This window comes from Galeopterus variegatus, unplaced genomic scaffold (genome assembly GCF_000696425.1).
Source record: "Galeopterus variegatus unplaced genomic scaffold, G_variegatus-3.0.2 Scaffold143, whole genome shotgun sequence".
In the NCBI taxonomy this organism is placed as follows: Eukaryota; Metazoa; Chordata; class Mammalia; order Dermoptera; family Cynocephalidae; genus Galeopterus; species Galeopterus variegatus.
In genome coordinates, this window is record NW_007726254.1 from 521,019 (window position 1) to 593,107 (window position 72,089).

At 42.4% G+C, this 72,089-nt stretch overlaps 1 protein-coding gene and 1 pseudogene across 1 annotated transcript; one reads left to right on the plus strand and one right to left on the minus strand.

Annotated features, from left to right (window-relative positions):
- Nucleotides 1–23,696: 23,696 nt before the first annotated feature.
- DCAF12 (DDB1 and CUL4 associated factor 12) lies at nucleotides 23,697–54,538 on the plus strand. The gene is made up of 9 exons (XM_008590901.1): nucleotides 23,697–24,275; nucleotides 25,286–25,540; nucleotides 41,822–42,028; nucleotides 43,074–43,134; nucleotides 47,690–47,883; nucleotides 48,915–48,980; nucleotides 50,809–50,971; nucleotides 53,156–53,334; nucleotides 53,858–54,538. Exons 1-9 carry the CDS (start codon nucleotides 24,198–24,200, stop codon nucleotides 54,014–54,016), a joined length of 1,362 nt encoding a protein of 453 aa, XP_008589123.1. The 5' UTR covers nucleotides 23,697–24,197; the 3' UTR covers nucleotides 54,017–54,538.
- LOC103606283 lies at nucleotides 37,515–37,896 on the minus strand (annotated as a pseudogene).
- Nucleotides 54,539–72,089: the final 17,551 nt, after the last annotated feature.

Here is a 72,089-nt window from a genome sequence, read left to right on the forward strand (position 1 = left end):
CCCACATACAGACCGGTTCCCGCTCACTGGCTGAGCAAGGTGCGGGTGCAGCACTGAGGGTTGCGATCCCGTTGCCGGTCCCGGTCCGGTACGGGTGCGACACTGAGGGTTGCGATCCGTTGCTGGACACGAAAAAAGACAAAACGGAAAAAAAAATTAAAAACTGGCCCAGATTCTTCTGCAAATCAGTGTCATTCACACTTATAACACCAAGGTCTCGGGTTCAGATCCCCATACCGGCCAACCACCAAAAAAAAAAAAGAAAGAAAGAAAGAAAAGAAAAATACACTTTCAAATGGTTAAAAAGTTTAATTATTTATTATATTTACTTTACCGTGATTAAAAGAAAACAAAAGACATGGGAAGGGGGATGTTGATAGTAGGGAGGCTGTGCACACGGAGGGGCAAGGGATACGTGGGAATTCTGTGTATTTCTGTTCAATTTTTCTGTGAACCTAAAACTGCTCCAAAAAATAAAATCTATTTTTTTTAAAAAATGCTTCTAGATTAAAAGAGGTTTAAGGTACACAGCAACTGGATTCTAAAACTTGAAGTGTGATCTGTGATTGAATTCTAGTTTAGACTGACTACATGTATAAGTCATTTTTGGTACAACTGGAGAAATTTGAATACATCATTCAAATTTCATGTGAATTAGACCATTTTGGCTACTAAGGAAAGAGATTCAAAAATGTCTACAATCACTTTAAAATACTTCAGCATAAAAAATTGAATTGGAAGGGGAAAAACCATTGACTAAAATTTATAGAATTTTCAAGAGAAATGTTGACTTGTTCCTAAAAAAATTACTGCTTTCATAAAATCATTACAAAGTTAAATTTAAAAATTTTAAAGTATTGGTTTAAATTAAATAATAAATTTAATTTAATTTAAGTACTTTGCTAAAGTGGCATATTTAGGGGTGGCATATTCTGGTCAGCTTCACAAGTAACAGGACTTGACTCTGGCTGACGTGATATAGAAAAAGGAATTCACTGGAAGGACATAGGGGTGCTCAAGGTCTTGAAAGAACAGCCAGGCTTACAAAAGACAAGAACGAAATGGCTGCAGGGATCTAGATGGCAAGAACTACGGCATAGTCTCTTCAGGGTGACGACTGGAATGAATCAGCTCTAACCATTTTCTTTTTTTTTTTTTTTCCTTTTTGTCTTTTTTCGTGTCCGGCAACGGGATCGCAACCCTCGGTGCCGCGCCCACACCTCGCCCAGCCAGTGAGCGGGAACTGGTCTGTATGTGGGATCCGAACCCTCGGCGGGAGCGCCGCCGCACTCCCAAGCGGCGCACTGTAGCAGTGCGCCACCGGGCCGGCCCAGCTCTAACCATTTTCAATCTGCATTTCACTTTGAAAAGGATTCAAATGACAGGAAACAGGGATTTGGCTGGCCTAATTTAGACCATACGCCCTCTCTGCCAGGGCAGTAGGGCATATTGACTGACAGTTCCACCATTTGAGTGTGCAGAGTGGGAAGAGTAGTTCCCCAAAGTAAAAAATCAAAATATGCTAGTAGAAAAAAAGGATATTAGATACTAGAACAGGCAATAAACCAATAGATTCCACAACTTAACATGCGTTTGGCATACACATACATCACTTCATTTATGTCTCAAAATAACCCTGTGTGGTAGCTATTAACAACTCTGAGAAAGGTTCAGAGAGGTTATGCAACTTGCCCAAGATCACAAAGCAACTAGGCAACATAGCCAGCATTTGCCTTTTTTTTTTTTTACTGACCGGTAACGGGATTGCAACCCTCGGTGTTGCGCCCGCACCGTGCTCAGCCAGTGAGCGGGAACCGGTCTCCACATGGGATCCGAACCCTCAGCGGGAGTGCCACCGCGCTCCCAAGCGGCGCACTCTCCAGTGCGCCACCGGGTCGGCCCCATAGCCAGCATTTGAACTCAGGTCAAAACCCTGCTTTCAAAACTCATGCTTATTCTGTTACACCATGTGTACACTAGGAAAAATAAACGAAACAAACTGTTTTATTCTATTATAACCTTAGCACAACACTGAACACTTCTGTGACCAGGTGTGTGGAGTTTTTTCCCCACACAACAAGCAATTCTCCAGTGAACACCAACCGGGTGTCCTATAATTCAATTCAGTTTTGACACTATCTATACGGAGTTAGAATCAGATCCCACAGATTGAATCTTACAAAACTGCCCTCCAGTTCAGATGCCAGTTGCAAGTTGGGGCCTCTAGAACTTCTGGTCCACTGACTATAAATTGAGGGCTTCCATGACCCCCTCCTCAGATTTGATTAATTTGCTAGAGTGTCTCACAGAACTCAGGGAAATAGTTTAGTTACATTTGTCAATTTATTATAAAGGATATTACAAAGGATACAGATGAAGAGCCAGATGAAGATATGCATAGGAGAAGGTCTGGAAGGATCCTGATCACAGAAGCTTCTGTCCCGTGGAATTGGGGTGCACCACTCTCCCAGTGCCCGGATGTGTTCACCAACCCAAAAGCTCTTCAACCCATACTTTTGGGATGTTTATGTAGGCATGATTGATTATTAACTTCATTCTCAGCCACTCTCTCCTCTCTGGAAAATGGGAGGTGGGGCTGAAAGTTCCAAGCTTCTAAGCATGGCTTGGTCTTTCTGGTGACCCATCCACAGCCCACCAAAAGTCACCTCATTAGAGCAAAAGATGCTCCTATCACACAGGAAATTCCAAGTGATTTAGGAGCTCTATGTCAGAAGTTCCCATCACTCTGGAAATTACACTGTGTCAGAAGCTCCATAACACAGTTAAAACCACATATAGGGCCGGCCCGTGGCTCACTCGGTAGAGTGCGGTGCTGATAACACCAAGGCCGCGGGTTCGGATCCCATATAGGGATGGCCGGTTTGCTCACTGGCTGAGCGTGGTGCTGACAACACCAAGTCAAGGGTTAAGACCCCCTTAACTGGCCATCCCTATGTGGGATCCGAACCCTTGGCCTTGGTGTTATCAGCACCGCACTCTCCCAAGTGAGCCACAGGGCCGGCCCTACCGGTCATCTTTTAAAAAAAATAAAAATAAAATAAAATAAAATAAAAATTTTGAAAAGCTCTTATCACTCAGGAAATTACAAAAGTCTTAGGACCTCTGTGTCAGAAACCAGGGTCAAAGACCATATATAGACTTCTTATTGTTTCACGCTTGCTATTACACAAGGCAGAAGATTAAATTTCCGCTATTCCTCAGTTTCCATAGCGGTAGAAAGAAGTAATAATTCATTCCGAGTCTCCTGCAGCCAGGGTTCCCTTGGAGTGAATGACTTCCTATTTCCTTTATTTCTTCTGTCATTGATTAGAATGATAATTTTTTAAAGGATGATGTAATGAAACACATAATATTAACCATTTTTCAAATGCTTCTTTTGTTTTAAGCGTATTGTTTTATATCCATCTTTGCATTCAATTCCCTTAGTAGTCCCATAAGGTAGAAAATGTAATTATCCCCAATTTGCAGTGAAGGAAAAAGGTTTAGAGAGTGGAAGTTATTACTTAGCATCCCTGGCTTTCAAACCCAAGTTGGTCTAACTCCAAAACCAGGTGCTCCCAACAACTACACCCCACTACCTGCATCTGGAGCTCTTCTGCCCCTTTTGCCACTCAGGCCTGAGGACAGTCATCTTGCTTTCCCCTCTTGGTAAGGAGAGGGGTGGGCTCAGTCTCCTCACCTACATAGTAAGGAAGTCAGATTTGTTTATTTCTGAAGGTCCCTTCACCTCTGAGTTCTGCTTCTACTGGCAAGGCAAAGAGCTGAGTTCTGTGTAAAAGAGAAGAGCAAGGCCCCACTTAATGGACTTTGTGACCCAACCAGCTGGGAGCTCAGAGTTGAAATGCATGGCTTATTTCAGTAAATAAGGGGGCACTCTAGACATCTAGAAGTGGGGAGGTGGGCTGCAGATCAGTTAGAGAAATGGCTGGGTAAACAGTGATATACAAGTAAGAGAAGTTGATACAAAAAAAAAGTGGGCACTGTTTGAGGCAACCTTCTTCCTCTTCTCTTGCCCTTATCTTTAGCTCTATTTTCTTTCTTCCTCATATTCTTGGGAGAATGGGGAAGAACAGAAGAATCTGAAGGGAAATAGCTGTTTGATTGCAAAAAAGTAAAGATAAAAAGATGCAATGACTTAAATCAACTTTCTCCTCTTCCCAAACATCTCAGTATGTCTGTCTCAATTTAGATAGCAAAGGGGCAGAAAGGGTGTGATGCCTTTCTTCCCCATCGTAAGGGTCACAACCCACATTCCTATAACAAAAGACAGATTAACAAGACAGAAGCATAACAAATTTATTTAATCAAAGTTTTACATGACATGGGAGGCTTCAGAAGGAAGACCCAAAGATACAGGGAAAACTATCCATCTTTATGCATAGTTTTGATAAAGAACGGACAGCTATGTAGAAATATGATTAGACAATAAAGGTATTATCTAATGCTAGTACAGTGAGGTGGGGAAACCCAGCAAGGCCTGTCTGTTCACATTCTTCTTGGCCTCTCTGTGTGGCATTACTTCCTCCCGGGAATGGGGCACGAACCCTCTGGAACAAGGGTAAGTCAGAGAATTTCTCTATGGCCAGCTCCTAGACAAAAAGGCAGAGGAAGCTTAGAGTAATAATTCAGTTTTTATGGCTGGTTTTGGGGAAAGGGGTCCTAGTTTCTATGACCAGCCTTGGGGAAGAGGAATTCTGGTTTCTATAACTTGTTTGGGGGGAAGAATGAGGTGTGAGAGGCAGGAGGGCAGGACCTCGGTTCTGAGGCTGCTTCTGAGGACTCCAAGTCCTTTAGTTCAAAATACTCAGCATGCTAAAGCACCATACTTTAGGGTATCATTTTCTGAATCCCAACAATAGTAAACAGGAATCTGAAAAATCTACATTTGCTCATGATTTTTCATTATAGAGAATACATTTTAACTGGATCAACATGCTATCTTCACTAAAATTCTGCTATAATGTCATTAATCTGTATTCAAGCATAGTAAAAATATTCCCATGCTCACCCTGATGACTGACTCAGCTCTAAAGTCATGTCTGCTAAAGGGAGATAAAACTGCAAAAGTCTCCACGGGTGAAAAAACATTTCATTCCTTCAGCTATGGTAGGTTTCCACCCAGATGCAGCTCTTGGATATTGGTTGGGGGCCAGAGGTGACTGATGTCAAATGGTCCTCTGATGATTGCCAGTCCACAAGGTATTGGGGACACAGCTGGGTGGAAAGGATTTCTTTATAGAGCTCCATTTCCCCATCCTATCCTCTGATAAAAGTCATCTCATAGCCAGATGGTAGGGGACGGGGAATAGGAAAGACTAGAGAAAGAAAGGCCAGGCAGATCAGTATGTGGTTCCCTGGACAGAGCAGTGGTTCATGCATCAAAACAGGGCACAGATGGTCTTCCAAGTAATTAGAGAAATTAAATCCCCAGCATATTGTAATCCCTGTACAGCCAGACCACTAGAAGGAAATAGAGAAAGAGGGTGGGGAGTGGGAGGGAAAGAGAGAGAGAAACACATGGAAAGTATAAAAGACCCTTCAAAACTCAAGGTCTTGCTTGGGCAAGACATTCCTTCTCAGAAGTACTAGGGTTTCCCATTTACCTCTTTTACAGTTTTCTGAACCATATTTCTTTTCTTTCCTTTTGTGGCTGACCGGTATGGGCACCGAATCCTGGAATTTGGTGTAATCAGCACCATGCTCTAACCAACTGAGCTAACTTACTGGCTAGCCAATTTCCTGAATCATGTTTCATCTTCTTGTGGCCCCCACTCTCTTCTTGTGGCCCCCACTCTCTTCCTGTGACCCTCATTCTCTCCCAGCTGCCTCATATATTAAGTAGAATTGGCTGAAGTAAGATGTCTTGGCTGGGGCCATAAATTTCTCTCTTATGGGCTTTTGTTGATTATTTCAGCTGAATTCCCATTAATAGTGGAAAAACTCCATTATCCACATACTCAGTAATGTTAAGACTTGACTGGGAGCCAGGAACAGTAATCACTGCTTGATTCTGACCCAATACTTAACTAGTTGTGAAGGATAAGGAAGGCCTTTGGTCACTAGCACTAACTATACACTCATGGTGACTGGTTTGGAGGATCTGGTGACAGAGTTATGCCATAGCCCTGGAGAAGAGGGCATTACAAAGGACATAATGACACATGTTTCTCTTCAGATCACACAAATGTTTTGCTTTTTGTAAAGTACCAGAGGGATAAATGTCCTCAACAGAGCTACCTGTGCCAAGGATAAACTTCCTACTGTGATATGGGCCTTTGTGAGTACTAATCCCACCATGACAGAGGGTGACCTGTGTCCCTAAAGGTGTGATGTGGGGGAAAGGCTGTTGGATTGGGTAGATTTGGTTTTAGTCCTGTCTTTGACACAAATTTGCTGGGTGGTTTTTACTAGATGCCTTACCTCTCTGGACCTCAAATTCCTCCTCTGCAGAAGAGAGATCATACTATTTGTATCTTAGGGTTTTTGAAGGGCTCAGCAGAATAATGCTGTGAAAGTGTTTTGAAAACCTTTAAGGGTTATAAAATAGAATAGAATATGATTTTATACATCATCTCCCCTAATCATTCTTTTATATTTGAAATGTGTGGATGGGTCCCTCACCCTAGATTCTCCCTAGATTCTTGCAGAAGAAGGTTGAACAGGATCATGCAGTGATTTCAGAAGGCACCAAAGGGGGTGTGGACTGAAATGGATTTGGAGAGATGTCGATTACTGGATCATGATGTCACAGTATCACTGAGGGCATGCATTCACACAGCAATTACCCAGAAGGGAGGCGTCTTTTTCTGCTGCCTTTACAACAGCTTGTAAAGGACTCTGGTCCACTGCTTTATCTAACTACCATGCTGAGTAATCACTGTAGCAGGGGAGGAGAAAAGCAGTTGCTACTCTCCTCTTTGTGAAGGTTTTGGGATGCTGGTTTAGAAGATTTTAAAAAACAGCTCCAGCTGCCACCACAAAGGCACCATTCACAAGGTTAAAATGCAGCAGTGAGCTGTTTTTTCAGACTAGCAAATATCTTAAAAATTGGTAATACTCAGTGTTAGTGAGGATGTGGGAAAATGGACACTCTCACTCACAAGGAAAGTGTAAACTAGAATCTTTAGAGGACAATATGGCAGTATCTTTTCTACTCCACTCCAAATTTCACAACAGAATCAGGCTATGAAAAAGAAGAGAGGGCCGGCCCAGTGGCGCACTGCTACGGTGCGCCGCTTGGGAGCGCGGCAGCACTCCCACCGAGGGTTCGGATCCCACATACAGACCAGCCGCTCACTGGCTGAGCGAGAGGTGCGGGCGCGACACCGAGAAGTTCCCTCCTTTGTGTTCTGTCCATTTTGCTATATAGGATAAAAGGCATCGATTGGGGTTTAGGTTTCTTTTTTTTTTTTTCCTTTTTGTCTTTTTTCGTGACCGGCAACGGATCGCAACCCTCGGTGTCGCTCCCGCACCTCTCGCTCAGCCAGTGAGCGGCCGGTCTGTATGTGGGATCCGAACCCTCGGCGGGAGCGCCACCACACTCTCAAGCGGCGCACTGTAGCAGTGCGCCACCGGGCCAGCCCGGGAACTTCTTACTAGAAGGAATCATCAATACTTTCTGGGATAATATGAAGCATAAGTAAATTTCTCAAAAAAGAAACATCTGGGTAGGCATAATATCTGCCAAAAGGTCAATCAGAGAGCTGACAAATGGTTTTGATATCCCCTGTGGATTAGTCAAAATTTGTTTGGTTGCAAGTGACAGAAACTTTACCAAAACTGAATGTCATCAGAATTGGCTTCTATCTCTTGGTTCTGTTTTCCTCAGTGTTGACTTCTTTGTTAGATAGGTCCTTCCCATGGATGCATAGAGGAAGGTAACTGATCCCAGCAGCTCCAGTTACCTTCCTCTCACGTAGCAAACCCAGCATTATGAGAGCCTTTTCCCCAATAGCTCTAGTTTGTACAGAACTAGAGTACATATCCAATCCTAGAGTAATGGCTGAGTCAAACCCAGTTAAATCACATAGACTGAAATTAACAGTAAAATCAGTATTCTGTTACCAAAAGAAGGATGCATAGATACTGGGAAGACTAAAACAACAGTTGTCCACTAAACTCTGGAAGGAAATGTAGAGAAGCTAGAAATTTTGGTGGAAAAGAGAACATACAGCATTTGTGCTTCCCACATTAAAGACTTCCTCAAAATGCCCTTTTATGGAAAAGCTTTCCAGGAGCAATACAGCTCCTCTATTCCCTACAAATCTGATCGTACAAAGAAAGCCATATCCTTCTGCTCACTGTGACTGCGATATGTCTATACACTGTCTGGCCAGCTGCCTACTGCCTCTCTGTGCTCTGGAGAGAGTTTTGGAGGAAGAGATGGTTTCCATCCTTAGAGCTGTTTCACTGGAAGCAGGATTACCAGGAAAAACAGAGAAGATGTAAATCTATTGATATATCTGGACTTAAAAACCTGGAACCAGTAGAATATGGAGGAGCAAATTTCTGCATGTGTGTGTGGTGTATCCATTTATGTATGACTAAAAGAAAAGGAGGGTTAAAAGAGAGGAGGGGAAGAAAAAAGAGAGGGAAAAAAAGACAAGGAGAGAGTTTGACTTTCTGGCAGTTTTCGTATTCTCATTGCTTTCTTCTCTTCTTCCTGTTTTTATTAGTTAGGACATTGACTGGATGGAGACAAATATATCAGTGGCTTAAACAAGGAAGTTCTGTTTCTCTCCCAGGTGAAAGTCTGAGCTGGTAGACCTTGCAGGGTCAGTCAGGGGCTCTGTTCTTCAAGGGTCCTCCTGGGATTCATTTCTTCCATCTTGTTACTCCACCATCCCCCATGGTGTTATTCTTGTCTGCAAGGTCAAAACCGACTCTCCTTCAGCATATTCTAAAGGGTGGAAGAGAAGGGCAAGCAGCTTCCTATTAAGCGCATGACCTGGAAGTTGCCAACATCACTTCCATTCACTTCCCTTTGGCCAGAATATAGTGACATGGTCATACCTAGCTGCGAGAGAGAGTATGACTGACTGCCAAGCACCCAGTTAAACTTAGAGGATCCATTACTATCAGAAAGATGGGAATATTGGAGAACAATCAGCAGTCACTCTCCTTCACCCTTCTAATCAAAGCCAGTTCTACACATCTCTCTCCCTTAAAATCCTCCACACCCTTCAAGAATTAGTTTATGTGACTTCTTTTTAGAAGCCATTTATGATCCTCTCCCACCACTGAGCTCCTGTGGCCCTTTTCATATTTCTTATGGTCCTTATGGGTTCCCTACTAGTCTATGAGCTCCTTAAGGCAGGAATGAGGTGCCAGTCATGTCTCTGCCCTTCTGTCCCACCACACCTATCACACAGCAAGGTCTAACAGATGATTGCTAAATGAGTGAACCTTCTCTTTTCAAAATCTTTTGACAGTACATTGGAAGTATCATTAGAATGTTGGAAAGTTGGAAATCTCTATATACTAAAGTACTTCCTAAAAGCAAGGAACTTCTCTTAAATAACCATATTTTTTTCATTGTGGTTTGAGGGACATGTCCTTAAATGCCTGGAGTAATGAAAGGAAGAGAGGAAAGAAAAAACGAAGAAAAAGTAAGCAAAAGAAAAGAACAGAAAATTCTTCAGGTGTTTGCAGACTAGTTCTGTGTTGGATCACTCCTTCTGTGCTTAGCCAGGTTGTTTACAACTCTGCCTTAACCTCCACTACCTGCTTGTTCTGAGCCTAAAGATCAGCCAGAGATGAAAGCTTATGATCTTCTCAGTTCTTCTCTAAGCATATGTCCTTCCCTTGGCATGTGTGTGGCTTTCTAGACGTCCCAGTTAACACAGGACGCTTTCAAAGCCCTTATTCCCCCCCAAATCTTACTCTCTGGGTTTTTCTCCCAGGCTTTTGGGATGTCTGTTGTTTGCCACATTGTTATTTTTTGCCCAGGCAGCAGCAGTTTCTTCATTTGTCTTTCCATGTTTTTAGGGAAAGTCCTCTGTGTAGCTGCTCTGCTCTGGCAGAGTTGCAAGTTAGTTAAAATAAAGGAAAGTCCTTTGCATGAATCCTTCGGGGAAATCCCAGACAGGTCCAAAAGACAAACACTACTCCTTGGGAATAAAGTCTACTCTGCTCCTTCCAGAACCAGGTACCCCCACTGGGAATACCAGCTGCTGGCTTTAAGACCACAGCTTCACTATGGAGCGGGTGGGACTAGGGTAAGTTAAAATACCACAAAGATCGCCTTCTCTGTTTCAGTGGCTTTTCTCCTGGTTAAGCATTTGCTTGGTTGCTGTAAACTCTTGACTATCCCCTAGAATTCTGGTAAGGTTGATTCTGACAGGTTTTGCCAGGTTTTTCAACGTTTCTGAGGAAAGATGTTTCCACTACTCTGCCATTCTCACTAACACAACTCCTATCCTCCATGCCTTTTTACTATACTTAATCTCTATCTTTTTATGCTGTTTTCCAGGTGACTTCCTTAGAAGTCTAATTCACTAATTCTCTCTTTGACTGTGTCCATTTAAGATAGTCTATCATGTTTATTGAGGATTTCCCCTCAACTATACTTTTTTGTTTTAGGAATTCCTTTTTGGGATTTCTACTTGATACATTTATTTCTACTTTTAAAATTTTTCATTTTGAAATAACTTTAGATTTACAGAGGAGTTACAAAGATAGCATAGCAAGTTCCTCATATATCCCTCACCCAGCTTTTTATAATACTAACATCTTACATACCTATGGTACATTTATCAAAACTAAGAAACTAACAATTATATAACACTATTAACTTTATTCAGATTTCCCCAATTTTTTATTTATGTCCTTTTTCTGTTCAGAATCTAATATTAGACATCACATTGCATCTAGTTTTCAAGTCTCTTTAGTCTCCTCCAATCTCAGACAGTTTCTCAGTCTTTCATTATCTTGTGACCTTGGCTCTTCTAAAGAGTACAGGGCAAATATTTTGTGGAATGACCCTCAATTTACATTTGCCTGATGTTTTCTCATTACTAAACTAGAGATAGACTTTGGAGAAGAATGCCACAGACGTGAAGTGCCCTTCTCATGACATCACATAAGGGGGTATGTATTATCAACCTGACATTATTATTGAAGTTAACCATGATCACTTGCTTAAGGTATTATTTGACAGGTTTCTCCATTGCAAAGTTACTATTTTTTCCTTTCCATATTCTATACATTAGAAATGAGTCACTGAGGGGGCCGGCCCGTGGCTCACTCAGTAGAGTGTGGTGCTGATAACACCAAGGCCACGGGTTCGGATCCCATATAGGGATGGCCAGTTTGCTCACTGGGTGAGCGTGGTGCTGACAACACCAAGTCAAGGGTTAAGATCCCCTTACCAGTCATCTTTAAAAAAAAAAAAAAAGAAAGAAAGAAATGAGTCACTGAGTCCTCCAGTCAATATTCAAGAAGAGGGAAATTAAGTTCCACCTCCTGGAAGGAAGAATATCAGAGAATTTGTGGACATTATTAAAACCACAATACTTATTAATTACTGTGGTGGTTTTAACATACATCCTCAAATGGACTTATTTTTATATCTACCTGTTCTATATTTTTGCCTGTTTTTATTTCACAATTTTATTTATTTATTTATTTATTTATTTATTTTTGTGACTGGTAAGGGGATCGCAACCCTTGGCTTGGTGTTGTCCGCACCGCACTCAGCCAGTGAGTGCACCGGCCATCCCTATATAGGATCCAAACCCGTGGCGGGAGCGCCGCTGCGCTCCCAGTGCCACACTCTCCCGAGTGCGCCATGGGTTGGCCCTTATTTCACAATTTTAAATTCTTTTTATGTTTTCTTCAATTTCTCATTCTTCCTTTATTCTTTTGAGGATCCAAAGCATACTTATGTCAAGGTTTTTAAAAAATTGTTCTTTTCAGGGGTGTATTAGTCCATTTCTGTTGCTTATAACAAAATACCTGCAACTGGGTGATTTATAAAGAAAAACTAAATTTATTGCTTACAATTTCTGAGGCTGGGAAGTCCAAAGTCCATCTGGTGGTGGCAACAGTGACCCAGGGGTCTCACATTGCACGATGGTGGAATCAGAGAGAGCAGAGAAAGAGAGACTCTTCATTCTCCGCTTTTAAAGTCCTCCAAAACACACCCATGACCACCAAGTTTAATCCACTCACTATGGCATGACCCTACAATCTAATCACCTCTTTGAGGCTCCACCTTTCAATTACCATAATAGGATTTCCCACCATCTTAATTAACAGTCACAATGGGAACCAAGTTTCTAATAAATAAAACCTGGGGGACACAATTCAAGCTCAGTGAGTCTTGGGGTGACATAATTCAATCCACTTCAGGCTCAGTACTATCTGTGACTTTAGGCATCCACTGGGGTTCTTGCAATGTATTCCTCAAGGATAAGAGGGGACTAATGTACTCAAAATCTTTAAAAAATTTTTTTTATTTATTTTTAGCATATTCTCCAAAGGGAAATTGGGCTGCTACTACACAATGGAGATCAGGAAGAGTATGTCTGGAATACAGGCGATCCCTTAGAACATCTCTTAGTGTTACCATGCCCTATGATTAAAGTCAATGGAAACTACAACAACCCAACCCTGGCAGGACTACTCATATCCCAGACTCTTCAAGAAGGAAGGTTAGGTCACCCTACCAGGCAAAGAATCACGACCAACTGAGGTGCTTGCTGACAACAAAGGGAATATGGAATGGGTAGTGAGAGAAGCTACCAGCTATGACCACATGACTAGTTGCAGAAAGGAATGTAATTGTTATGGATACTTCTTCTCTGTTATGAATATTTGTGTGTATCAAATATCTCTGGTTCTGGTTCATAACCCAGTACTGGCCAGCTGCCAGAAACAAAACAACAACAATGACAAAAACCAAATATCTCTCGTTCTTTTCCCACTCTTATCCCCTTACCATATAACATAGGATGTATTAAAAATAGTTAACTTTACATCACAGTATTTAAGTTATAGGATATTAAAGAGGAGAGTTAACATCACCCAAGGACTTTGGGTCTTCTTCTGTGAGAGCGAGTTAGTGCACTTTCAGTTGTAGGGAGGATACTTATATCATGTTGGGTGTATGTATGACTTTGTTATTATCCTTATTTGGAGGTTAAGTATAGTTTAAAGAGTTGTGTATAGGGCCGGCCCATGGCTCACTCGGGAGAGTGTGGTGCTGATAACACCAAGGCCCCGGGTCGGATCCCATATAGGGATGGCCGGTTAGCTCACTGGTTGAGTGTGGTGCTGACAACACCAAGTCAAGGGTTAAGATCCCCTTACCGGTCATCTTTTAAAAAAAAAATAATAATAATAATAAAGAGTTGTGTATAGGTGCCACATTGACAAGGGATGGACTGAGTTGACTAGTTTTAATGTATCAATTTGGCTAGGATATAGTGCCAGTTATCTAATCAAACACTAATCTAGGTTTTGTTGTGAAGAAATTTTGTAAATGTGGTTAACATTCTATAATAAGTTGACTTTAAGAAAAGTCGATTATCCTGGATCATGTGTATGGGCCTCATCCAGTCAATTGAAAAGCCTTAAGAACAAAACTGAGGTGTCCCTGAGAAAGAAGAAATTCTGCCTCAAGACTGCAATGTCAGCTCTTGCCTGAGTTTCCAGCCTGCCCTAACTACCTCGGACTTGTCAGCTTCCACAATCATGTAAGCCAATTCCTTGGAATAAATCTGTCTATATATGTATATGGATATTCAATGTTCTTTTTCACTAGAGAACCCTGACTGATAGCCTAAAAGTCTGACAATAATTAAATAGTTAATAAATTATGGTATACTCATTTGTTGAATTATTTTTCAGCATTAAAAATTATGTTTTCAAGTTGGCCTGTTAGCTCAGTTGGTTAGAGTGTGGTGCTGATAACACCAAGGTCTGGTGTTCAACCCCTGTACTGGACAGCAACAAAGAAAAAATTGTGTTTTCAAGAGACACGTAAATAACATGGGGAAGTTCTCATAATATTATATTATGTTCAAACAATAGGGAAAATTTATCTCTGCAATTTTGTTTCAAAAAATAAACACACACAGATGGAAGGAATACACATACACACACACTCAGAAGGAAAATCATAACAATATTTATTTATTATTTATGGGTTTTAAAAATATTTCCAGACATTTGTTGTTTATGTTGTCAGAGCAAAAATATCTAATTGTCTAAAATGATAACAAAACCATTGTTCCACTTTGAAAACCATTTTATTTTTCTGTAATTAGTTGATGCCTATATATTTGTTTTTATGCCAAGATTGTCTTGCAGTTGAATCAAAAGATATAGCTAGTGGAAGATTCCTCAACAAAATTGGTAGGCAATATTCTTTTCTTTTTCTTTTTTACATGTAGCAAGTTTATATATGAATATGTTAATAAATGGAAAAATTCAACATAAAGTAATTTTACCAGGAGATCTTTGATCACAATGTCTTTGAATAGCCAAAATTTTATAATGGATACCTTTTTATTTCTTAACTTCTTAAATAATTAAGTTCAAACAGAATTCCAAAGCTGAGATTGACTTATAGTTAGTGAAAGCCCCAAGTACATGTGGCAACATTTAGGGACAGGAGAAGAATATTAGTTTTAAGATGAGTGGCCTATTACTGCGACAAGTCTATTGATGGCCTATCCGGAATGCCACGCTTTTCAGAACAAGTTTCTTTAGTCTTATATTCAGGTTTTTTCCTTTCTTTCCTGTCATTTAGATTCAAGTATTGGAGTGATATACTGATGGGAATGATCTTGGGCCATCCTTATATATTTGCCATTTAATTTGCTTTTTCCCTGGATTTAAAAAAAATTTATTTTACTAAAATGGAAATTTATTTAATGTAAATGCATACATTAATAAAAAAGAAAGATCTCAAATTAACAGTCACCTTTGCACCTTAAAAATCAAGAAAAATGAAGAACAAACTAAGCCCAGACCTAACAAAGGAAGTAAATAACAAAAATTAGAGCATAGATAAAAGAAATAGAAAATAGAAAAAAAATAGAGAAAATCAATGAAACCAAAAGTTGATACTTTGATGAGATCCACAAAATTGACAAACATTTACTTAGATGGATGAAGAAAAAAGAGAGAAGACTCAAATAACTAAAATCTGAAATGAAAATCGGGTCATTACAACCAAATTTACTGAAATCAAAAGGGTCATAAGAGAATACTATGAATAATTCCTGGTCAACAAATTAAATCGTCTAGATTAAATGAATAAATTCCTAGAAACACACCATCTACCAAAGCTGAATTATGAAAAAACAGAGAGTTTGAAAATAACTATTGCTAGTATGATGAGTGATTATCATTTTCTGGATTCTTGATACAGGACTCCCTTGAGGATTTCTTGCAGGGCTGGTTGTGTGGTGATGAACTCCCCACAATTTTGTTTACACTATTCCTCCCTAATTTCTGAAGGATAGCCTTGCTGAGTATAGTATTCTTGGCTGGCAGGTTTTTTTCTTTTAGCATTTTGAATATTTCATCCCATTTTCTTCTGGCCTGTAGAGTTTCTGTTGAGAAGTCTGCTATTTGTCTGATAGGGGCTCCCTTACAGTTAACGTGATATTTTCCTCTTGCTTCATTTAAGATTCTTTCTTTGTCTTTGAGCTTTGCCAGTTTGACTATAATGTGTCTTGGAGAGGATCTTTTGGGGATGAATCTGTTGGGGGATCTTTGAGCCTCCTGGATCTGAATGTCCATGTCTCTCCCTATACCTGGGGAGTTTTCCAGTTTTCTGTTATTTCACTGAATAGGTTTTTCTTGCCTTTTCCTTTCTCCTTGCCTTCTGGAACACCCATGATTTGAATGTTTGTGCACTTAAGGTAGTCTGCTGGCTCTGTTAGATTTTCTTCATTTTAAAAAATTTTTTCCTTTTTTTCCCCCTTGTATTCCTGGGTTATTTCTAAAAGAAAATCTTCAAGATCAGAAATTCTATCTTCTGCTTGTTCTAGCCCATTGCTTAAGCTCTCAGTTATGCTTTTTAACTCATTGAGTGAATCTTTCAGTTCCATGAGTTATGCTACATTCTTTTTAAGGTATTAATATCCTTGTAAACTTCCTCCTTCATATTCTGGATTTTTTTTTCTTTTTTCATTATGTTATCTGAGTCTTGTTGTATCTCAGTGAAGTTTCCTTAAGACAGTAGCTTGGAATTCCTTTTTCAGTCATTTTAAGGTTTCCTGCTCTACAGGGTCTGGTATTTGAGAATTACTGTATTCTTTTGGTGGTATCATATTTTCTTGGACTTTCATTTCTAGTATCTCTATGTTGATGTCTGGTCATATGGTAGAGCAGTTGCTTCTTCTAATACTCTGGGGTGGGCTTTGAGAGAGATATCCTCTTCTTTTTCTGGTCTCTGCTGGTGATTATCCTTGTGTCAGTGTAGTCGAGGGTCTGGTGGGCTGCCTGCATGGTGGCTGTGGCTACTGCTGCGATGTCAAGCCACTTTGCAGCAGCTGTGGCTGTGATGGGCCTACTTCCAGGCAGATGGGGCTGCCCTTGGCTCCTGCCTAGGACCCTAGATGTGCTCTGCTTCTTCAGCATATTCTTTTAGAATTCTTTTTTTGGGGAGGGGGGGAGTGGCTAGAGGGTATGGGGATCTGAACCTGTGAACTTAGTGTTATATGGCTGCACTCTAATCAAATGAGCTAACTGGCCAGCCTAGAATTCTTATTTAAACCCCAATTAGGCATTTGGGAAAAGTATGAAGCAGGTAGAAATGACACCATGAGATAATTTTTTTTTCCAATTAGCTATTTTTCTCTCATCTTTTTTCAAATAAATTACTTGAACTTAGAAGTAGAAAACTTTCACCTCTCCCTTTGCTTTCTCATCTTATTGAGGTAACAAATGAATGTGAGATTGTTTAACAGGCAGAAGGAAGAGAAAACAAAGAACCTTGATAATTTACAAACTCTATGTGATTATATATATTATATATATTATTATATATTGTATATAATATTATATATTCCTGAATGATTACAAAATGTCTATACTTAATACAATTCCTACCAGTGTGTGTGCGCCAAATTATACATAAAATACAGAAATAGAATTTTTGCTCTCAAAATAGGTGGTGTTCTGGATAAAATATTTCATTTCTGAATAATGAGAAAATATAAGAGTACTAGGAAAATACTAAAATAAATACCACTTGCAACTTTGACTGGACCCAGATATTTAATGTGGCAGAAGCTGAAAACTGTGTAGATCTGAGTTCATGGGTTCCAGTTCTGGTTCCTCTCATATCTGGCTGCATGACCTGAGTTTTTCGGCCTTAGTTTCTGTAAAACTATGGCTTAAAAAATAAGCTATCTCTAAAATATTTTCCACCTTTAATAACCTATGCCCCAGTATCTGAAAAATACTTCCACAGTGGGTGAAGTAATTACCATTCACATGCATAGGAGACTTCTCATAACTCTACATCATCAGAGAGGCTTTATTGAACACTTACTATTTATGCCAGTTCATGTTCCTGTGTCCTGTAGGTCTCTTTACTTGCTATGTTTTTATTGCGTTTGTATGAGTTAAAATCCAAAACCTTTTTTCCTAACGGAAACATTTTCTCCTGAGCTCTCACTTGCCACTTTGCTAATAAGTATAGTTAATTAGCTCCAATGCATGAAGAGTACAGTTGTACAGGGAATTGTGGTAACATCTGCTTTGTTTGTTCCAGGAAATCTATGCAAATAAACAGGAGTTACTGTTCAAAAAGCAAGCATAACACAGTTCAATTTGTCCAAAGTATTTTATACTATTTCCTATTGTTTATTGTTCCTGGCAAGACGAAGCCAAAGAGAAGGTGGGGGGTGAGCAGGTCCTAGGTCCCCGGCACATTGATGGGCCTCCAATAGCACTGCAGTGGATTGAATTATGTCCCCCCAAAACTCACTGAGCTTGAATTGTGTCCCCCAAGTTTTATGTATTAGAAACTTGATTCCCATTGTGACTGTTAATTAAGATGGTGGGAAATCCTATTATGGTAATTGAAAGGTGGAGCCTCGAAGAGGTGATTAGACTGTAGGACCATGCTGTGGTGAATGGATTGAAAACGGTGGTCATGGGTGTGGTTTGGAGGGCTTTAAAAGGGGAGAATGAAGAGTCTGTCTCTCTCTCTGCACTCTCTGCTTCCAACATCTTGTAATGTGAGACCCCTGAGTCACTGTTGCCACCACCAGATGGACTTTGGACTTCCCAGCCTCAGAAACTGTAAGCAATAAATTTAGTTTTTCTTTATAAATCACCCAGTTGCAGGTATTTTGTTATAAGCAACAGAAATGGACTAATACAAGCACATTGCATTGTGATAAAAAGGTTACAAGGACTGAAATGGAGGGGTGGGGGTAGAGAAATTGGAACTGTTGGGGTTTTTACTTAAAGCTACAAAATAGTATAGTTTGAAATCATCTTTAAAAAGAACTAGATATGGATATATAGACACAGATATAGGTACGTACAAAAAAAACTAGAAGATTCTATATCAATACGTAATCATTTGTACTGGCCAGCTGCCACTCAGAAAAGATATGATCAGTTGTTATCTCTGGAAGGTGGAATTATATAGGAGGTTTTTTCTTTCATGTCTTGTTTTCTTTTCTTGTTTTCCAAGTTTCTACTTTGAGCACATATTTATTTTATAATAATAAAAAAAAAAAGCTACTTTGAAAAGTGAATGGAGGAGGCCGGCCCGTGGCTCACTCGGCAGAGTGCGGTGCTGATAACACCAAGGCCACGGGTTCGGATCCTATATAGGGATGGCCGGTTCGCTCACTGGCTGAGCGTGGTGCTGACAACACCAAGCCAAGGGTTGAGATCCCCTTACCGGTCATCTTTAAAAAAAAAAAAAAAAAAGTGAATGGAGGGCTGGCTGTTTAGCTCCGTTGGTTAGAGCACTGCCTTGGAACACCAAGGGTTCAGATCCCCATACTGGCCAGCCACCCCCACCCAAAAAAAAAGTAAATAGATCTAACCAAGATTCTGGAAGCAGGTTATTACAGCATTATTCTCATCACACATCACAGTCTCTTCTTTATAGTTTATAGTCAACCCTATTGTTAATTAACATACCTAGAGGGCTTTGTAAAACATACATTTGACTTAGCCTTCATTCAGTCATTCAACATTTAGGGAGTGTGTAAAATATGCTAGGTGCCTTCCTAGGCCCTAGGGATTTGGAGATAAATAAGGGGAGTCACCTACCTTCAGATAGCTCCCAAACTAGTGGGAGAGACAGATATGAAAAAATAGACTATTATAATATAGTGTGATAAATTATCCACAAAAAGTTACTGTGGGAGCACAGAGGAAAAACATCTTAGCCAGGCTGAAAGATGGATAATGGTAAGAGGGAACCAAGTCACAGAAAAGGTAAAGCTGGAGTCCAAGAAATTATTTACTAAGATTGAATGATTCTTATTGGATGCTGGAATAAGTGGACAACTAAGGGACATTTCTTAATCTTGGAAGGAAATTTTGAAATTCATTCATTCATTCATCCAACAAATTTTTTTTCGTTTTTTGTTTTTTGGCAGTTGGCTGGTAGGGGGATCCGAACAAGTGACCTTGGTGTTATAAGGCTGTGCTCTAACCAATTGAGCTAACCAGCCAGCCCTCAGTAAGTTTTTGTTGAGTGTGAACATGTGCTAGGCACTAGAGATACAACAGTAGCAAAAATAGCCATAGTCCCTACTTTCAAGGGGCTTACATTCTAGTGGGAGAGATAGGTGTTAACCCAATAAACACACAAATAGGGCCGGCCCGGTGGCGCACTGGAGAGTGCGCTGCTTGGGAGCGTGGCGGCGCTCCCGCCGAGGGTTCGGATCCAATGTGGAGACCAGTTCCCGCTCACTGGCTGAGCGCGGTGCGGGCGCAACACCGAGGGTTGCGATCCCATTACCGGTCAGTAAAAAAGACAAAAAGACAAAAAAAAAAAACCACAAATAAATTTAAAATTCTAATTGTGATAAGTGCTACAAAGGAGAAACATATAGTGCTATGAAACCTAATAGGAGAGGAATTACTAGTCAGGGAAGCCAGGGAACACTTTCTTGAGGAAGTAGTTTTAATTGAGATCTGAGGGATAACTAGGTATTACAAAGCAAAGAGGGGCAGAAAGAGTGTATTTAGTAGAGGTTAAAGCTGCACCCAGGCCTTGTGGCAGGAAGGAACATTTTGATTAGGAAGGATTGAAAGAGGGTCAGAGTATGGTATGAAATGTGGCTGAAGTCAAATTAGGAGCCAGACAATGGAGGGTCATATAGGCCAGATTAAGGACTTTATCTACTTCCAAAGAATCCAAAGAGCAAAGATAAGACATTGAAGAGTGTTTATGATCCCCATACATGCCAACCACCAAAACAAAACGAAACAAACAAACAAACAAAAACCAAAAGAGTGTTAACCTGGAGGTGGGGATGTGGATGCCTTGATCAAATTTGCATTCAAAAAGATAACTATTTGCAGAGTACAGAACAGAATAACAAAAGAGGCCAGCGTGGTCCATGTAGAGTGGTGAGTGCAGGTAGTCCATCTAGGAGACCTTCACAAATGGTCCAAGCGATAGGTGACAGAGACTTGGACTAGGGTGGTTGCAAGACCTGAATAGACTCAAGATATTTAGAGGATAAAATCAACAGAACTTGGTAATGGAATATATGTGTGAGTGTGTGTGTGGAGAGGGTATGAGAATAGGGAGAGACAAAGATGATTCCCAGGCTTTCATACGTCTGGAGAGTATTTTTGTTTTGTTTTGTTTGTAGTGCTGAAGACACAGTGATGAATTCAATGTCTTCTGCAGATTCATTTAGCCTAGGTCTGTGGTTTTTTAATTTTCCTCTTTCCTAGCCTGATTGACTCTTAAAAAGTATAGAGGAAGAGCCCAGGTGAAAGAATTTTGAATGTTTATTTCTTTATCTTTAGGTATACTTACATAAGCAGCATACATTTTAAACGTATACTTTGATGAAATTTTACATATGCAAACCAGTATAATCACCACCCAGATCAAGATATAGAAATTTCCCAGAACCTCAGGTCCCCTCCCCAAGGGTAATGACTATTCTGACTTCTATTACTATTGATCAGTTGGTGCCGATTTTTGCACTTCATTAAAAATGGAATTATGTATTTACTAATTATATTTAGAAATTATTGATTTGTGTTTGATTTCTTTCACTCAACATTTTAAGATTCATCCATATAGTATTGATGTGTAGCACTGCTGTGTAATATTCTATTGTGTGAATATATAATTTCTCTTTCCTACTGCTGATTGACATTTGCCTATTTCCATCTGCCTATTTCCATTTGAGGCTACTATGAATAAAGCTGCTATGACCATTCTTGTATATGTCTTTTGGTGGATGTAAACACTCTTTCTATTGGGATAATAACCCAGAAGCAGAAGTGCTGGATCATAGGGTACACACGTTTAGCTTTAGTATGTACTGCCCTAGATTTTTCCAAGTCGGTCATACCAAATTACATGCCCACTAGCAATGTATGGGAATTCTAGTGACTCTACCTCCTCATCAGTATTGTGTACTATCAGTCTTTTAAAAGCAGTTGTGGCTCTTTGTTGCATCCACTGCGAGAATGAAGACCATTCTCAGCAGACTGCTGACGTTTCAGAAAAGGTTGACATCACTCTGAAGGGTCGCTCAGTTATAGTGAAGGGCCCCAGAGGAACCCTACAGTCACATAGTCACATTGATGTAGAGCTAACCCTCCACCAAGGTTAAGGGTTTGGATCCCCATGTTGGCCAGCCGCCGAAAAAAAAAAAAAAGAAGAAAAAGAAAGAAGAGTCTCCCGCTTGACAAAAGATGGGGAAGTAGAAAGGAACTGGCTATTGTTTGCACTATCTGTAGTCATGGACAGAACAAGGTATCTTGGGTGAAAAATACATCTGCAGGGTTCGAATGAGGCCAAGTGTTGCTTGTTCACTCTTTCAAGCCCAGAAAGATGAGTTGATCCTTGAAGTAAGTGACATTGAACTTGTATCAGATTCAGCTGCTTTGATCCAGCAAGCCACAACAGTTAAAAACAAGGATATAAGAAAATTTTTGGATGGCATCTATCTTTCTGAAAAAGGAACAGTTCAGCAGTCTGATAAATAATATCTAAGAGTTGTCCAGCTACAGAAATAAGCTACAGGATGAGTCCCAAGACATACTTTGACATTTTAATGATGCAATAAAAGACCTCTATTGGAAAAAAAAATTGTGAACTTCCAAACTTTCAAATGGGCCTTTATTTCCACAGAAATGGTGAACTCTGCTGTGAGGTGCATTTGGGGATGGCTTCTGGGATGTCAAGACGAAATACACTAACTTCAAGAATGAGCCTGTAGCAGTGCCCAGGCTGCCACTCTGACATGGGCAGGAGACCAGGATCCAAGCCCAGCCTGCTCTGAGCCCAGAGATTCTCAAAGGATTCCAGAGTCTTGCCCAGTGAGCTCCTGGGTCACCCAGAGCATTGTGAGGCAAGACAGAACTAGAACGACAGATTCAAAAAAGAAAGGGGACCTATTCCTGACCCACTCACTCTGCGCATGTGTCTGAAGGGACAGTCCTGACCAAGTAAGATGGGGCTACCTTTCCCAAGGTGGCATTAGGGGTTAGAGGCAGTGCTGACTGGGATGGCAGAGGACCCTGTCTCAATCTGGTCTTTGGTTCAGCTTGGAAAACAAACCCAAATCTCTTTGTAGGCAGAACTTCAGATGGGCCAACAGAGCTCCCTGGAGGTATGAGGCCTGAAGCCTGAAGGGACCAGCAGGTAACTGGGCACCACAGCCTGAGGCCCCAGTCAGTCCCAAGCAAGAGCATCCTGCTTCCTTGAAGCGTTTCTTTGCCTGAGGAAAGTGGAGGCTGGCACTCAAATTCCTTCAGGATCTTCTGAAAATGGAGGCAAGGGTGATCTTGAAGAAGCCCCTTTGTTTGGTTACTAATGCCAGCCCTAACTGGACTGACAAGCCAAAATGGCCCCTCTCTTTTCTGTAGTTCAGAATTTCACTCAACCTGCCTTGATGGAGACGCAACCTGGGCTCTGAGAGAAAGGCAGGCAGATAAATTACAGCGTGAGGCCTGTTCCATAAAGCCCAAAAGACAGTGTGGTTTCGACGGCAGGTCATGGAAATCTAACGGGGGACGAGGTCGTACCGTAAGGGGAAGGTGACCGTGGGACTGTTGCGGTTCGGACAGGAGAAAGGGCCAGGAGAGGGAAGAGGCGGCGGAGGGAGGGGGTAGACGGAGTAGAGAATGGAGCCTGAGAGCTCCCCAAGGGAGGGGTGGGGGCAGCCAGAGGTCCGGGGATTACGGGGATTACGGCCGGCAGGTCTCTGCGATAGGAAAGTCTGGCCATGCTGCCGTGGCTTCGGAGCCGGACTCCACCTTGAGTGGTGGGAGTGGTTTATGCTAACCCCCTAGTACCCAGCCCTTGGCGCCAGGGCACGGTTTGTGATAGGTTTGTGATAGGAAACGTGCGGCGTTGGACTGGAAGTACTATATGCCGGGTAAAGGAGCGTGCTGGGAGGAATTCCTTTCCCCAGCAGGGCTGGTCGCCTCACTTCCGGGAGCCTGCGTATGGGCGGGCTGGGGTTCGAGGTCGGCTACTTGAAGACACAGTCCCTTGGCCCCAGCTCGTCCATCTCCAGCCGCCGCCAAACGACCGTTGGAACCGGGCGGGTAGCGACTCGGTAACAGCCAGGAACTCTTCCCCTAACCCCTAAATCCCGCCCTTCTCGTCCAGGCGGCGTCGCCGTGACGACGTGCTGCAAAGTGCGGCTGCGCAAGGGTGACGGAGCGCGGGCGCAGGGGAGGGAGTGTTTTGGTTCTAGCCGCTCGCCGTCTTTGCCAGACTCGGTTGTCGGGAAGCTTCTCCTTCCTGCTTCCCCTTCCCTTTCCCGGCCCCTATCCTCCCTCCCTCATCCCTTTTATCCCTTTTGTCCGCCTCCCTTTATTTTATTTATTTATTTATTTTACTGCCTCCCCGGGTCTGGGCCATTTCCGGGCCGGGCGCACTAAGGTGCGCGGCCCTGGGGCCCGGTATATGACCCGCTGTCCTGCTACCCCTCGCTTCCCCCGCCCCATGTGGCTGCGGGGCCGCGGTGGCGCTGCCCACTATGGCCCGGAAAGCAGTTAGCAGGAAGCGGAAAGCGCCCGCCTCGCCAGGAGCTGGGAGCGACGCTCAGGACCCGCAGGTGAGGGCTGAGAGGCCGGAACCTGGGTGATGAGGCCGAGGCACCACGAGGAGTTAGGGTCCGCGGATTCGCGAAGAGGAATCTCGGTTTAAGGTTTATTGTCAGGACTGGGTCCTCAGGAATTCACTGGAGAGCAGAAGGCCGGGTGAGGAGCCAAATGGGGAACTCAGAAATAGGGCATATTCCGCGGGAGGCCGGCGGCCAGAAATAGCGCTAGAGGAGAAACCAGAATCTTGGCTTTAGAGGGGGGAGGAAACCGAAATTGAGGGGAATCGGCAGTAAAATCAACCTCCCAGGAGATACTGGGAGAGAGAGTTAAGTCCTCCTTTCGGGGGTCCTGTGGATGCCCAAGCCCTGAGCTGGGCCTTTTGGCACTCGGACCCCTAGACGAAACAGCAATTCTCAGGTATCGTCACCCTATACCACTCCTTTTGAGAGGAGGGCCAGGAAAGCCTTGCATTCGGACTCTGATTTCCGTACCTCCTACCCCGTTGGTGTTTGATTTTTCAAATTCTGCAACTGCCTGGAGCACGGACGTGATGACTGGAATGGCCATTGATAGTGGATCCCTGGAAGACCTGGGCCCCAATCTAGCTACTTGGGCTGCACCTTCCATGCTCCGCGGGGAGTACAGGCTGAGAGGAAGAGGGAGCTGGGTAGAGATGCAGCCCAGTGATTTGGTGTGGTAATCATTCAGCCCCTCATTCCCTTTCCTATCAAGGATAGGTACAGGGGCTCTGAATCCTTCACTCCTAAAACGTCTAGTAAACCTTTTGTGCTGTTCTTTTATGCTTCCGTTTCCTTCTCTTTCAGCCCTCGTAATTCACAGGGGTTGGTTTGAATATAAGCAAAATCTTTTCAGTGTTTTAAGAATTGAACTGTACTTTCTGGATTGAGATTCTTGTTCTGTTGTATGTAAATCCTGCAAGATGAGTTGTTGGTGATTTCTCTAATACGGTAGGATCTCTTTTTCTGAAGAAAGCTTTGATTTCTAATGTTGCTTTCCACAGTTTGCCTGGGATCACTCGCTTCACAAAAGGAAAAGACTCCCCCCAGTGAAGAGATCCTTAGTGTACTACCTGAAGAACCGGGAAGTCAGGCTACAGAGTGAAACCAACTTCTCTCGAGTGTTACATGGTTATGCAGCACAGCAACTTCCCAGTCTCCTGAAGGAAAAAGAGTTTCACCTTGGGACCCTTAATAAAGTGTTTGCATCTCAGTGGTTGAATCATAGGCAAGTGGTGTGTGGTACAAAATGCAACACGGTAAGTATCTGGGGAGATGTGAACTTTCCCCTAGAGCCTGGATATTTGGTTCCATATGTTCTAGAACCTCTTACTGCTGGTTTTCCCTATCAGTTTCTTTTGGGAGGGAATTGCTTTACTCTCCTTTCCATTCACTGGTGTTGATAACTTCTTTTTCTCTTTTTCTGCTCCTTTTCTTGCTTCTACATTTCTTTTTTGATAAGACGTCAAAGGAGTGTATTTCTTTAGGTCCCTTTTCCTCTGAATATGCTGCTTCTAGAGTTTTCTTTGGCCTCATCTTTTTACAGAGGCCTCATGGAGAAGACTTAGGAAATGATGTTTGGAGCATTATTCAGGATACATGAAAACCTAGGTGTTATCTGCCAGTCTAAGCAAATTTGTATTTTTTTTTTTCCTTTTTGTCTTTTTTCGTGACCGGCAACGGATCGCAACCCTCAGTGTCGCGCCCGTACCGAACCGGGACCCGCAACGGGATCGCAACCCTCGGTGTTGAGCCCGCACCTCGCTCAGCCAGTGAGCGGCCGGTCTGTATGTGGGATCCGAACCCTCGGCAGGAGCGCCGCCACGCTCCCAAGTGGCGCACTGTAGCAGTGCGCCACCGGGCCGGCCCCAGCAAATTTGTAGAAATATTTAAAATAACACTTGGCTGAAGATAGGAATAAGGCAAACATTCTTTTTTAGGGAATAGAATCTAAAGATGTGTAAACTGAATATGAAATAGACATGAACCATTCCCTGTAAGGAAGGCAGGGAACATGTGTCTGGTGATACATTTCGGGGTATAAGCATTTGCTCTTTGGAAAGCAGGCTTCTGAAAAGAGATTCAGAAGAGAGAAAAATTAAGTATGACAGTAGTAGGAGAGAATTTTTTTGTTTCATTCTTTGGTGGCTGGCTGGTATAAGGATCTGAACCTGTGACCTGGGGATTATAGGCTACTCTAAGCAACTGAGCTGACTGGCCAGCTAGTAGGAGAGTATTTTTAAAGAGAGTGACTTGAAAGAAAGTTACAAATGAATGAAGGGAAAAACTTAACAGTAAGTTATGAAACAACACAATTGTAGGCAAGGATAAAATAAGTCAAATAGTGGGCAGAATTGGAACAGAAGGGCACAGATAACATGATGTCAAAGGAATGACAAGTGAAAACAGTCAGGGCCTGGAAGTGGGAAATGATTAGGCCCAACCACTCCCTCCTTACCCTGTGTGAAAAGACAAGTAATGTCATAATGGCTGAGTAAATTGACCCTGGACAGAAACACATCTTGTGTCAACTGAAAAAGAGAAAGTTGCTCTAGATCAAGAAAGGCTTAAGTGCTAAGAAAAGTGTCTGTTTATGATGGACATAGGCAAAAATTTAAACAGTTTTAAGGAAGGAAATAATACCGTGGTGGTTGGGGCCAAGCTTTCATTTCCTCTTCTGTAAAAGGTTGCTTGTCTTATACAGAAACCTTTCAAAACTAAATAGTGGTAGCAAGCCTTCACAAAACTTCCTTTTTCTAGTCTGTCAGGCTGCTCACTCATGATTTAAGAGAGCTTCATCCTTGTCACTTGGAGTAGAAAAAGAGCCTCCTGTTTGGAAGAGTTCATTCCATTCTTCACGCATGCATCATAGTGTTTTGCCCAGCAAATATTGCTGATTTGTAAACTGAATTAATTAATCATCATAGTCTTCTGCTTTTTGAATTATTGACACTGTCTTGAAGGTGAGCATGTTAAGTAATAATTTAACCTACTCTTAATACCTACCTCTTCCTATATCCTCATGACCTAAAGTATTTGGGGGTGGGGGGAAGTGTTTTCTTTCTTTTTTTAGTTATTGTTTGTTTCTCTTTACTTAGCTTCCAGAACCAAAGCAGGGAACCGGGAACACTGCTCTCATCTGAACTTTGTGACATTTGGCAAATTATTCCCTTATTTGTGCCTTTGTTTTCACATATGTAAAATGGAAGTGGTAATATCTAGTGCTGAAAAGGTGCCTGTGTGCATCTGGGAAATACTACAAATTAGCTATATCTTACTGGTTTAAAAATACTAGTAGTGATAAAAAAAGAGGCCATAAGTTTTTCCAGTGCTCTTGGCACTTCCCTCAGTTTGAAGAAAGGAGTTAAACAGTTGGAATTGTCCTTGGAAAATATGTGATTTCGGGGGAGTGGGAGTTCATTTGTATTCTCAATAGTAAGTTAAGTTCTGATGTACTGAAACTTTACCATCAATGAAATTATTTATTTATTTATTTATTTATTTTTATTATTTTTTTTTTTAAATTATTTTTTTTGAAAGATGACCGGTAAGGGGATCTTAACCCTTGACTTGGTGTTGTCAGCATATTTTTTTTAAATTATTTTTTTTAAAAGATGACCGGTAAGGGGATCTTAACCCTTGACTTGGTGTTGTCAGCACCACGCTCTCCCGAGTGAGCCACAGGCCGGCCCAGAAATGATTTAAATATTCAATAAGAAAAGTATACCCACAAGCATTCATATTCTAAAACCTGTCAATATGTACCTACTAGTTAGAAGCCGTTTCTCTCTTTCTTGGCCCTCCACGGCCATCAGCATTTGTCTGAGTGTACATAAGTGCTAGAAAGCCAGATCATTTCAAGTTAACTGGCTTGGGACTATAGTATTAAAACGTCTGATGAGGCAGTGGGTCGTCCTATCCTCTGAATGAAAGCAGCAGAGATATTTTGAAAGACCTTTGTAGCTTGATTCAGGAGTGGGAATTTCCCATGCTGTGGGCTAACACTCAAACATAGGGCAGTCATTCGGCCCCCCTGTTGCTTGGGCCCAGTGAGCACAGTGATAACATCAAGGATGGACAACCTGTGTTTTTATCATTAGTAATAATATGGCCATATTTGTACTAAACTATTTAGAGAAGCAGAGGTAATATAACATTAATTAGAACATGGGTCTGGCAGCCAGGATAGGTAGGTATATTTTCCTGGTTTAGGGTTACAAACTCAGATTGCCTACAGAGCCAGACAGAAAAGCTAAATGAAAGGAAGTTCAGCCAGTTGTTGCCATTTGGCATCTGACAAACTTTAAAGAAAGGAAGATGTTTTAGGGGAGGTAGGGGAGTGAGGTGCGAGGAGAAGGGTGGTGATAGGCAGAGTGATGATGTATGCAGTTTGAGGTATTTAATTGTGGATATGAACTCTCATTTCCCATCGTCAGTGCACTCCAGCCAAAGCCTATCAGGGACCAACCCATAGTACAAGTTAAATGTAATTGCTCGTTGCAGCAAGGGAGAACCTATACCAAAGGGAAGCAAGGGGCCTCTCGGTAAGAGGGTGTTAGGACTTACAAGATTGGGCTTTGTATCAGGTGGTTTGGGGGAAGGCTTAAGGAAATAGGGCTTTGCTCTGGATCAAATGCTGTCAGGAAGTGGGGGAAAATTTTGTGTTTGGGTACCTTAATCTTTCCTAGAAAAGAGTTAAAGCTGTAATTGATAAAGATTAAGCAGTTACTCCTTGTAGCCCGGTGTGATCTTTTTGTGGTTTAGACAATGTTTATGTTTTGGTCTATGTTCAGATGTGATTACAGGGTGGTTTTGTTTTTGTCTTGATCTGTCATGGTCACAATGGTCTTATCCGATGCTGATGTTCTGTGAGATTTTATTTTCACCAGGACACCAAGACCTAATATGATCAGGCTAACTCCCAGATGTCAGGGCTGCTTTTTTGTTTTTCACCATCTCCCAAAGTCATGGTCAGAGGTATATAGCTGACTTCACACATGGGCTTAGTGGATCACAGTAAAGAAGACAAACGAGTTTTGGCTTCAGTTTGTTTGGGTTTTTTTGTTTGTTTTGCTTTGCTTTTTGGTGGCTGGCAAGTATGGTAGTTTTGGCTGCAGTTTGCTGCCAAATGAGAGGAAGAACTTTGAGCAGCTTAATTTTGAAGATGGGGTGGAGTGGTAGGCACCAGGGTTGAGAAAATAGTGTAATGTTATGTCCCTGAGTTTACATATTCAGATTCCTGAAATCATAAGAGCAGAATATAAAACTCAATTTGAGACACAAGGAAGCAAAATATGATTAAGGGACGGAGTTTGCTCTGACCAGTTTTTTTATTCAATTCCCCTTGTCTTAGTATTTTATTTTCCCAAAGGGATGACCTTTTAGAAAAATGCTTTAAAATATTTGCAGAGTTCCTTGGGCCCAGCCAGGTATATATCTTTTTATTTTTCCACCTGCTTTGACAGCTTAACAGCATTCTTATCTGAACGGTCCATCTATATTTTGTGGTTAGGTTAGTAACCTGCTAATTAGCAATTTTTTAGAATGGCATATGGTTATTTTCTGTCTAGTGAGAGATATTCAGGCTTATCTCATAATTAGTTTTTGTCTTATTTTGAGAATATTTGACTCTCTTGGGAGGAAGATTTTAGAGGTAGAAGTGCTAGAATTGCCATGTTGGCAAGTTCATTCTACTGGGGCGCATGCGCAGTTGTGTTTCTAGATTAGATAGGAAGAGTGGGAGTAAAAATGAGTTTTGTTTTGTGTGTGTTTTTTTGCTGGCTAGCTAACTGGCCAGTCTAACAGAGTTTTATGCCTCTTACATGGGATGGTACTAGAGTTCTTTTTCTCCTGCCCCTTTCTTGTCTGTTGTTAGGAAAGCTTTGATTGAAATAGAACAGGTGTGGGCCCCAGGAATCCTGTTTAGTGTAGTGCTTTACAAACTTTGGGGTATCCTCCATAGGTGAGGAAATTAGTGGTCAGGAATGTTAGGGCTTGAGGGGCCGGCCCGTGGCTCACTCGGGAGAGTGCGGTGCTGATAACACCAAGGCCACGGGTTCGGATCCCATATAGGGATGGCTGGTTAGCTCACTGGGTGATCTTGGTGCTGATAACACCAAGTCAAGGGTTAAGATCCCCTTACTGGCCAACTTTAAAAAAAAAAAAAAAAAAAGGAATGTTAGGGCTTGAGCAACAATTCTGTGAAGGGATTCAAAAAGACTTTATTGTTGGGCCGGCCCCGTGGCACACTCGGGAGAGTGCAGCGCTGGGAGCACAGCGACGCTCCCGCCGCGGGTTCGGATCCTATATAGGAATGGCAGGTGTGCTCACTGGCTGAGCGCAGTGCGGGTGACACCACGCCAAGGGTTGCAATCCCCTTACCGGTCACGAAAAAGACCAAAAAAAAAAAAAAAAATTTATTGTACTGGCCAGCCACAAAAAAACAACAACAGAAAGACTTTATTTAGGGCAGCTTTTTCTCAACAAGGATGTTGATGGTGTTTGGGGTGGTTTCTTTGTTGTCTGGGACTTTGCCTCATTTTGCAGGGTATTCCACATTCCTGGTATCTGCTCTGTAGATGCCAGAATGCGTGCTCTCGTTCTTCCACATCCCCAGTTATTGTGACAATCAGACATGCATACATACACACAGGTATACATGCACATTTTCAAAAGTCTGTGTCTCGTTTTGGGTTTTTTTTTGGTGGGCCGACCCCGTGGCTCACTCAGGAGAGTGCGGTGCTGGAAGCGCCGGGACCGCGGGTTCGGATCCTATATAGGGATGGCTGGTGCGCTCACTGGCTGAGCGTGGTGCGGGCGACACCAAGCCAAGGGTTCCGATCCCCTTACTGGTCACAAAAACAAAAACAAAAAAGTCTGTGTCTCCAGTTGAAAAACACTGCAGAGCTTGAAGTAGTCAAGTTTTCTCTTAAGTGGTCTAATCCCTTTATTTCTTTTTTTAATTTTTATTTTAATTTAAATTTTTAATTAATTAATTGTTTATTTATTTATTCTTTCTGTCTTTTTTACTGACCGGTAACAGGATCGCAACCCTCGGTGTTGCGCCCGCACCATGCTCAGCCAGTGAGCGGGAACCGGTCTCCACATGGGATCCAAACCCTCAGCGGGAGCGCCGCCGCGCTCCCAAGCGGCGCACTCTCCAGTGCACCACTGGGCCGGCCCTATTTATTTTTTTAAATTTTATTTTGTCGATATACAATGTGGTTGATTATTGTGACCCATTACCAAAACCTCCCTCCCTCCTCCCTCTCCTCCCTCCCACCAAAAAATTTCCTTTTTAGCTCCCACCAATAAGTGAGAACATGTGGTATTTCTCTTTCTGTGCCTGACTTGTTTTACGGCAGGAGCGCTGCTGCGCTCCCAGCGCTGCACTCTCCTGAGTGCGCCACGGGCTCGGCCTGGAATTTTGATGGGGATTGCATTGAATGTGTATATCACTTTGGATAGTATGGACATTTTCACTATGTTGATTCTTCCAAACCAAGAGCATGGGATATCTTTATACATCTTCTTGTATGCTCTCTAATTTCTCTCAGCAGTGGTTTGTAGTTCTCATTATAGAGATTTTTCACATCCTTGGTTAACTCAATTCCTAAGTATTTTATTTTTTTGGTGGCTTTTGTAAATGGGCAGGCTTTCTTGATTTCTCTTTCTGCATGTTCACTATTGGAGAATAGAAATGCTGCTGATTTTTGTGTGTTGATTTTGTATTCTGCTACTGTGCTGAAATCATTTATCAACTCCAAGAGTTTTTTTGTAGAGGCTTTAGGCTGTTCGATATATAGGATCATCTCATCTGCAAACAGGGACAGTTTGACTTCATCTTTTTCAATCCAGATGCCCTTTATTTCCTTCTCTTCTCTGATTGCTCTGGCTAGTACTTCCAACACTATGTTGAATAGTAGTGGTGAGAGGGGGCATCCTTGTCTAGTTCCTGTTCTTAAAGGAAAAGCTTTCAGCTTTTCCCCATTCAGGATGATATTGGCAGTGGGTTTATCATATAGGGCTTTAATTATGTTGAGATATTTTCCATCTATACCTAACTTATAGAGGGTCTTTGTCGTGAATGAGTGTTGAATTTTATCAAATGCTTTTTCAGCATCTATAGAGATGATCATATGGTCCTTGTGTTTGATTTTATTAATATGGTGTATGACATTTATTGATTTGCGTATGTTGAACCAACCATTTCAGATACAGTCTGTTTGAAGCATGGGACATTGGAGAGTGAACAGAGGAGAACATACCCTATGCTTGAGGGTTTTTTCCTAGCTGGCTCCTGGATAGGCATTACATCAGGGGGAAGGGTTATTACTTCCCAAGCTGACTTATGGGCTGGCCAGTTAGCTTGGTTGGTTACAGCATGGTCTTGTAACATCTAGATCAAGGGTTTGGTTCTCCATACTGGCTAGCTACCAAAAATAAATAAATAAATAAAAGAGCTGACTTGTGGACATTTTTCTGTTGGAATGGGATCAGTACCTGGATCTTGTTCACAATGAGAGGTTAAACAAAGATTAGTTTTTCCTGGTGACATCTAGATTATTGCTTTCCTGTCTGAATTTTAAGCACAGGGCTGTTCGTGTTTTGTTTGTTTCCTGGTCTAGGAGATAAAATAAAGAAACTGGTCCCCAATTTGCAACTGGGTTCAGTCCAGGATTATTACTGGGCTAGAACATTTGGCTTCTTAAACCGCTAGTTCCACTTGAATGGCCTTATTTCCCTTTGGATCTATGGATGCCACCAGTCCCTTTCACATATTAGGTGGAGGTGTTCTCACCAGGACAAGTTTTTAACGTGAGAGATAATCATTGGAAGCTGCTTTATCTGAACGCCAACAATAGGAGAATACTTAAGTAAACTGTGGTAAATCAAATCTGGTATTATGCAGACATTAACATAATTATGAAGACTGTAAGGTGCAAAGCATTTGATGTGTTAAATGACATGAGAGAAAATTTTGCTTCTGCTGATTATAGATATGCATAATTACAGCATGCATGTGGTTGAGGACTAAACAGGAACCTGACAAATGAAAAACATATTTTAAGAGAGAGAGGATTCCGAGTGATCTTTCTTACATTTTAAATTTCCATTATTGGGCCGGCCCAGTGGCGCACTGCTACAGTGCGCCGCTTGGGAGTGCGGTGGCGCTCCCGCCGAGGGTTCGGATCCCACATACAGACCGGCCGCTCACTGGTTGAGCGAGGTGCAGGCGCAACACCGAGGGTTGCGATCCCGTGGCCGGTCCCGGTCCGGTACGGGCGCGACACTGAGGGTTGCCATCCGTTGCCGGTCACGAAAAAAGACAAAAAAGGAAAAAATAAATAAATAAATAAAAATGTTATTTCAATGTTAGATGAACAATGGTGAGAAAGAGTGAAGTAGGGACTCAAAAATGCAGTGGTAGGATATGCAGCAAAAGGAATTTACCCTCTTAGTCACACAGGAGTTTTTTGGTGCTGAAAATAACACTTAGAAAGAGATCTCGCTTCTCAGTGGGCAAATGCACAATCATATTGTCCTCAAGTCTTTGGGCTTTTATGCTCCTCAGGAAGTAAGAGTGAGGGATTATATTATCAGTGTTTTAATACTGTTATTATTAAAAGCTTATAATCTCTTAATATACCTGATATATAAGATGTAATTGCAATCTCTGCTCCCCAGCAGTTTGCAATTTAGAGTTAGGCTCCCTGTTAATTCTGAGTAGAAAGCCTTATACCTGGAAATGCCACCAGAGAACAAAAAGCTGAGAGTATCCTGTATAGAAATATTTTTCTGAATAATTTATATATTAACTATTAGCTCCCTTGAGTACTATAGAAATCAATTTCCATGTTCGATAGGAAGAAATAAGGATTTGTATGAAATTAGGCTAGTGAACCAATCTGTTTATCTACTTTTATATTTTTTCTGATTGGATGGTATAACTTAGAGAAGTAGGTGATGGGATTCGCAATCATATAAAAGCGATACTAAATTACATTCTGATTTTACAGCCTAAGAGGAATTTTTTAACCACATGTTTGTTTAGCTAAACCTCTGGTGTTTGCTGTCAAAGGTTCTTTATTTGGTGACTTTGGGGTGTACTAGGCAAAATCTTAGGTGTCTTGCCAAAGCTGACTCACAGGACTTATTCCATTTTTAACAGAGACCTTCAAAATTAGGGATTAGAAATCAGTTTACTGCTAAAGTTTATAAGAATTATGTCACTTGATAAGATCTAGTGTTTTATAGCAATATAGGGAGACTACAGCCAACAACAAATTACTGTGAAACTTGTAGTAGCTAGTTGAGATGATGTTACATGTTCTCAATACAAAGAGGTGACATGTTTGCGGTGATGGATATGCTAAACACCCTAGTATGGTCATTGCACTCAGTATAAATGTACCCAAATATCATATTGTACTCCATAAATATATACAGTTATCATGGGTCAATTAAGACAAAATAAAAGGAAAAATTTAGACAGAAGTAGATTAGAGGTGACCAGAAACAGGGGTGGAAGGAATAAGGACAAGTTATTGCTTAATGGGTACAGAGTTTATGTTTAGGATGACAGAGAGCTTTGGAAATAGCTAGAGGTAGTGGTTATACAGCATTGTGAATGTAATTAATTCCACTCAGTCGTATGTTTAAAAAATGGAAATTGTTATATATGTTTTACCACAGTAAAAAAAAAAAAGTAAACTTCCACATATATGTGTGTGTGTCTGTGTGTGTCTGTATGTGTGTGTATCTGTCCCTTAAATCCAGGACCATTGTAAATCCTAATATGGTCCTCCTTCCACAAAATCGTGACTCTGGTGGAAAAACATCAGAATTCAGGACCTGATATGAAGTACCATTACTGATCTCAGCTAGTCAGCCCTGCAGCCCATCTTTTGTAGGGGCAGCTTAGGTTCACAATAGAGTGTAAGAGATTTTGGCATAGCTCAGGCACCCAGATTCAGATACAAGATGTTCGTTGCAATGTGTTTTATATTATGAAAATTTGGACACAGTGTAAATATTCAATAATATGGAGCACAGTCAATAAATGTTATTATATCCATGCAGTGTACTACCTTGTAGCCATTAAAAATTATGTAGAAATGGGGCCGGCCCGTGGCTCACTCGGGAAAGTGCGGTGCTGACAACGCCAAGGCCACGAGTTCGGATCCCATATAGGGATGGCCGGTTGGCTCACTTGGGAGAGTGTGGTGCTGACAACACCAAGTCAAGGGTTAAGATCCCCTTACCGGTCATCTTTAAAAAAAAAGAAAAAAAAATTATGTAGAAGTGTATTGATTAATTTGGAAAGGTGCTACTGCTCTGTCAAATAAAAAGATATGAAATAATATGTATGGAATCATATTTTTATAAATAGAAAAAAAAATGTATCACATGAGTGGGTGTATAGTGAAAGACCTAAAGGAAAATACACCAGCTGGTTAACTGGATATCTCATGGTGGCAGAATTGTGGTGGTTTTTGTTTTCTAATTTCTGCTTTTCTGTGTTTGGCAAATTTTCTAGATTATGATGTGCTGCTTTTGTAATTGGGGCCCCCAAAATGTTATTTTATTTTAAATAACTAGCTGGTTTTGCCTTTAGTAGACTTAGAATAGAACCAATGATGTGGGCTTTCTGAGTGTGACAACTCCTCTATCTCCTGAATAGTCTAAAATATTTTTAGCTAGAGTCTTGATTGTTCAGGCAGCTTGTTGAGCTCAGCTATATACCCAGCTCCTGCACACCAGGATGCAGGTGGGCTGGCAAGTAGCCTTTAGAGATGGGCTGAACAGAGTTCCTGATTTTCCTTTTTTTTTTTTTTTTTTAAATTATGCGAGTCATATGTCTTCACTGTAGAAAAAAATTAACATACCTGGAACTATGTTTTTTAAAGTTTATTTATTTAACACCACAGTATTAGCAGCTTTCCATGCTAATAAATACCCTTCTACTCCACCATTCTTAAAGCCTATATAATAGTTCATTGTGTGACTGACTGTACCCAATCCCCTGTGGTGTTTCCCTAGTTTATAAATACTGCATAGTGGTTAAAACTGTTCACCCATCATTATTTCCTTGGCATATATATTCCTAAAATTGGAATTGCACGGTATACCTATTTTCAGTTTTTGATACATATTTTCTGTTGTATTCCTTGGTCTTGGCTCTCTCTTTTGCTCCTCTCCACTTTCTCAGTTTAGGATAGGGAATGGATTCCTCTGCTTTGATTTCAGCTGTCTTTCCTTACCCAACTTTCAATAGACTTAGGATGCTCATCTGCCTTTTACTCTCTGACATCAATATAGTTTATCTTCATGTCTGTGTGACCTGCATGGATTTGCTTTCTTTTCTCCATTAGGCTCCAGTCTAAAACACTCTTGAGTTTTAGAAACTTTGCGAGGCTCCCCCCTCCTTTTTTTTTTTTTTTTTTTTAAAAAAAAAAATGACCGGTAAGGGGATCTCAACCCTTGGCTTGGTGTTGTCAGCACCACGCTCAGCCAGTGAGCAAACCGGCCATCCCTATATAGGATCCGAACCCGCGGCCTTGGTCTTATCAGCACCGCACTCTACCGAGTGAGCCACGGGCCGGCCCCCCCCTCCTTTTTTAAAGCCGTCTTGGGCTTTGTGTACACTCATTTACGTGTGCCTACGTGCACATACACGCGTGCAGAGGCGTACTCACTCGTCTTACGTCTTTCTGAGCAACAGCCTTTCTTTCTTTTTTCCCCTCTGTCCTAGAAGGTAAGCTTCAAGGAGCCTAAGCCTCAAGCTTACCTTGCCATGCTGCTAGTGTCTGGCAGGGATCCCAGTAGGTTAATGTGGAGCAGCCCCATTCTGGGAAATGTTACAGGAGCTGCATGAATCCTTGGCCCCTTGTCAGCTTGGGGAGAGATTCTGTGGCAGCTCATCCACATCCCTGTTCCTTCCCATGAAGAAACAAGAAAGCACTGTCCTTCACATGGTGCTTTGTCATTCCTCTGCAAGGATGAGGGTGAGGTTGGGGGTAAACTCTTGCTTTCCTGAGCCCTCTACAAGCTTTAACTGTTTTCAGTTTTTCCATCTCCCTTGTGTCAAATCTTTCTCATCCAGGTTATAAGTCTTTCTTACACCGTGCAAAACTAAACAGATGTCAGAATTTGGGGGGGGTTTGTTGTTGTTGTTGTTTTGGTTCCCAAGTGTTATTCAAGAACTCATACAAAATATTCCAGGTAAAAGTTTTAATCCTCATCTTCTTCCTCTTCATCCTGGTTAATTTGGAAGTAATGCAATTGGTGACTCTCTTTGCTGTTAGCAAATGTGCTCAATCAATCACTTAGATTATTCTTCTTCAAATATTTTTTGGTGAGATATTTCAAATACCTTTTGGAAAAAGGCACCTCAGAAGTTACATTATCTTGCTCTTGCTCGTTTTGATGGTTACAACCCCTCCACTGAGATTCCCAGCTTTTCTGTTCACTTTGATTCTCTCTTGGAGAAACAGCTCAAAATTGGCAGCATCCATGATTCCATCTTCTATAGGGTGGGCGCAGTCAAGGGTGAACTTCACAACCTCCTTCTTTTTTTTGCCCCCTTCACCATGAGCTTTTTCACAGGCACCATGACAGCAGCCTATTAGCTATCATCTGTTAAAGCCATTCTATGCCAAGACCTGTGTGAGACACAGTCTAGTGCCACCAGCCAGTCCACATTCCTGAGAGAATTTGAATGGCCCAATCCAATCTAGCCTTTGGACTGCTCCTCCTTGAGCTAGGAGGTCCCTCTAGACTGTGCTGTGATCTGGGGGTCTGGGCTTATATCAAATAAAGAGCTACAGGGCTTCACCCTCACAAGGATGTGGGGGCCTCCTAAAGTAGTTGGGTAGGCCCCTTAAAAGGTGATACTACATGTGCTTACTAAGTAACTTGGCATTGCTGGGACAAGATTATAGAACCAAATAAGATAAATCCTCTGCTGTTGGAATTGGGGAGGGAGTTATTTTCTTAATGGGGAAGACAGACAAGTAAATATTTAAAATCAGAATGATATGGTCTAAGTGTTGTAAATAAAGGGGTATCTTGGGATCCTACAAGAGGGACATTTAATCAACTTGAACATTGAGGGAATATTCTAGGAGGACAAGTCTGAACTGAATCATGAAAGGTAAGTACATGTTAGCTAGGTAAAGAAAAGAGTAGGAGAAAGCATTTCTGACATCGTGAACAGCGTGAGCATGAAACAAAGTAATTATATTTCATTGAAGAATCTTGTGTGTATAATAATGATAAGCAGTTATTTCCAGAGCATAAAGTCCATGGCAGAACCTAAAGCTAGAGAGATAGGTAGGGTCTGGATTGAGGAGAGTCTTAGTGCCATGCTAATAAGGAGCTTGGATTTAGGTGAAGTGGTGCCATTGAATGTTTTTTAATTGGAAACTGAAGTGGGAGGATTTCCATTTTTAGGAATAGAACTCTGCTTATACTATAGAGAATAATTTTGATGGTGGCCATGCCTGAAGGCACAAAGACCATTGCAATTGTCCAGGCAAGAGGTGATGTGAGTGAGGATGCAGAGGAAAGAGCCAGCTGTAAGAATACTTAGGGAAATTTGGCAGAACGAGCTGATTGATCTGATGATGGGAATGAGGGAGAAGGAGTAATTTAGGATAAAATCCAGACTTGGTGACAGGGCAGATAGTGGCGGCATTAGGAAAATGAGTAATTTGAGGAGGAAGATTATTTGTTTTGGTTTCGACACATTGAGTTTAAAATGCCTGTGGGACGCATCAGTTAGGCCAGGAGTCTGTTGCCCTTACGTAGTTGTCAGGGCTGACATTTCAAATTTGTCAGTGTCTGTCTGACACTCTTGTTCTAGCTATTCCTCCTTTCCTTTTTATATTTTAAACTTAAGACTCTAGTTTCTCCTTTCATAGATCTTCTATGCTAGCAGCAGGTTTATTTATACAAAGGTTTGACTTGGTTTGGCTTTACCATGAGAATTGCTGACAGGATTTTAATTCAAATTCCTAGGCTATAAGGTATATGAGGGATGAGATTATTTCTCTCTCTTATTATATTCATAGCACCTAGAACAGTACTGGCAAGTGAATGAGTGAATGAAGGAATGAAACATTGAATCGCATGAAGAGTTTAATAATAGACTCTGTCAGGAATGCCCATTCTCCAAGACTGATCTCTATAAAACATTTCTCTGAGTTGGCTCTTGGAGGGTGAAAAGGGAGGTTGGTGAAGAGGTAAAGGAGAGCATTTCAGGCAGCGGCAGCAGCAGGAGCAAAGGCAGAGAGGCATAGAACAGAGTGGCTGTGTGATAGAGATAAGCAGTGAGATACTAAGATCTCTTACCTTGTCATATGTTTCCAGTTATTCCAGAAAACTCAGTCACATTTATAGGTATGTTTAATAGTGGCTGTGATGTGTTCTGGGAATTGTGTTTTGTTTACAAGTTTCTATGTATAGGTAGGTAAGGATTAGATATAGAAAATATCCCCAAACTGACAGAAAACTTTGTTTGGTTTGGCTCTTTGTGTCCATAGCCTAACTCAGGGCCTCTTTGAAGTCTTCTGTGAATCCCAGGCAGGATTTACTACTTTCTAATCTGTGTTTGTATAGCATATTATACCATCTCCAACATTATTATATTCCCTTTTTAAAAAAAAAAATTTATTGAATCAAAATTGATTGTACATATTTTGGGGGGTTCAATGTTGAGATATGTTGATCAAATCAATATTACTAGCATATGTATTGTTACAAATCATACTTATTATTTATGCCCCTTATCCAGTCTCACCCCATCCCCCCACCCTCCTTCCTCTCCTCTCTAACTACCCTAGATTTCTTCTCTCCTTCTGAAAGAGTAATGGTTACTCTGTTGATTTGTTGCTTAGATGATCTGTCCAATGCTGAGAGGTGTGATCACATCCCCCAATATTATTGAAGAGCAGATGATTCTTCTGTCACTCTGGAATGGGCTTTGTGGAGAGAGACATCCTCTTCTTTTCTGTATCTCTGCTGGTGACTCTTCTTGTGTCAATGCACTCCAGTGGCTGGTGGACCATCTGCATGGTGGTTGTGTTGTCTAGCCAGTTTTGCAGCAGCCATGGTTATTGTGGTGGCTGTGGTGGGCCACCGACATGGAGGTGATGTTTTTGGCATGCTCCTTGGTGCTGTCGGTGTGTCTGGTTGTGGGGGGGGTCTGGTCCCCGGCTTCATGCCTTAGGTCTCCAGGTGGTCCCCTAGGCACTGGCACCATGTGCCTGGTGGGGGGAGGGGGCCGTTCTGCAGCTCCATCCCTTGGGTTCCTGGGTGGGCTCCAAGGCACTGGCGCAGTGTGCCTGGTTGTGGGAGTGGGATCCAGTCCCCGGCTCCATCCCTTGGGTCCCCAGGCAGGCCCCGAGATGCTGGCGTGCTGTGCCTAGTTGAGGGGAGGGGGGTCCGGTCCCAGGCTCCATGCTGTGGATCCCTGGGTGGGCCTGAGGCGCTGGCATGGTGTGCCTGGGCTGGAACTAATCTTTAGTCCTTTGCTTACTTCTAAAATGGGGGAACTTCCTGTGGGAACCAGTCCTTGAGTTGTCTGGTTGAGCTAAATTGCTGCCTTGCTGCTGTTTCCCTAGGGAAAACTTTTTGTGCAGCTCACGGTTTAATGGTTGACCTTATAGGTACTTCCAGCTCTCCAGAGACTAGGTGCACCTGGGTTGTGTAGAAACCTGATCTGGGCCTGAATCTTTTCATCAAACTGTACCCCATGCACTTCTGCATTCCTAACCAGTCTCTTCTGAGTGGTTCTGCGCTGATTGGGGGGCAGATCAGCTGTCCTTGCTGTGTCCCAGTGTTCTCCCAGTGAGCCCATCTCCCTGACCGCCCATGCTCCAAACACTTCCCTTGGGACTGGCCCTGCCTTGTCCCTTGTGATGACTCACCGGCCTCTGAATAGCTCCCTTTTTTCAGCTGTCTGGCTCCTCGCTCCTGCGTGGGTCCATGGGAACCCTATTAATGGTCTTGCTATCCTGGGGGCCACCAAGGCCCTCTTCTCCCCTGCCACCTCCAAGCAACTCCTTCCGAAGGGCACAGCTGCAGCTTCTGCTGGCTCCTGCTCCATGTGCTCAGCAGTTCCAGCCTTACGGTGGCCATGGCCTGAAACACTCCAAGCAGTTTTTTCTTTCTCTCCTCATGGCTTCTCCCCCTTTGTGAATTCCGTAGGTCTCTCCTCCTCTTCCCCTGAGCTCCAGCGGCCCCAGCTTGACTGTTGTTACATTTTTATAATTGTAAATTGGTTGATATTGGGGAGAGAGTGACACTGGTGACCATCTATTCTGCCATCTTGACTGGAACTCCTCCTGTATTCACTTATTTTAATGTTTCATTTGACTAGTAGTCCTGACCATGCCTTTAATAATTCCTAGGGTCTAGCACATAGTAGACATTAATTACATACTTGGTGGATAACTGAACAAATAGATTTTTATGCCCAGCATCAGCAGCGTTAAACAGGAACTATGTTCAACTTCTGTATCCATTTCCTCTTGCAGCTATTTGTAGTGGATGTCCAGACAAGCCAGATCACCAAAATCCCTATTCTGAAAGACCGGGAGCCTGGAGGTGTGACCCAGCAGGGCTGTGGTATCCATGCCATCGAGTTGAATCCCTCTAGAACACTGTTAGCCACTGGAGGAGACAACCCAAACAGTCTTGCCATCTATCGACTACCTACACTGGATCCTGTGTGTGTGGGAGATGTAAGTTTTCCCAGTAGTTGTAGTTAAAGATAGCCTTGTTTTTAAACAGGGCCCACTAGGTAATGTGGATCCTTTTTCCACCAGCCCACCTGGGGGAGTAGTTTCTTCTAGAGTTCTGCTAACTGTAGGGACATGGTGGGTGAGGTGTGGAGGTGTAGATAGCAGAATGGGGACTAGCCTGACCAGAAGATATATCAGATATGTTGGCAGAGTATATTTGACAAAGGGCCGAGCCACACATCTCAGAGGCGAACAACAGTGCATTTTGCTCTTTGAATCAATGTATCTCCCATTGCCCATAGTCAGAGAGCAAAGTTTATTAAATCATTTATTCAGCAACTATTTATTGAGTCTTCTATGGCCAGGCATCATTTTTTGTGCATTTGTTTTTGGGTTTTTTTGGCTGTTGGCCAGTACCAGACATTATTTTAGACAATGAGGACATAGCAATAAATGAAACAGATAGAGCCCCTGCCCTCTTGAAGCCTGCATTCTAGTGCATGGTGACATATATACCAATATATAAACTATATATACCAATAGATATTTACCAGTAATATGTCAGAGTGTGATAAGTGCCATGGAGAAAGGTAAAGTCAGGCTAAAGGGATGAGGGTGAGGTGGAGGATGCTATTTCAGAGGATAGTCAAAGAAAGCTTCATTGATAAGATGACATTTGAGTAGGGATACTTAAAGGAAACGAGGGTATAAGCCATGTAGATGTGTGGAGGAAGAAAGTTCCAGACAGAAGATAGGAGCCACAAATAAAACACCCAGAGGTAGAAGCCCACAGCTATGTGTCCACTGGACATGTTTATTACCCACAGTAGTGCCAGTTTGATGCCAGCTTTGAGCTCCTCAAGACAGAAGCTAAATATTGTGAGATTATGTCCTATGGGTTGAGATCACCAGAGACCAGAGTTGTAATTTTTACAAAGATATTTTGTCAGACTTGTATGGTTTTCAGGAAAGTTCATTATAATCCTTATTTCACTAATTTCTTTTTTGGTTTCCTCCCCGTACCTGTCATTCTCTTCTCTCCAAGGATGGACACAAGGACTGGATCTTTTCCATTGCATGGATCAGTGACACTATGGCAGTGTCTGGTAAATCACGCTTTTATAGGAAGCTTTTGGTGTGGCAGGGAGGGAGGGAGGGCTAGAGGTTGAAAAGGGTTAGTAGTATGACAGGAAATAGTCCAGTAAATAGTAAGACCATTAGCTAGGGGCCAGGAGTTCTTGTTTCCAACATTGGCTCTTTCTCTGACTTACCTTGTAACTTTTGGATAAGTCACTTCCCCATTTCCCCTGTATCTTAACTTCCTGATGTGTAAAATGGAGGTACTGGCATACTTCATTTATTATTCATATCAAGGCTTGCTTCAAAAAGCATGTGTGGTAGCATGTTAGCCACGTTTTTGTGGGGCTTCATTGAGATAATGGTAGCGAAAGTGTTTTGGAAAAGCTGATGTGCTCTCTAGAGTATTAAAACTAATTATCATCTTCTGTATATAGTTGTATAGTATTAAGTTTCTTTTTTTTTGGCAGCTGGCCAGTAGGTGGATCCAAACCCCGCATTAAGTTTCTTGTGATAAAAGCTATATAGAATTGGGGGAATTTCTTTTCCAGTGGTTTAGAACAGCCAGGAAAAAAATATATGAATAATCGAATGTAGAGAAATTAATCTAGAGATACACAATTGCTTCCTGGGTACCTACAGCAGCCTAGAAATTTGGCTCAGAGTGCTAACCAGCTTTGATGGCTACCTATAGATAAAAATACAATCCCCCTCATTCCAGATTCCCAAGACCAAGTAATCATAATTGTCACTAAACTAAGTACTTCACATATTTTAGCTCACATATTTTAGCTTAAATTCCGCTAACCAGCTTTGATGGCTACCTATAGATAAAAATACAATCCCCCTCATTCCAGATTCCCAAGACCAAGTAATCATAATTGTCACTAAACTAAGTACTCACATATTTTAGCTCACATATTTTAGCTTAAATTCCTCAGAACAGTACTAGAATGTTTACATTATTAGCTGTTGCTTTGCCTCCCACGGATTTGTCACCCCTTTTCCCCTGGGTGATGGAGCCACCAAAGATTACTCAAAGCCCATCTCTTCTGAGCAGTGAGAAGCCTCAAAAGGGGTTAATCTCCCAGAATCCTCAAGAACGAGACATTCCTTCCATTTGGGAAATTAACCACGAATTGGGGTTCTCTTCCTGCATTTATTCTCCAGATCAGGAAGTTACAGGAAGAGACATAGATGGGGTTTTTGCTATGTACAGTTTAACAAGTTTTAACAATAGAAGCTATTATCATGCAATTAATTTGATCCACTAACAAAAGCTTGATTTTAGCAAACATTCTCTTCTTACAGCAATTTCCCAGTATCTTTACATATCAATCAGTAACCTGCCTATCTTTGAGCCAGCAGTGTGGCTTTGTTACAACTCTTTATCTTACAACAGAGACTCAATAGCCTGGGGAAAATTTCCAGTCCTTTGGAAGGTCAATATTTGAAACTGCAAGGCTTTGGAAAACCAGGCCCTGTGAAGTACATTTGCTTTATGCATACTTCACAATTAGTCTCATTTCGAAGATGAGAACATTAAGATTCAGAGAGAGTATTACAACTCAGCCAGCAGTGTGGCTTTGTTACAACTCTTTATCTTACAACAGAGACTCAATAGCCTGGGGAAAATTTCCAGTCCTTTGGAAGGTCAATATTTGAAACTGCAAGGCTTTGGAAAACCAGGCCCTGTGAAGTACATTTGCTTTATGCATACTTCACAATTAGTCTCATTTCACAGATGAGAACATTAAGATTCAGAGAGAGTATTACAACTCACCAATGGCCACATAAATAGTGAGAGATGGAGCCCGGACTTGAATCCAGGTCTACTGATTTCAAAGCCCATGCTGAGAACTTCTACTTGTAAAGCTAAGGGAATATAAATATTTCTTTTTTGGATTTTTTTGTGTGTGTGTGCCTGTATCCAGACCACCCTTGACCTTGGTAATATCAACAGTATGCTCTAATCAGTTGAGCCAACCAGCCAGCCACTTCTTTGGATTTTTACCGAGACAATAGAAAGCAGCTGGGAAGGAAAATAAATCTAATAAAGGGCTGGCCAGTTCTCTCAGTTGGTTATAGCACAGCCTTGTAACCCCAAGATCAAGGGTTTAGATCCCCAAACCAGCCAGCTGCCAAAAAAAAAAAAGGAAGAAAATGAATCTAATAAAGAAACATAGTCAAAGGTTCAAATTACCCAAAAGAGTTTCAGAAGCTTCTGGATTCCCTGTCATTTGATCTCCCCAAGGAATGAGAGCTCCTTCAAGGCAGAGGCTGAGTCATGTGACTTCTATGAGGACCATCCCTATGATAGTAACCTGCACTAAACTTGGTTGTTGGGAGCCTTTCATCTCTTCTTTCAGATACCCTGCCAATGTTCTGTCTTCTCAGGCTGATAACTCCCACATCTCCATTTCCTAAACAGTATAGCAGGGTTTTAAAACATTGGCTCTGATATTAGAGACCTGAATTTGAATCCCGGCCTACTGTTTATTAACAGTGTGCACTTAGAGGGTCGTTTGGAAAATTAAATGAGATAATGCATAGTGGCTGCCATGCTGAAAATGTTCAATGCTTGTTAACCAGTGTTGATATTCAGACTTTATGAGCATCAACTTCTGAACATTCCACCTCAAAATCAGAGTTTTCAAACTCATCATCTCCCTTCCAAGGCTCACCACTCCCTTCTATTTGCCTATATTGGTGCAAGCTTCCATCTTCCACCCAGGTGAACAGCCAGAGAGCTAAGACTGGTTTTAGGCTTTTTAGTCTCCTTAGATTACCAAGCCATATTGATACTATTTTGTAAAATATGACTTAAATCCATCAGTTTCTTTTGTATCTGCTCTACTCAAGTGTTCTTCATCTACGAATATCTCTTCATTTACCACAGTATCTTTCCATATTTTTCTCTGCTTCCAGTCTTACCTCCTCCAATCCAATCTTTATGTGTCTACCAAATTAGTTCTCTAAATTTTTTTCCTTAGTGTAAAAGTAGTACATGTTTATAGTAAGAAATTTAAAAATACAAATAAACAAAAAGGAAATAAGAATCACCCACAATATCTCTGCCCAGAGATAACCACTGTTGGCATTTTGAAATAGATATGTGATAAGGCAAGTATAATAAAATGTTAATGATAGAATATAGGTATATAGATATTAATTGAAAAATTCAACATTTTAGTTTGCCTGAAATTTTCATAATAAAATTTTGTGGGGCAAAATGAGATCACACTGAACACAAAATAATATTCTAAAACACAATTATCTAATTATCTCACCCTGATGCTTAAATCTTTGAGTAACTTTCTAGTATTTGTAGAGTGAGGGCTGGTCAGTTAGCTCAGTCGGTTAGAGCATGGTGCTGATAACACTAAGGTCTGGGGTTTGATCCCTGTACCGGTCAGCTGCCAAAGAAAAATGAAATACTTACTTCATAGCAGAGCATACAAGGTCTCTGGTCGCCTCTCCAACTTTCTGTTTCATAGCTTCCATGCCTGCACCTCATAATCCAACATAATAAACCATGTATAGTTCTCCAGATGTGCCCTTCTTCTCTGGCCTTTTCTAGATTTTCACATGTGATGAACCCTCTGCTTTGAATCCCTGCCTGTAAGCCTTATGATGCAAACAAATTGGATGGAGCATAGAGGGGATTTGCAGTGTGGGAAGGGCACCTTCTGGTCTCAAAGGAGAGTTGGAAAATTACTGGAAAAGGAATTTTAAAACATTAGTTTTTTAGTGGTTCTTGATATTCTGTTTTATGACTATAATATAGCCCTATTTGGGGGCATATGGATTGTTCTAAGTAAGTGTTTTTGTATATGGATCTTGTGGCAGTGGATTGTTCTTGCATGGGAATGTAAATTTTCAGGGTTTTGCTGCAGATTGCTCACTTGTACTCCAGAAAAATATGACATTTTAGCTTGCCACCAACAATGTATTCAAGGGCTCAATTCAAGGAAAATTGTTCTTGGTTTTTAAAGTGCTATGTTATTGTGTGCTGAGGAATATGATTTACTTTTTTAAGCATTCATTTTATATAGAACGGTCATTCTTAATAAGGGGATTGTGATCTTTATGGGTTCATGGAAATCCTTAAGGAGACCCCTGGATCTCCCAGAAATTGAATATAAAATGTGTTTTTGTGTAATTTTCTAGAGAAAGGAGTCTGTTACATTTCTAAGTCTCTCAAAGGGGTCCAAGGCTCAAAAAAGGTTAATTGGCCTGGAAAATTACTGAGCTTCATCGAACTATATAAAATTCTCTTTTAAAAAATCCTACCAACTATGGTAAGCATAAAGGTTATTTTTTAGCTCCTAGACCTTAGTTGGATCATCCTCTTAGTGTAAGCTATTAAAATGCCCACTGCTCTGTCTTTGGGGTGGGTGGCCTGACCAAGCTTTCACATATATAGGGATGATGCACAAACACCAAGGTCAAGGGTTCAGATCCCCATACCAGCCAGCCACCAAGGGGAAAAAAAAATGAAATCCCACCCCATCTTGGCTTCTGTGGGACTGTCCCATGGAGGGGGTGAGTATATCTGACTTCTGTGGTCTCCCTGCCCCACAGGCTCACGTGATGGTTCTATGGGACTCTGGGAAGTGACAGATGATGTGTTGACCAAAAGTGATGCAAGGCACAATGTGTCACGAGTCCCTGTGTATACTCACATCACTCACAAGGCCTTAAAGGACATCCCCAAGGAAGACACAAACCCTGACAACTGCAAGGTCCGGGCGCTGGCCTTCAACAATAAGAACAAGGTATGAACTCACCAAGGGATTCCTGAAGCCTGTTCCTCTTGGTCTATGTCTTGGGAGGTGCACCTCCCTTCCTCCTTGTCAAGTCAGTGCTGCATAGCTTGGTTCTGAGCCCACAGAGCACCTTTTAAAGGCTGAGAGATGCTGGTGAGAAATTATAACTGAGGCTGTGAAACCCACCCCTTGGATTGATCTCTGTAATATTTCTCTGGGTGGTTCATATTTGTGGGTCAGCTTCACAGAGTTTCCCCAGGGCCACTCTGATTTGACTGTCTCTCATTTGCACATGCCTTTGAAGGTGCTCTATTTTAGGTGTGATTTTCATACTTACTTCTGAAAGCAATCACTTTTTTTTCCTTTGTTACTCAGGTTTTCATTCTTTACTGCCTCTTTTCCCTACATACTGCCACTAAGTCTTAACGTAATTATTGAGTCAGATCTTCTTACACTGAGGGCTTGTTTTTTTTGTTTTGTTTTGTTTTGTTTTTTCACACTGAGGTTTTCAGCAGAGTGTTGGGATATAGACCCAGAGCCAGAAGAGGAGAAGGTCTTCTGCAACATCTGAATCAGGCCACAATTTGATGTGTAGTTCCCTTAACCTCCTATCTCCCATCTATTTTTATGGTCTATAGGTATATTTTTCTCTGCTAGATTAGACCCTCCACTTATAGAAGGTCTCACACTGAGACTTATGAAACTGTCCTTCACATGTGTGCTCTGCCCTAACTGTCTGACAGGATGTCATGGGAATAATTGCATAGTAAGGACTTTTTGAACCATGGGTGTCTGTATTACTGTTAGAGCCTGGATTTGCTTCTCGGGTTCTCTCAAAAAGCAGTCTCAATTTAACATACTGTCCACCTGCATTCCATAAGGCGAGGTGATGGGCTATAATTACTGGCACTTTTGCTAGAACCATCATGGGATAGGAATAAAGCACGAAAGGAACCCAGTCTTCAAGGTCTTCCTCTGCTTTTTATTGTACGTTAGTCACTACAGATTGGAATATAACCTGTTTTTCATTGCTCTATTAGGAACTGGGAGCAGTATCTCTGGATGGCTACTTTCATCTGTGGAAGGCTGAAAATACACTGTCTAAGGTATGATGAACATGACTTAGTGGTTTTACCTAATAATTCACCTTATGTTTAAAATACTCTGATTCTCCCTGAGTCTTTTCATTCTTGTCTAAAACACCAGTCTCCAAAGGTCTGGGCATGTTATTGCACAGTGCATGAAATTCTGGGTCTGGTGTGCCTCTCTTGAAGAAAAGTCTTAAAGAAATCAGAGGGGGTGATTCTTTCACATTGCAGGGGCTTCCTGAGAGGGTCCTTTAACCAGCAGTCCACAATGCATTTAAATATTTGTTAAATAGTTAATAGATCATTAACTATTTGTCATGTTGTAACAGCAAGAAAATCTAAATGTTAGGAATCACTGGCAACTGCAAATCAATCAAATTAAGATAAATCATCTCTGAAATAACTATGCAGGGTAATGAGAAAATGAAAAAAAGTCTGGCCTGGGTCCTGCATGGGCTGATGAACCACGAGAGGGCAGCAGGACGGCAGGCTCCTGAGGACACTGCGTTCAGGGGCGACTCTGGCATACCGGGTTCTGAGAGATTTGATCAACAGTGTTGTTCTAAATTCAGCCACAAGGAGACGGTGCTGCTTTCCACAAAAAAAGTAGCAGGGAAAATTCATTTTGGGTTGACATGTCTAGCAATGACTGCTGGGGAAGGTGAAAGGAAAGGAAAAAGGGCAAATCTTTTGTAAGGTCGGGCAGAAAAAGATCAGGAGCCAGGGAGGACTTCAGCAGGTATGGCTTCCACTGGCCAATGTAAGCCACAGGAGGTCCAAAGGAAGGAAGATTATATGAAAATAAGATAAAATCTGGGAAGAGGAAGAAATGGAATTTTTATACATTTATTCCTTTGCATATTATTCTTACATTGTATTGTTTTGTTTTGTTCATTTTTTATATTTTTACATAATAAAGATTCATTCATTCAGCAAAAAAAGAAAAAAAGTCTGGCTAGTTAGCTCAGTTGGTTAGAATACAGTGTTGTAACACTAAGGTCAAGAGTTTGGATCTCCATACAGGCCATCTGCCAAAAAAAAAAAAAGAAAGAAAGAAAATGGATTTAATTTACGATATTTACGAGCAACTTTTGCAGAGTTAAACCTACATGTGGATCATTTGCCGTCTTCTCATCCCAGAGGCCTTTGCTGCTTGTTACTTCTGTGATAGGCTTCCTCTCAAGTGGAAGCAGGGCTCCAGGAATTATTGGTTCCTTTATGTCACAGCAGGCTTTGAGCTCCACTGACCCTGCATGGTGCCTTACATGCAGTAGGCACCCTCTGAGGATTTGCGAAGTGAGAAAGACTCAGGGCTAAAGCTGATTCAAGTTATCTGGAGTTAAGCCAGTCCTATGAGTATGCTTTCTGTAGTGTACAATTCCCATTCAATTCGAGTTAGGCTGGGAGTAGCCAGAAGTCAGCCCCTTTATCTGAAGAGCAGTGAGGAGGGTGGTGGCTTTATCTGGCAGACAGAAAGGGGTGGGATCTTGGCTTTAGTGCTATAAGGTTGTTCCTGCAGACAACCAGTAGGTCTTGGCCTTTCCCTCTACTTCTGATTATTTCATTTCAGATTTACCCTTTTCCCTAACCTATCCTCTTTAGTACCTAGATCTTATTGTTTATTACAGTCACCTCTCTTTCTCCTTTATACCTAGGATGTGGAGCAGGGTGTTATTTCCTTAATCAGGGCTTTGTCTCTGACTTTTTTTTATTTTTTATTTTTGTCTCTGACTTTATGTGACTTATGAGAGAAGCCCACAGAGGTGAGAGTTTAACAACAATGCCCCTGCCTTGTGCTTTCTGATGATGCCATGGGTGTATCTCTCCTTTCTCTCTCTGTTTTCAGCTCCTGTCCACCAAACTGCCATATTGCCGTGAGAATGTGTGTCTGGCCTATGGTAGTGAATGGTCAGTGTATGCGGTGGGCTCCCAAGCTCATGTCTCCTTCTTGGATCCACGGCAGCCATCATACAATGTCAAGTCTGTCTGCTCCAGGGAGCGAGGCAGTGGTAAGTGTCCCGGTATGCCCCTCAGGCCTACAGCTGCATTGCAAATGGGTTTTGCCCTTTAGTTTCTATGTTGGCTTCCAAATAGGTATAATGATCTATATGGAACACATGGAAATGTTTGGTGACACAAGAGGGAGGCTTAAATACCTGCATAGTGCAGCAGAGTTTCAAACTCCACAGACAGATGTGTGGTCACAAATGCCTTTGGTGGAAACCAGTCAGGATATCAGTGGTTTTCATGTTCTTTCAGAGTGTCCTGCTTTGTATTCTGTGGTAATTTTTTGCTGGGGCCCTGCCTGAACTAAAATTCAGTTTATGCTAAAAGATGGCATGGTAGGGAAGGTGTTTACAAAGCATCATGAGGAAACTTGGGGGTGACTGTGGTGATGGTGCCATGAATATATACATATGTTAAAATCTTGAAATTGTATACTTTAAATATGTGCAGTGTATTGTATGACAGCTATACCTTAGTAAAGCTGAAGAAAATATTGAATTTAGGGCTGACCAGTTAGCTCAGTTGGTTAATGTGTGGAGCTGAAAACACCACGGTTTAGGGTTTGATCCCTGTACCGGCCAGCTGCCAAAAAAGAAAGAAAGAAAATATTGAATTTAGTTCTGACCACTGGGTAAATTAGGCTTCAGCCTCCAATCTTTTATAACATATTCTAAGAGCACCCTCGTTCTTTATTGGAGGAAAAAGAAGAGACTTATGTTACTAATGTAGTTTAAGGTTTCAGAATACCTTTTTCTTTTTTTTTTCCTTTTTGTCTTTTTTCATGACTGGTAACGGGATTGCAACCCTCGGTGTTGCACCCGTACCGGGACCGGTAACGGGATCGCAACCCTCGGTGTCGCGCCCGCACCTCACTCAACCAGTGAGCGGACCGGTCTCTATATGGGATCCGAACCCTCAGCGGGAGCGCCGCCGCCATGCTCCCAAGCGCCACACTCTACCGAGTGCGCCACTGCGCCGGCCCCAGAATACCTTTTTCTGACATCTGAGTTTATCCTACTAAGAACCCTGTGGAAAGCAGGTGGGAAAAGATAGTGTTAACCCGTTTTACAATGAGACAGACCCAGAGTGTTTAAATAACTTGCGTAGCATTGCACAGCTTGTGGGGGAACATCCAGTGATCAGAATCCAGATCATCCAGTTTAACAAAGTGTATTTTCTTCTTTGTCTTACTTTGTCCCCTTTCTAATGCAAAAATGTAGCTATGTCATCCTAAGAGTCTTAAAAGGCACAGTATGGATTACAATTTAGCCTCTTCCTTTCAAGTAGTGTTTATTCCCATGCAGATATTGCAAAAGTGGCTTTTGTTTTGTGTGTTTGTTTTTAATTATAGTTAAGATGCTCATGTTTTAGAACAGAGAAAAAAGGTGTATAATGAGAGTAGTAGAGAAAGGAATAAATGGCCTTGGCTGGAATGATGTATGCAATGAAGTTTTAAGAAATTTTGGTTACTGTTAATGGGGATAGCTTTCATACCTAATAAGGAAATACTGGTTCCAAAGATATTATCAAGGTCGTCTTATGTGCCAAGAGACATCTTCATATCCCATGCACTTATTTGATCCACAGTTGCAGCAGGTGTATTTTTCCTATTACCTGGAGTGATTAGGTGACTTATGTGAAATTCACACTGTGAATGAGAGATAGTACTCCTTTGGATGCTTAATTTCTGGGCTTTTTGCTGCCCTCATAACATACTTAATACCAGATAAAGACTTCTTACAGTGCCATGGCAGTGGTTTTAGGTCAAAAACAAAGAAGGTACTTATTGATGTAATGATTTGTAAATATGCAGATTACCCTGAATTGCAGTATAGGTTGGAAACATAATGGAGAAGAGTGTGGAGTTATGAAAGATGATTCCGGAGTGAGTCAAGGGGAGACAAGAAAGTTCCCAGCACACTTATGGTCTTTAGCCAAAAGCTTCTTGGGAATCATCAGAAATCTGGCATTTCTCCAAGTCTTACTGAAGGATTCCTGTTAGTGTATGGATGGTCAGTGTGGCATCAGGCTTCTCTTTGCTTTTGCGTGAGGTGTGTTTGCCATTGGGAAGGTACTTTCTGATATGTGGGAGTGCAATGCAAACTCAGTGTTGGAGAAAGTCAGGCCAGCAGACTGTCGAGTGGTTACTCTCCCTTCTCATTGCCCTTTACTTTTCTCTCTTTCAGGGATCCGCTCAGTGAGCTTCTATGAGCACATCATCACTGTGGGCACAGGGCAGGGCTCCCTGCTGTTCTATGATATCCGAGCTCAGAGATTTCTGGAAGAGAAGCTCTCAGCTTGTTATGGGTCCAAGCCCAGACTAGCGGGGGAGAATCTGAAACTAACCACTGGCAAAGGCTGGCTGGTGAGTAAAGCCCCATCTTAGATAGTTGCTGGACAATGACAGAACAATTGTCTTCCCTCTACCCACCCACTCTCACCCTGGCTGACACATCACCTACCCACATTTTTTCACTAGTAAGAGGCACTCCTTGGAGCAGAGAAAGGCACTGTCCCCTGATAATGCTTTTGTGTCTACATATTGCCTGTGGGAAAACTGAGGGCCAATAAAACACAGTGGTTGACTTAAGATTTGCCACAAGTGGTGATAGAGCAGAAAGGATAAGGAACCTCTCACCATGGCTGCCAGAGTTTGGTTCCACCTGTTCTGAGAAGACCTGAGCTTTGTATAGCAATTATTTAGCCTGCTCAGTTCCTTTCTAGTGTTTAGTTGAAAAAATGAGGCCGCACTTCCCAGTCTCCTGACATCAGGTTATAGGTACAGGATCCTCATCTTTTAAGGAGACCAGAAAACATTCTTGTCCCTTCTTCCCCCTTTTCCTGCCATGGCCTACAGGTGCTAACATAGTCTCTTTCTCTTCCCATAGAATCATGATGAAACCTGGAGAAATTACTTTTCGGACATTGATTTCTTCCCCAATGCTGTTTATACCCACTGCTATGACTCGTCTGGAACGAAACTTTTTGTGGCAGGCGGTCCCCTCCCTTCAGGGCTCCATGGAAACTATGCTGGGCTGTGGAGTTAATGACAACACATTCTCTCCCAAAATGCAGAGATTTACACTAACTTTCATCCTCAATTTCCTTGTTTCTTCTTTTGATTTTTTTTTTCCAATTGTGTGAGGCTCTCATATTTTAGCGGGAACACCAGAGTTTGCCTATGCCTTAGGCACTTTATAGGAAGAAGCTCTGTACAGGAATCTGAAGGGTTTCTTTCTCTTTTTTCCCTTTTGGTAATCAGAATTTTACTATCCTTTTTTCTTTCTGGCTTCTCAACCAAACATTGTTGCTAATCCCTATTTGTATTTTTTCTTTAAGTGACACACACTCTCCCCACTCTGGCTTCTTTAGACATAGTCATTCTCACCCTTACTTCACTCTTAAGAGGTAGGGCTCCTTTATAATTATGTGGTTGCTATCAGACTTTCTGTGAAAGTTTGAGAGCCGTGTGTGTGTGCGTGTGTGAACTTGTGTGCCTGTAGGTACTATGTGTCACGGAAATTACCTGGAGTGAGGATTACTTGTAATTAAAATATTTATAAAAGAAACAACTTTATTCACAGAATCCCACTTTGGGACTAGGCTGTATCTTGTTTTAAAATCTAACAACACTGACTATAGGAAGTAAAAACAGAAAGGAAAACAAATCACCAGTGGGAAAACCCTTTGAGTTAAATAACAGGCTTCCTGGCGCCTCCCATGCCAGGACTCCAAAGTGATCCAGCCCTACCTGTTTTCTCACCTGTGTGTCCCCCAAGTGAGAACACTTCTGTGTATGTGTCACTTCCATTTCCCAACCTCCCATCTGCTTAGCCAGTGGCCACTCCCCTAAAATATCAGGGTCTCTGGAGGCTACAGAAGGCTTTATAGGACTTGGTAAAGAGAATCCCCATTCCAACTCCCCTCTACTTACCCCTGAAACAAAGGCTGATCTGGTATTTCAGGGGCTTGGAGCTGGAGGTATCAAGTCTGCTAAGATTCACATACATAGTCTGCTTGGCTTTGAGGAGAAACGTCTCCTTTACCATTCTTCCAGTCTCCCCAATGGATTTTGCTGTTGTTTTTTAAATTGGGTTTAGTTCAGGAGGGTGGGGGTAAGCAAGAGGTTTATCTGTGTATAGTGAGTGCTTCATGTGTGGAATATTCATTTTCTCAATGCAGTGGAACTTGGGGTTGAAGCTACCCTTCGTACTCTGTTTTCAGCCCTGAGATGGGGATAGGGTGACCTGCAGCCAACATCATTGTGCATGTGACAACATCAATGTGATTAGTAATTTGTTCCTCCCTTGAACTGTCTTTGTAGTCTGAGGTTTTTATACTTACAGGCAACTGACTGTGATGTCCAGTTGTTCTCTGCTTTTTATGCATCATGTCGAAGATAACAGCTGTTCCCACCCGTAATTTCCTCCTTTAAACACATAATCTGCTCTGTCAACATCCCATCCTAGGGAAAGGAAAAGTATTTATTCCTGCACCCCAGTTTCTTAATTGTTCTCTCAGTTATCTCCTTCTTCTCTGGTTGTATGTGGGGAGATTGGAAAAAAAGAGTATCCTCCTCTTAATGATGGAGGGCTGCTGGGGAAGGAAGACTGCAAGTCCACCCTAACTTCGTGGTACCTGACATACACCACAGGTTCTGGAATTCTTATCTTCTAACCTAGAGAAATAGGTGCTATACACAGGGAATGAAGCAAAATTGCTGGATGCTATAGATCTTTTAATTGTCTTAATTTTTTTTCTATTATTAAACTACAGGCTGTAGATTTCTTAGTTCTCACAGAACTTCTATCATTTTAAACTGACTGGTATATTTTAAAAAATTTTAAAAAAGGATGTTTTGTATTGTTGCCAGACCCTCTTCTGTGATGGGTAATGCGTTTGATTGTTTGAGATTTTTCTGTTTTTAAAAATGTAGCACTTGACTTTTTGCCAAGGAAAAAAATAAATATCGTTTCAGTGCAAAGTGGTTTGAGTGAGTATGTATAGTCAAGAGACTGCAGGAAAAAACCCCAAAATGACTGGTTTGAAGGTAGGCTTGAGGTGTTGGGATTGTGTGGAGCAGTAGGGGAACAAGAATTTCCTCAGGTTAGAGGCAGGTCAAGTAAAGAAACGGAAATACTAAGACATGTTTGCTCCTGATCCCTAACTGGCCCAAGATCAGTTGCTCTGGGGTCCAGTTAAGGATGGATATGCCCAGGACAAGTTTTGTGGTGCCTGGGGGGGAAAAAAAAAACTGGCCAAGGATGAGGAGAGAGTGTGCTCAGACTGTATGAATTTGAGCAAGGTGACCAGCTCCAATTTCTTAAATCGGGGTTGGTGATAGGCCCCATCTGCTTCAGTAGATGATGCCCTGAGAATGAGAGTGAAAGCAGCTGCACAGTGCCCGGGGAATGGGACATCATTTGTGCTTGGAACCATAGATCTTTGCTACCCTTTGTAAGCAGTTGACGTAGTGATTGCAGTGAGTGATGTTCTTCCCAGAGCCTGTTTTGGGCTTTAGCTGAGAAAGGCAGACTGCTGAATCATACCACCTTCCCACACAGCCAACTCTGGAAGACCCACCAGGACTGGGCCACTGAGCCTGGCAAGGCAGTGCTTCTTCCTCTGCCACATGGCACTTGTTCCTTTCCAGGGCAGGGCAAGCTGGATACAGTTGCTCTTTGCACCTGCCCTAAAGATTGACTGGTTCAGAACATGATTCACATGGAGACCTTTATGATCACAGGCTGCAAGACGAGAACTGGGAAGTGAATGAGTTGAAGAAATTTGAGAGGGTTTTTTAAAGAGTTGCATTTGGAAAGGGACTGGAACTAATCTTTCCCAAAATGGGTTCAGAATACCAGATTCTAAACAGTAGTGGTGTTTGCAAAATGTCCCACGATCAAATTGTTTTTGGGAAACAGATTAAAGACAACTTCATTTTTTTTTTCATTTTTTTACTCTTAGGTCTTTGGTATGTTACTATGGTTCTCATGTTTCATGGGATATGCTCAGAGAAAAGTGACATAGGTGATGGGTAGAACTGGATGGACTGGGCCTCTGGCCTTCATGGAATCTTGGCTGTGCTCCCATTTTTCCAGCCAGTCTTTCCAGCAAACGTGTATCACAGAAGGGCTTTGTGGACATTACGGAGTCCCTTTCCTGCCAGCAATCCCTACTCCCAGGCCATGAAAGAACCTCCTTGTTCTCTCTCAGGCCACAGGCCACATGTCTCATTCCAAATGTCTACTGGCTCCTCCCATCATCCTTTGGGTCCTTTTCTAGAAGGGTTGGGAACTGAACTGTATTCCTAGCCCATCAAGTCTCCCTTATGCTCCAGGTCCCAGGTCTCCTGCCACTCTGTTCCTAATAAAGCTAAAGACTACTCCCAGTACAGGCTTCTCTGATCCAGCTGCCACCCAGACAATCCTAGTGTAGGTACTCAGTAATAGCAAGTCAAGATGTCAAGACCCTTGGCTTAGCACTGAGAGTCACTCTTATAGGAGTCAGCCTATAATTGAAGTGTTTCTTTCCTCCTTTTCAGTTGGCTGGTGTCTAGAAGACTACAATGGGGGCTGACAAGTTAGCTCAGTTGGTTAGAGTGCAGTGTTATAACACCAAGGTCAAGGGTTCAGATCCCCATACAGCCAGCCACCAAAAAAAAGACAACAGTGGGGGCAGGGGTGGAGATGAGGAGGGATCACTGTTATTTGCTTCATGCTAGTTCATTCACATTTCATTTCATGCTAGTGTGTTGAAATGACTAGAAGCTTAGGGAGGAAACATGGGCTTCTAACTCTGGAACCACTGATGTAGACAATAGAAAGGTCACATTTCTTAGCTTGGTTCTCCTGCCCTTAGCTCCTCCAAAGAATAATCCAGAGAAACAAATGTGAGAAATAGGAACACTACCTCTAGAGAGAAAGGTGTGAACCGAACTCAAGATGTGGTTGTGAGCTCTTTTAAGTCTCCAAGACAGGTGTGAGCTGTCCTCAAATTCCCCCTGGAGTGGTCCTCAGATCTGAACACTCCCCTTGTTTAGTGTATAATTGCTGAAGTCAGAATTTTTAAAGGATAATAATATTCATTAACAGCTCAGAGTCACATGTTTACTCTGCTTCTTGTTAAATTGTATTGAGAGCAGTAATTAACATCCCTAGTGCTTTGGACAGGAAGAAAACAAATGATCAGCTCCTGCCTTAAAGAAAATAATCTTCCCTCATTCATGGTTATTTGTTTTTCTTAGCTGGTGGCAACCTGGACAGAGGACTGGAAATAATGATGAAGTTTCTTTTGTTCTCCAGGGTCAAATTCATTTGCCAATAGCAAAGAAGACCACTAAGACCTTGGCATGAGGTGTGGAGGTTTGGGCCCTGCAATGTGTTGCTTACCTGAGAAACATCCCTCATCTTTACTACCACCACCAGCCCCCCAGCCCCTCAAGGACCTTATGCTAAAAATACAAAATTATTGCCTCAATCACGATGCTAAATTTTGATCATTAGATTTTTTTTTTTTTTTTTTTTTGTGACTGGTAAGGGGATTGCAACCCTTGGCTTGGTGTCGCCTGCACCGCACTCAGCCAGTGAGCGCACCGGCCATCCCTATATAGGATCCGAACCTGCAGCAGGAGCGCCACTGCACTCCCAGCGCCGCACTCTCCCGAGTGAGCCACGGGGTCGGCCCTAGATGTTTTTTTTTTTTCCCCAGGTGTGGGGAGGGCGGTGGGGGAGGAGTTTAAAGATACTGAAGCTATTCCCTGAAAGGGGATACACCCCAAGTGCCAACTGTTCAGGATAATTAATGGACAGAAAGTAGAAGATAATGGGTTTGATTCTAGTTCTGCTGCGGCTTATGGCCAGATGACTTTGAATAAGTCTTTTACCTTCTCTGGGCATCAGTTTTTTCATTTTATACAATGAGGAGTTCAGATTAGACATTACACGGTTTCCTGGATCCTTAACATTGACAGCAAGTATTTTACTGATGCAGAGAAGTCTAAGAAGAATAGGAAATGATCCCTGTTCTCAAGCAGTTAAATGTCATAATAGGGTTTGTTAAATTTTTATGTCTTATTTTCCTAATGGCTTCCAATCAAATACTGGGAATTGTAGTGGGTTGAATGGTGTCCCCCCCAAATTCATGTCCACCTGGAACCTCAGAATGTGACCTTTTTTTTGGAAATAGGGTCTTTGCAGATATAATTAAGGAAAGGATTCAGACGAGATTGTACTGAATTAGGGTGGGCCCTAAATCCAAGTGAGAGTGTTCTTATCAGAGACAGAAAAGTGCCCACAGAAGACACACAGAGAAGAGAATGTGAAGACAGAAGCAGATATTGGAGTGCATGTAGCATCTATAGGCCATGTAACACCAGGAGCCACCGGAAATGGAGCAGCAAAAAAAGACGTTCTCCTAGAGCCTTGGAAAGGAGTGTGGCCCTACTGGCATCTTCTTTTGGGGGGGAATCTGAACCCTTAACCTTGTTGTGTATAACACTGTGCTCTAACCCACTAAACTAACCAGTCAGTCCCCTCTGGCATCTTGCTTTCAGACCTCTGGCCTCCAAAATTATGAGAGAATGAATTTCTGTTGTTTTAGAACCACCAAGTTTGTGGTAATTTGTTTCAGTAGACCCAGTAAACTAATATAGGAGTATCCTGAGAAATTTTTAGATACCAATTTTTGTAAAATCACAGTTGGGTTTTAAGGGAAATTTCTTCTTATTATGATAATACAAAAAACTGTACTCATAATATGAATGCTAAGACTTACAAAAGCAAAAAGTATAGCTCAGAACCATACTTGAAATGATTCTGCTTGGGAAAACCTGTCCCTCCAGGACAGAGGCAGTAATCCCAAAAGCTGCCTACCTCTGGTTGCTTTTTCCTACCTATCTTAAACTGTCTTAACATTTTTTTTTTTTTTTTTAAAGATGACCAGTAAGAGGATCTTAACCCTTGACTTGGTGTTGTCAGCACCACGCTCTCCCAAGTGAGCTACAGGCTGGCCCTCTGTCTTAACATTTTATTTTATTTTATTTTTTATTTTTATTTTTTTCCCTTTTTGTCTTTTTTTCGTGACCGGCAACGGATCGCAACCCTCAGTGTCATGCCCGTACCGGACCGGGACCGGCCACGGGATCGCAACCCTCGGTGTTGCCCCCGCCCCTCGCTCAGCCAGTGAGCGGCCGGTCTGTATGTGGGATCCGAACCCTCGGCGGGAGCGCCACCGCGCTTCCCAAGCGGCACACTATAGCAGTGCGCCACCGGGCCGGCCCTGTCTTAACATTTTAAACTTTTACTTGAAGTCATGTTTTCATAGTGTAGATTGGACGGTTTTAAGATGCTTTCCCATCCTGAATTTATGAGCCAACAACATATACAACTATCTGGAGTCTTCTAGATAACATCTAGCTAAGGCCTGAGATACCTAAATTCGCCTAACTATGGAATCTGCCCTGTGCCTGCCTGTGCAGAGCTGGAGCTTTTAGCCAGGATATAATAAGTATTCCCCAAGGATGATGGAGGATGCACGAGTCATTAGATGAGGTCAGCATTGACTTTAATGTTCCAAGGCTACTGATTCATTTAACTGGTGGCTGTCGTCTTTATTAGAAATGCTTAGACTAGGGCCGGCCCGTTGCTCACTCAGGAGTGTGGTGCTGATAACACCAAGGCCGTGGGTTCAGATCCCATATAGGGATGGCCAGTTAGCTCATTGGGTGAGCATAGTGCTGACAACACCAAGCCAAGGGTTAAGATCCCCTTACTGGTCATCTTAAAAAAAAAAAAAAAAATGCTTAGACTATCAAAATGGAATTTATTGTGTTGAAAAATTATTGATTATATTCATTGATCCAGCAGTTTCACATCTGGGAATTTAAGGAAATATTCTAGACAAGTATGCAAAGATAGATGTCTGAGAATGGTCAGTGTAGCATTTATTAGCAAAACAACAACAAAGAAAAAAAATACACACTATAAGTATCCTAAGTCTATTAAGGAAATAGTTACATAAAGATTAAATTCAAGGGGCCGGCCCGTGGCTCACTCGGGAGAGTGTGGTACTGATAACACCAAGGCCCCGGGTTCGGATCTCACATAGGGATGGCCGGTTCGCTCACTGGCTGAGCGTGGTGCTGACAACACCAAGTCAAGGGTTAAGATCCCCTTACCGGTCATCTTTTAAAAAAAAAAAAAAAAAGATTAAATTCAAGGGCCAGCCCGTGGCTCACTCGGTAGAGTGTGGTGCTGATAACACCAAGGCCACGGGTTCGGATCCTATATAGGGATGGCCGGTTCGCTCACTGGCTGAGCGTGGTGCTGACAACACCAAGTCAAGGGTTAAGATCCCCTTACCGGTCATCTTTTAAAAAAAAAAAAAAAAAGATTAAATTCAAGGGCCAGCCCGTGGCTCACTCGGTAGAGTGTGGTGCTGATAACACCAAGGCCACGGGTTCGGATCCTATATAGGGATGGCCGGTTCGCTCACTGGCTGAGCGTGGTGCTGACAACACCAAGTCAAGGGTTAAGATCCCCTTACCGGTCATCTTTTAAAAAAAAAAAAAAAAAGGCCGGTTCGCTCACTGGCTGAGCGTGGTGCTGACAACACCAAGCCAAGGGTTGAGATCCCCTTACCGGTCATCTTTAAAAAATAAATAAATAAATAAATTCAAAATACTCACAGTTCAATCTTATCACAAAAAGAGAGACCACCAGATATGTGCCTTCTGATGGGTTGCTATGGGAAGTTAACAGCATCACCTAAGAAGTATTCTTGCCAGAAAATCAAACTTGATCTGAACAAGTGTTTAGATCTATCAGTTCTCAGAAAATACAGTGGATAGAGGAACATATTAATGATATAGCAAATCCAGAATGCAGAAAGAACCACCTGGTTTTTTCAATAAGTAAATAGCAAGAAAAAAGGGGGGAGCAAACTGCTATAGACTAAAAGAGACCACCAAGTTCAAGGGTTCAGATTCCCATACTGGCCAGCTGCCAAAAATTCTTTTTCTTTTTAAATAAAATAATTCAGAGGGTTGGATTATTTTAAAATAATATGTTGATAATTGTTGAAGTTGGTGGATAAGTATATGGGGGCTCATCATTATTAGTCTCTCTAGTTTTGTAATGTTAGAAATTTTCCACAATAAAAAGTTTTTAAAATGTACATACATATTTCATCTTTGAAAGAATGAGGTAAATTTATGTGTACTGACAGAATGACTGCTAAGATCTATCGTTAAATGACAAAAATGGTTACAATCCAGTTTCTGGAGCAGGATCTCTTTTTTTTTGTAAAATTCATACATATCTATATTTAGGCATAGGAAAAATCTATAATGTTACCACAAGATTTGTCAATAGTGGGTCTTTAGGGAACAGAATGTCAATGATACTTTCGTATTATTTTTGCTTATCTGTATTTTCTAGTAGCATCACTTAAAATATCTCCTCCCCATTTTTCTAAAACATTTGCTGGTTGTGAATAAGAAATTAATAATATGGGCTGACTGGTTAACTCAGTTGGTTAGAGCGTGGTGCTGATAACACCAAAGTCCAGGGTTTGATCCCTGTACTAAACAGCTGCCAAAGAAAAGAAAAAATTAATAACAAAGGAGAAGAATAAAGAGAGAATATTTATTGATTGCTTCTTTGCTCAGAAAGCCTGCAACAAAAATTCCTCGCTTTGCTTTGAGCATGAACCTTCTGCCTAGGCCAGCCAGATCATCTCATCCCTCAACTCACAGAGCACTTTCTTTGCCAAAATTGCTCTCAACCAGGAAAAAAAGTTTGCTCTCAGCTAACTACTCCTGTCAAAATTCTTCAAGGTGTAGCTCAGGTTCCAACTCTTCTAGAAAGTCTTCAATGGTCACAACTCTCCTCAGGCAGCCCTGACTTCTGGGGCTTTCCAGGGATAGGCAGGTAAAAAATTATCTGGAGAATCCCAGAGTTTTATGGAGAAATTGAGTAAATTCCTTTGGGCCAATGAATTCATCATACACCCAGTAGGGGGAGCCAGACCTTAGATCCCAATCTCTGGAGGTACCACTCCTGAATAAACGAACTCCATATGGAGTGTGAGAAAACAGATATGCACAAAGGGAGGAGTGGGGAGGGGAGGGAGAAGCAGGCAGAGGTGTAGTCTCAGTCTTCGAAGGAGGTTTCTTTTGTTTTTTGTTTGTTTGTTTGTTGCTTTAATGAATTTTTCAGAGTAGCAATCCTTGAACCAATCTTCCCCATGCATTTATGTGTGGATTTGATTTACAAAGATATATGCACAGTGCAGCCTTATAACACCAAGGCCATGGGTTTGGATCCCTATACCAGCCAGCCACAAAAAAAAAGGGGAAAAAAAAAAAATATATATATATATATGTATGCACACAACTTCTCAAAATTGTATGTATGTGTGTTAAGCCAGATCTAACTGTGCAAGGAATGGGATGTTGCCATTGGATCTCCAAATTCAGTAATTGAGCATTGGTTGGAGGAGTCAGGTAGGAAGCAGCTTGGAGAAAGAGCACTGGATCTGAGGTTGATGTTCCTATTTCAATTTTTTTTTTTTCCTAGTTAAATTCTGTCTCTAATCGCTAACCAGCTCTTTGACTGTATGCAGTTCACTAAGTCTCTCTGGGCTTATTATGAACTTCTGTGATAAGGGATGTGAAGGTACTTTGCAAATACAGCACAACTGTAAGACATTCTTTTTTTTTAAAAATTTATAAAGAAGAGAGGTTTCTTTGGCTTACGATTCTGGGACAGCTGCATCTGGCATGGGCCTCAGGCTGCTTCTATTCATGGTGGAAAGTGGCAGGCAGCCAGCGGGTACAAGCAGATCACATGGCAAGAGGAAGCAAGAGAGAGAGAGAGAGAGAAGGTATCAGGGTCTTTTTAAGCAACGAGCTGTCGCGGGAACTGACAGAGTGAGAACTCACTCATTAATCCCCTCTCCCCCAGGGAGAGCATTAATCCATTCATGAGGGATCCGCCTCCATGACTCAATCAGTTTCCAACACTGCCACACTGGGGATCACATTTCCACATGTGTTTTGGAGGGGACAACACCTGCAAACTCCATCATTCCACCTCTGGCCCTCCAAAACTCACGTCACTCTCCCATACAAAATAGAATCATTCTATCCCAACAGTCCCAAAAGTCTTAGCTTGCTCCAGCACCAATTTAAAAGTCCAAAGTCTCATCTGAGACCAAAAGCAAAAGTCCTTCAAGCTGTGAACCTGAAAAACAAAACCAAATTTACCTACTGCCAAAAATACAATGGTGGAACAGACACTGGGTATACATTCCCATTCCAAAAGGGAATAGGCCAGAAGAAAGGAAAAACAGGTCCCAGACAATTCCGAAACCCAGCAGGGCAGGCATTAACTCTCAAGGCTGGTGAATCAGGTACCTTGATTCCATGTTCGACTGCCTCTGCACATTGGTGTGGGGGTTGGGTCCCCAAGTCCTTGGGCAGCTCTGCTCCTATGGCTTTCCTGGTCTCGGGCCACACTTCACCTCGCCTAGGCTGGTGTTCCACTCTGGTAGCTCCACAGGTCTGGGGTCTCCATGGCACTCCCACTCTCATGGCTCCACTAGGCATGGTGCTATTGGGGTTTCTCTGCTGCAACTCTAACCCCACATTTCTGTTCCATGCTGCTCTAGTAGATGGCCTTTGCGGTGGCTCCGCCCCTGCAGTAGGTCTCTGTCTGGGCCCCCGGGCTTTTCCATACATCCTCTGGAATCTGGGTGGAGGCTGTCATGCCTCCACTGCTCTCACGTCCTGCCGGCCTGCAGGCTTAACACGACGTGGACGACACCGAGGTTTCGGGCCTCTACTCAGCAGGGCTGCTGCATGAACCACACTTGGGGCCTCTCCAGCTAGAGCAGCTGGGATGCAGGGAGCAGGATCCCAAGGGCAGCTGCACACCAGGTCTGTCCTCTGGGTCAACTCAGTCCTTCTAGGCCTCAGGGCCTACGATGGGTGGGGCACCCTTCCAGACTTCTCAAATGCCTACAGGGCTTTCCTCTCATTTTCTCCACTTTTAGCATCTGGCTGTCTCACTGCCAAGATAATGTCTTTAGCAACCAGTTTATCTGCTTCACCCTTGCATTGTTCTCTGGCTCTCTGCTTCTTTACTGCATGGCCAAGCTGCAAAGTTTCCAAATCTTTACGCTCCACTTCCATTTTAAATTCTGGCTTTACATCATGCCTTTGCCGCCATTACTCAGAGTAGGTTGTTAGAAGTAGCCACGCAGCATCCTTAATCCTTTGCTGCTTAGAAATTTCTTCCACCAGATACTCTGGTTCATAACTCCTAAGTTCCAACTTCCACAAAGTCCTAGGGCATGGACACAATGCAGCCAGGTTCCTTGCTATAGTGTAGCAAGGGTTATCTTTTGTCCAATTCCCAGTAAGTTCCTCATTTCTATCTGAGACCTCATCATCCGACTGGCCTTTACTGTCCACATTTCTATCAGCATTCTACTCACCGCCACATGAGTCTCTAAGACATTCCAAACTTTCCCTCGTCTTTTTCTCTTCTTCTAAGTCCTCCAGACTCCTCCAAACTTTGCCCATTACCCAGCTCCAAAGATACATCCACATTTTCAGGTATCTGTATAGCAACACCCCACTCCTCGGTACCAATTTTCTGTTTTAGTCCGTTTTGTGTTGCTATAACAGAACAACCTGAAACTGGGTAATTTATAAAGAAAAGAGGTTTATTTGGCTTACGATTCTGGGACAGCTGCATCTGGCACGGGCCTCAGGCTGCTACTACTCATGGCGGAAAGTGGCAGGCAGCCGGTGGGTACAAGCAGATCACATGGCAAGAGGAAGCAAGCTGTAAGACATTCTTAGGGCTCTCAACAGCCTGAGTCATCTGTTGAAAAGATTTCACAGTCCCAGGGAGATGGCAGATCTCCAACATTTAAACTCAGCCCAAATAATTGTGACTCTGGGGAAGCCAGGAACAGAGGGTCTGGTTGGAGTTAACTTTAACATAAACCTCCATGCCCTGAAGCATCCAGCCAGGACTTTACCCAAGCCCGAATCAGGAGCCTCCTTACTCTTCCTGGTTGTAGCCTATCCTTTATAATAACCACAGGGAGACAAGAGGCCCAGCCATGTCACCCACTGGAGGAAGGAGCCATGTGTGGCTTTTTCCCAGGACCTGAACAATCTGTAAGGAGAAGCTGAAAGCTCGGCTCCCTGAAACATTGCTGCGAGGGAGCTTCTCAGAGAATACTGGGAACTCTGCAAGAAGCTTGTTGTGAGGCTGCTGCACAGAAAAGGAACAAGAATACCCAATTGAGAATTTAAAAGGGGGTCTTTATTGGCCGGCTGGCAACTGTTATGAAAGTGGGAGTCACCCTATCTCAAGCTGAGCTGGCAAAATTGGAGTGAGGCCCCAAGAAACAGGCATTGTTGCACATAGGAGATGCCCACTCAGGGAGAAGTAGCCACTCTGCTGACCAAGGAAGGGGGTGAACAGTGTCCATTTTACCCTGTAGGCAAGGTCCAGCACCTAAAGGTCTAGTTTGGCTCCATCTGTGCTTGGAGGTAGGTGCTGATTTGTGTTTTCCCTTAGATCTCTTCCTTTCCCAAGTCTCTTTCTGTACCCTCTTTCTGTAACTGGCTGTGGATACGGTTGAGGACAAGAGTTCTCTGCAGGGGCTATTTCTCAGCAGGGCATGTCCAGGCCTACAGGAACTGGTTTAACTTGCTTGTGAAAGTCTTGACTCCACCCTAGACTCCTTTGGCTGCAGGAAACGAGGTGGACGGGTTGGGTGAGGAGACATGGAATACAGCCAAAGGAATCTGTCAAGTCCAGGATGTTCCTAGAGAGATAATTTTACTCTGAAGAAGAAGGGGAGGGTCCCCCAGGCTTCCTTGAGCTCCCACCAAACTATCTTTTCACAGGTCCCAGGACAGGTCTCTGTCTTCCAGCACCTCTCTGCCCTATAGTTAGTATCACCTTTGATTCTCTAGGAAATTGTACCCTTGGAGAAGTCTTCCCTGCCTCCTCTCCCATCACCATCACAAAGGTCTCCAGGAACAGGTCTCAGGAGCACTCATAGAGGGTCAGTCGTCACCCTCTGCAGATTCAGGTTCCTTGAGGGCAGGGCCTGAGCTGTTGTCTGAATCTCTGCCAGGTTTGTGTGGAGCCAGCACTGGGCTGAGGAGCAGAGCAGCCCCTGGAAACCTCCATCCATTCAGTCCTCTGCTTCCATCAGTACACGACAGCTTGGTGCCCCAACCTACAGTTTTCTTGACTCCTATTGTATCTTATGTTCCTGGTGTCTCACTGTATTGTATACTTCAAAGCCGAATTATGGAGCATAAACAGCACTGTATGAAATTAAGCAAATTAAAGTGATGATAGGTGTACTTTCTTGCACCCCTCCAGATTTACTCTCTGCCCTGCTCAGTACCTCTGTTTGATCTCTATCAACAGGCTTTCTTGTCCTCTGCCTCTGGTTGGGTTCACCCAATGGAGATTAGAAAGAGAGGGATGTGAAGTTATTTATTCCCTATAACATGCCCTTCTTTCCTAAAAGCAGGGTCTCTGCAGTCCAGTCAACTGGCCCTTTCCATTTGCTTTCTGCTGCCTCCCTGTTCTCCGCTCTGGTCCAGCAGTGATCAGGTTTCCCCACTGTCACTAGGCCTGGGGTACTGCACCATCTCTTGTTGTCTTTCCTTTATCAGGCTCTCCTCAATTATCCATCTGTTCCTTGCTGAGGCCCTGATAGGACATGTACCATACCACTGAGATCTATGGATTGCCACCTAACCTATCTAACTTGTATGTGGGGCCTTGGCAAGTTACCCAACCTCTCTGAGCCTTGGTTTCCATAACTGTAAAATATTGCAGGGAGAGGAGGGGTATTCTAAGATCACTGTTAGCTCTTAGAATCTTTGATTCTAAGGTGGTAACAAGGTGATAATTATAGCTCCTACAGAATTCAACCAGGAGAATATGTGCCTGAATGGAAAAATATGTAGAATTATTCCCTTGGGCATTTGGGCTGGGGAGGTGCATGTTTGAAATACTCCAGAGTTAAGAATAGATAGGGGAAAAGGCAAGAAATACCTCCATCTGTTTAGTGTGTGTGTGTGTGGCTGGGCACAGGGATCGAACCACGGACCTTGGTGTTTTCAGTGTATTTATTTTAAACATGATCCTTTCTAAGAAATTCTCCAGAGTTGTGGTAGGAATCAGCCTTAATTTTATCTTCAGTTCTGTTTGTGTTTGTCTTCTCTTGTTAGAAAATGTCAGAAAAAATCTCTTTCTCCTAGTGTTTTTTTTCTGTCTCTCTATTTCTATTTATCATGCCTCTAGATCTATTTCTGTTTCTCTCTATTAAAACAAAGAAAAGGAAAGGGGGGGGGCAAGGCATCCCTCCCTCGCTCCCCTCTCAGTGCCCCACTCAGCAGGGGAGAATCAAAAAGATCCTAAACAAAAGCTCTGGCAGGCACACAAATGCAGCTGTCAGAACTGCCAGCCACCTGGAGCTGCCAGTTAGAGGAAGAGTCCCAGATGCTAGAAACTTTTGGCCCCAGAGAAGTTTTCTCAGACTGAGTGGTAAGGCAAAGGCTGTCAGTTAGTTTTTTTTTTTTTTTTTTTTTTTTTCTGTTCATCGGCATTTTTTTTTTTTTTTTTTAAAGATGACCGGTAAGGGGATCTTAACCCTTGACTTGGTGTTGTCAAGCACCGCGCTCAGCCAGTGAGCGAACCGGCCATCCCTATGTGGGATCCGAACCCGGGGCCTTGGTGTTATGATCACCACACTCTCCCGAGTGAGCCACGGGCCAGCCCACATCGGCATTTTTTTAAAAAATTATTTTATTTTGTCAATATACAATGTGGTTGATTATTATGGCCCATTACCAAAACCTCCCTCCCTGTCAGTTAGTTTTAACTTTACACTTTGGATTGAATCCAAAGTACCTCTGGATAGAATCCACCTGGCTTGGCTGTCTCTTGCACCACCTAAGTCCCTTGTACCTGTGATTTCTGGAAAAGTGCTTATAAACTAGAAAGGGAGGCTGAGATTTCTCCTTAAGTGGAGTCATAGATGGCCCTAGAATTTTTTTTACAGCTGGAAGACTTCAAAGAGTTTTTATAATAAAATTTCTTTGTTTTAAAAAATGAAAGAACCAAAATCTAGAGAGAGGAAGGGTCTTGCCCAAGGTCACACAGTGAATTAATAGCAGAACTAATAATAGCTAAAAGATTCATAATGCTAGGCTCTGCTCTAAGTGCTTTTCATGTGGTAACTCATTTGATCCTCACAACGACCCTGTGGAGGAAGCATTAATATTATCTCATTTTACAGATGAAGAAACTGAGGCACAGAGAGATAAAGTTACTTGCCTGCACCAGAGCCTACGCTCTCCACTACTTCACTCTCCCATTTCCAAAATTATATCATAGCTTGATGTAGCTTGATATATCCTGTAGCTTGAAATAGGCTATGCTGGGGGGGCCGGCCCGTGGCTCACTCGGGAGAGTGCGGTGCTGATAACACCAAGGCCACGGGTTCGGATCCCATATAGGGATGGCCGGTTAGCTCGCTGGCTGAGCGTGGTGCTGACAACACCAAGTCAAGGGTTAAGATCCCCTTACCGGTCATCTTTTAAAAAAAAAAAAAAAGAAAGAAATAGGCTATGCTGGGAATATTTACACTACAAAAATCAGCAAGTGCTACAGATCAGGGCTTGTTTTGTTGATTGCTGAGATTTAAGAAAGTGATAGAGATGCAGATGCTTAGGGAAGCACAGAGACCTCTTGAGAGAGATGGAGGCATCACTCCTAAAATAGCCTTGGATCTTAACAGCTTCCAGATGGATCCCATTCCTACTCATGTATATCCTTTAAAGTAAACCCTTTTTTTTCTTGGGTATTTCCTATATCAATAAAAAATACTTTCCTCCATGTGTGTGTTTAGGTATATTTATTTATTTATTTATTCTTTTATGGCTGGCTGGTAAGGGGATCTGAACCCTTGGACATCGGTGTTATAACACAGGGCTTTAACCAACTGAACTGGCCAGCCCTTTAGGTATAATTTATATAAAATAAAATGCAGAGTGGGCCGGCCCGTGGCTCAATCGGGAGAGTGCGGTGCTGATAACACCAAGGCCCCGGGTTCGGATCCCATATAGGGATGGCCGGTTCACTCACTGGCTGAGTGTGGTGCTGACAACACCAAGTCAAGGGTAAAGATCCCCTTACCGGTCATCTTTTTTTAAAAAAAATAAAATAAAATAAAAAAAATAAAATGCAGAGATATTAAGGTGTCAGGAAAATGAAATGGACAAATGTTTAGGGTCCCTCAGATGTTCAGAATCTTGCTGAGCATTTGATGTAAATATGTATGTGCACCCAGGTGTTCCTTGGTTATTGTCTAATGTACGTGCACATGTGCACCTAGGTGTTCTTTGGTTGTTTGATTCACACCCAGGTGTTGCTGGGTTATTGGACTTGAGTTAAAGGACAAACAGCTCAGATCCACTACCCCTCGTCCTGGGATGCCGGGTGGGGGGGGCGCGTGCCACGGGGAGGCTGCTACTGCCAGGGCCCCCGGGACACTGCCAGGGCCCCCGGGACACTCCAGGAGGCCACTGCTGTTGCCGCTGCTGCTGCTGAGGATTGGGCTCATGTGGGAATGAATCTGTCAACAGCTCCCAGGATTCTTCCCAATTACCTAGCTTGGGACCTGCATGTGAGGGGTCTGGTGACCCACCTTGGTATGTGAGGAGTCTGTGACCCAGTCTGTACAACAGGTTTGAAGGGTCTGAGCCCTAGCCTGACATAAGAGGAATGTGCTTTTTTGGACTGGTGGTCAGGGAAAGTTTCTCTGATAAGATAACAACTGAGTAGAGACCTGAATAAACTGAGGGAATGAGCCATGAAGAAGGGCCCAAGGAGAGAAACCAACAAGGATGAAGACTGAAGTGGGAACATGCCTGAGCAGATGACAGGATATGTCTCCAGGATATATCACCTGGACTTGAATCCTAAATGCCAGATCACACACACCAGCCTTAGAAGTTGTTTTAAAAATGCTAACTTGCGGGGCCGGGGCCGGCCCGTGGCTCACTCGGGAGAGTGCGGTGCTGATAACACCAAGGCCCCGGGTTCGGATCCCACATAGGGATGGCCGGTTCGCTCACTGGCTGAGCGTGGTGCTGACAACACCAAGCCAAGGGTTAAGATCCCCTTACCGGTCATCTTTAAAAAAAAAAAAAAAAAAAAAAAAAAAAAAAAAATGCTAACTTGCAATGAGGGTAGGGACGGTGGGTGAGTGTGGCGATATAGTGCTGATAGGAATGTAGGGAGAAAACTTTGGGTCAGAACAAGGGACGAAGAAGACAACCTTTTGGGACCCTGTCTTGGGTCCTCTTGCCCATCTCCTCATTCTACCTCCCTCACCTCTCTCCCCAGGTCTTGCCTTTCAAAGTGATCCCCAGAGAAATGAGGATGGTTGTAATGTTACTGACCTCCCTTGAGTCTGAAGCCCTAAGAAGTGTACAGTGATGACATTATGAATAGAATCACACCTGGTCCTCTAAGCTTCTCTCTTTTTTTTTTTTTTCCTTTTTGTCTTTTTTCGTGACCGGCAATGGATCGCAACCCTCAGTATCGCGCCCGTACCAGACTGGGACCGGCAATGGGATCACAATCCTCGGTGCTGCACCCGCACCTCGCTCAGCCAGTGAGCGGCCGGTCTGTATGTGGGATCCGAACCCTCGGCGGGAGCGCCGCCACACTCCCAAGCAGCACACTACAGCAGTGCGCCACCGGGCTGGCCCTAAGCTTCTCTTTTTAAGGCCTTGGCACTTGTTGGAGGTGCATTCCATCAAAGCCTGGGGAACTTGGCTGAATGTGTCTCTATACTGTTTAGTGACTCATGCCTAGTACCTTTGTATTCATACTTCAGAAACCAGGAAAATCTTCCCCTAAAACCTGCCATGGCTATAGATGGTCCCTAACAAAAGGGCAGCCCTGGGAAGGTCACACAACCTACTAACACCTCTAGCCTCAGCTGACTGAACCAGGGATGGACATCTCCATGTCCTATAGTAACTAGTGACCTATAGCATTA

Bases quoted from the DNA above. Each gene is read 5' to 3' on its own strand.
- DCAF12 (XM_008590901.1), top strand. From the start codon at position 24,198: ATGGCCCGGAAAGCAGTTAGCAGGAAGCGGAAAGCGCCCGCCTCGCCA. The intron at 47,884-48,914 runs GTATGAACTCAC...TTGCTCTATTAG, and splicing joins CCTTCAACAATAAGAACAAG to GAACTGGGAGCAGTATCTCT. The intron at 48,981-50,808 runs GTATGATGAACA...CTCTGTTTTCAG, and splicing joins CTGAAAATACACTGTCTAAG to CTCCTGTCCACCAAACTGCC.